The sequence below is a fragment of the Aythya marila genome (genome assembly GCF_965140915.1).
Source record: "Aythya marila genome assembly, chromosome: 1".
NCBI lineage: Eukaryota > Metazoa > Chordata > Aves > Anseriformes > Anatidae > Aythya > Aythya marila.
In genome coordinates this window covers 1,144,438-1,214,894 of record NC_139042.1, presented here as the reverse complement: position 1 = coordinate 1,214,894, position 70,457 = coordinate 1,144,438, and the positions used below count along the sequence as shown (strand labels likewise).

Below are 70,457 nucleotides of genomic sequence, written 5' to 3'. Positions count from 1 at the left end.
GTCAGATGTTATCAGCACCTGCAACTTTTTTTTTTTTTTTTTGGAAGTGATACAGAAGAACATAGGTGACTTTGAGAGTGCTGAAAAAAAAAAAAGGAAGCAAGAGGTTAATAAATCTTCCTGTGAGCCATAGGCATGCCGGTGTCCTTACCCCATTGTGGCCTTGCACGGAGATGTGACACCCTCTTATTCCTTTGCCACGCTGTGAAGCCCTGCTTTGAGCTTTTTTTCTAAATAAAACAGAGGTGGGAGAAGGGGAATTATGCCAAAGATGGGTTATTGCAGGAAATTGCAAGGTGTCAGCCTGCAGCCCCTTCCATCATGGGTGGATGAGCACAGCCTCCTCCTCTTCCTCATCTTTCCTTCTCGAGGCAGGTGTGGCTGCCCCATCAAACACTAAAACCTCACCACCTCTTTCCTTTGCACTTTTCAAACCCTTTTCCAGCAGTGCAGCTCGGCGCTGGAGGAGATCTGTCATCTATTAATTAACTCGGTGCCTGACGAGTGTCATCTCGCTGCGAGGAGTTTTGAGGACGGCGCTGAAAGTGATTAAGGGCTCAAAGGAAGCGATTTATCAATGGGAGATTAAAAGAGTTAAATATGTAAAGCTCGAGTGAATGATGGCGAAGGAGACTCTGACAGCTGCGCAAAGTGCTTTGAAAGGTACAGGCACCCCAGAGCAGTGACATTGCTGAGATGGGGCAGCTCAGCAAAACCTCAGGGGGAAGCTCAAGGCAAGCAAGGGGGCTCAAAGCAAGCTCTGAAAGCCTGTGGGTCCACACAGGGTGCTTCTTTAATGCAGTAGGGAGTAAAGAGGCATTGTTAGAAGGCCAGAAATTTGGTTTCTCCTCCTTTTTTCCCCAGCGTGGGCTGCTCAGTGCCCCAAATTGTTGTGTGCTCAGCACTGCTGCATCTTCTGACAAAGCAGGGACCTGCTCAGCACCATGCAGACTTGCCCTGGGGCTGGCACGCACTGATCATGTCAGTCAAGGCAGAGGCAGAGTGAGCAATATCTGCTTTTCTCTGAAGCACCGGGTTTTGCTATCACAGACACGATCAAAACCTTGGGTCTGAACGCATCGCTCAGAGGCTGTCTCTGCAGAGCAGTAGGCTGTAAGTCATCCAGGCTGGACAAAGGCACAAAAAAACCCTCACACGGGGCTGTTAACAGGCAGCATCCACCCGGAGGAGCTATGGATGGGCTGCATTTCCTTTCCTTTTGCCATGTCTTGCAGAAATACTGGTTCCCAGAGCTGCTGGTTTCTTTGCCTCCCTGTTTGGCCGAGCTCATCGCTGTATCTCAGAGGGCTGCAGCGTGTTTGTGTGCTGCTCGGACCACGGTTAGATGATAACCCAGCTAATGAGCTCCTTGGTGCAAGCCCACGTAGCCGAGAGGTCAGTGCCAAACTGTTCCTGTGTCCTGATCCTTTGCTCTTCTCCCCATTTTTTCTGACCTCGCTCTTGCCCAGAACGGCTACAGTACCCAAAGCTTCTAGAAAGTGAAAAAAAAAAAGGAAGAAGAAGTGTTGCTGCTAGTCTAGTTCTTAATCATTTTTCCTTTAAAAAGTTTGTGCCTCTTAAACCAATGCTAATTATACTTTTCTTATGGGCAGCATTTTATCAATACAGCCAATTGGGACTGGAACACCAATTAAAGTCAGGGAGAGGAGAACTACAGCTGTAGCAGAGCACCTGATTTTTGCAGAATTATGACATCAACTTAATTGCAACTTTCCAATCCATTTTCCCCCCAATTAATCTAAAGTGCTCTATTCTTAGGAGAATTTCAGAGCCGTGATAAAGCAAGTCAATGCCCTGTTTTCTGACCCTCTGCTAAACTGCTAATGACTTTTTTGGCGGGTTTCATCTCCGTTTTAATTAATGATGGACACAGGCAAAACCTGGTTAGGAAGGTGCGAGCAAAGTTGTGTTCTCTCTTCTGCTGCCGGGCCATCCTCTTTGGCTTTGGATGCGGAGGAAAGAAGTGGCTGGGGTGACTCAAAACCGAGATGTCAGCTGCCCAGCTTGTCTGCTCTGTCCATCTGAGCCCCTACTTCACCCCAGCACATCCCCAGGCCCCTTTCTTCTGCTCTGGCTCTCCACCCGAGATCTTTTTTCATCCCAGCACATCCCCAGGCCCTTCTCTTCTTCCCTGCCCCACCAACATACCAGCATGGTTGGGACCAAATTTCTCCCCAGCCCACTGTCCTGTGTCTAAAGCAATAGCCTACGGAAAAAGAGGACAAGCACACAGTGATGCTGTCCCAAAATGCTCTCACAGACATGCCGTTCCCTGTCCCTGTTCCCTGCCCCTTTGCCTCTTGGCCCTTGGTTTTCCCTGCAGAAGCAGATCCCCCCTTCTCCTCCATGGGGGATTTCCATCGCTCGCAGCTTCCAACATCTGCGCTTGCCAAAAAGATGCCTGAGAAGGATCCTTGGGGCTGCAGGGAGGACTTGTGTAGGTCTGCAACTGAAATACCCGACTCCTTCAGGCTTGGTGAGTGCTCACACACTTGGATGGAAGAAGCACTTTCTGCACTGACCTCTCAGGAATGCAACCTGCAATTATCTGCGCTGCTTAATTGCTGGCTCTCCCCCAGCCTGTGCCAGCCAGATCTTCTCCAAATAATGCCAGGACATGGAGTAGGATGGCACAGGGATGCTCCCAGGAAGCAAAGTGGATGAATCCTTCAGGTCTGGGCATGGAGGAGGTTCAGCAATGTGGACACCTCCATGTGATGCTGCCACCCCACCAGGTTTAGCACGATCCCCTTCTTCCACCTGGAGCTTCCAGCCCTGCTCATGAGCTCAGATATTTCCTCCAGCCCACGACGAACCATCGGTGTGTGACCTGCTGCTGTGCACGGGTCACAAGAAGAGCGATTGTGGCTTTCTGAGAGCAGCGAATCGTTCTTTAAAGCGATGGAAAATCTCCACCTCCTCCAGTGATCCGCTCGAGTGGCTAATTGCTCTCCGTGCTAATTGCTCTCTTTGCCTTCTTGCAGCTTGGACGTTGATGGCGTTAGCCTGCAGCATCTGGCCCTGGCTGTCTGCTGGCCCTAGCTGGCCAGAGGGAATCTTCCCTCGTATCAACCCTTCTCTGTCTTTTTTGGTAAGCACGGGCAGCAATTTAACAGCCTCTTAACCTTTGCCATAATTATCTCCGTAGCCAGGGCTCATTTTGTCTCCTGCCGTAACAAAGGCTTTTCCAGCTCCTGAATCATCCTTATACCCCTTCCCTGAAGTCTCTCCCATTTATTTCTAAAGCTTTTTGGACCCTGGGTGCAGGAACAGATCCATCACCTCAAAAGGACTTCCCAGGGAGTGCAGCTACAGCTGATGGCACCTCCTGGTCCCTGCACAACTTCCCCTTAGCACATCCCGGAGCTGGGTGACCCCCAAATTTGTGGTGCTCAGCTGGCATGCTGCTCTTGGTGCAAACCATTATGAGTGTGCGAGACCCAGTCAGGTACCCGATCAGGAGAAATCAGGACTGGGAGGGACTGGGAGAGCTCAGCTAGATGTGTGCTGTCCCAAAGAAAGCAACAAAACCATTCCTGGATGACGCTTGGCTAAAAACCTCCACCAACAGACCCTTCCTCCCTCTCCCTCCAAAAAAAAAATCTGCCTTAGCCTGGCTCTCCCTTGCTGTAATTTCAGTCCCCGACTTCTGCCCTGTCGCTGGAGGAGCTCTCTATTTCCCACCTTTTTGCAGTGACCTTTTGAATAATTGAAGACCGCTGTTGTGTCTCCTCGCAGCCGCCCTTTTTCCGGACTAAATGACACCCAGCAGCTCGTGTTTGCCCAGCCTCTGATTATTCTTGCTGCTGTCACACGAGCGCTCTTCGGGTTGTCCTTGAAGGGAGATGTCGAAACCAGCGGTCTGTGAGTGGAGAAGAGGCAAAGTGTCACTTTTGTCGTCACCTCCTCGCTGTGCCAGCCCCTAAAAGTGGCCTGGGGGATGCCGGGGGTGAGGCTCCAGGTGCTTGCAAGGGGATCTTGCTTCTGGGACTGCACCCACCAGGCTTCCCAGCAAGGCTGGGTGCTGTGAGATAAATGGTTGTGGGTCTCCTGAACCAAGTTTCACTCGGGGGGAGCTGTGGTGACAGTCCTGAAATTACTGGGGACTTTGCTGTCGCGGAAAGGAAGGCAATTAAGATGCTCCTGAGCTATCTGAGAGCGTGAGGTGCCATTCGTCTGTGCCAGAAGCCCTGGCATTTATCAAAGCTTAAAGAGAATCAGGCATGGCTGACCTGGAGGGGAAAAAACATCTGTGAGAAGCGATTGAGAGTTGTACAAATGATGCAGGTCAGATTCAATTCTCTGTTCACAGGGGGAAAGCATTAGAAATCACTGAACCAAAGTTTTGCTGGTGATGATGGAAGGGACTAATGAATCTGGAAGTTTTATGAGCAACTGCCTGGGCTGCCGGAGGAGAGTGATTAGTGGGGAAGGGCGTGCTATTTGTCATGATAACCCCGTCTCATATCTGGAGTATTCTAATGGAGAAAACAAAACAAAACAAAACAAAACAACTACAAAAAAAAAAAAAAAAAAAAAACAAAAAACAAACACAAAGCCACAACAAAACAAAAACAAAACAAAAACCCCACAAGTATTTACAAGCTGCCCCCAATTTTAAAGTCTTCAGTCTGGTTTTGCTTGAGGCAAATATTTCTAAGGGTCAACGTTTACACCCAATCTAAGCTCTTTTTGGTGCATTTGCTATATGTTAAAGGTCCCAGTGTCATCAGGTACAAAAAAAAACATCTGAGGGGTCACTGAGTGCTGTTTTTCTCCATAATGTTCCTTCACTCATGTGCTGGGTTTGTTTCTAGGTCTCGCTGCACTTATTTCTGGAAATCCCCAATGTGATAGCTGACATTGGCTCCAATGTGGTCCACAACCTCCCTCCCAAACCTATTTTGCATCAAATCTTCTTTGTCTTCTCTCTTTTCACTAACCCATAGCAGAGATAGTGCTCTCATTCAGAGAACAGACTTGCTCAGAGCTTGCCAGAGACATGACAGAGGAGAGAAGCCAGGGACATAATGAAAGAAGGCAGAAATGCTGGCTGAGGAAGGAGACAGAGCACTTTTCCTCTTGTAGTGTCAAAAAGCATCCAAATTCCACCCAGGTTGGTCTCAAGGATTTCATACAAAGACAAAAAGGTCACTTGAGTCAGAAAAAAATCTGTACAGACTTGAGGGTTTAGCTACAACAACCTTGACCTTATGGCTTCTACTTTCACTGCTGTTCCTATTGACATCCACCCAGCCCCGAGCACCACAGCCTGCTCCTTCTTGGGTGATCCACCTGGAAATGAAGAACAAGAAGGTGACATCTCAGGAGAGTGCCCATCTCTTGTGGCAACCATCCATTTCTTAAGCTTGGACACAAAAAAAATCCTTTTTCCCATCAGCTCACTTGGGGGTTGGCAAGCAGCTGTGTGCTGGCAGAGAGCATCGTGCCTTGACATGGGTGGATAGCACGGTCCCAGGGAGGGAAGGACACAGATTTCTTCTACCTCCTGCAAAATGGGATTTATTTATTTTTTTTTTCCCCATTGCTCCTGCTCTTTTTTATTCTCAGCCTTTGCCACCATCCCAGGACTGGCTGGTGTGAGACGTCCCAGGACAGGAGATCCAGCTCCATCCCAGCAGGGCCCCAGCACCACAACTGATGGCACATTGGGTCCCTCAGCCACCCATGGACTCCTTCAGGATGGAGCTGTGGGGCCAGGGGACACCCTTGGGACTCACATTGGGCACCCTAAGAAATGTTTTCCCCCCTGGGTTTGAACAAGAAGCCTTGCCTGCCAATGCAGCCATGCAAGTCCTAGCAAAAGGTTTTCCTGAGAGTCTTTATCCCAATAGGAAAGTGATTTCCCAGTCAGTTTTAGTTCTTTTTGATATGCTGTCTTCATCTTTGTTGCTTTGTGGTGTTAAATAGCTGCTGTTTCACTCCAGGAGAGCACAAATCCCTGTATTTCTGCCCCAAAGGGGCAGAGGGAGTCACGAGTGAAAGCACTCATTCTTTTTCTGTCTCCCTCTTATCTCTAGTGCTTAAACAAGATTTCTCTTGTGTCTTTTTCCTCCTTGATCTTGTGATTATTTTTTTTTCTTATCCTTTTTTCTTTCTTTTTTTTTTTTCTGGTCCCATCAACTTATTCTCTTTTCTTCCTCCCCTGGGTTTCTGGAGTTCCTAACTTTTATGTATAAACCCAACAGCTCTCTTTAATCAAGCACAGCAATTAAAAAGCTCTCAATTACAGATGTCACCCGATGTCATGGTTTACTCCTGGCTTCAGGACTGTGAATTCACCTATTATTTCAGTGCCTGAGGAAATTAGAGAGGAATTAAGCAAGGAGGATTGGAGCACAGAGGGAAAGCACCCCAATGAGTGGCATCCCCCTCTCCAGCAGCCCCAAAAAGTTATCCCTGTGGATGCACCAGCTGAGAGCTTTATCCCAGATCATATTATTATATTTTATATAATATTTTAGTGCTTTTGTGAGCAGACAAGCAGCAGAGAGTTAGCAGCTTGCTGGGAAGCCTTCCCTGCACTCCCTAGGATAAATGAGGAGAATCTGAATGAGAAAGAAGACGTATTTCCTGGGGGTTTTCATGTCCCTGTTTCAGCAGAGAGAAAAAATAATAATAAAAGAATAAAAAAATGATAATAGCAGTCCTAAAGATTAGAGGTAGTTTCCCAAAAGGCTGGAAACCAACTCAGGCAACCACGCCAAAGCTGCCTTGGCAGGCAGGCTGCCTTCAGCATCGCCTCTTCCCTCTGTGTGCACTCCAACCGTCCTCCTCCTCCTCCTCCTCCTCCTCCTCCTCCTCCTCCTCCTCCTCCTCCTCCTCCTCCCCAGGCTGCTCCGATGGGCCATGGAGAGACGTGCCAAGATACTCTGCCTTCTCTGAATTCTTGGATATCCGATGGGGACGGATGTGGGAGCAGTGCCCAGAGGGGGCCACGCTCATGTCCTGCATGCTGGGAAGCTGCTCGAGGGCAGCAGGTCAGCTTTCCAGCCATGTCGAGAGGAGCGAGGGCTGTCTGGAGCGTGAGCCATCAGCTGAGAGTCCTGAAGATTTGGTTTTGGCCAAAGACCTGGTTTTGCTTGATTTGGAGGGAGACTGGAGCTTACTTTGGGGAAGGAGGTGATTCCCAGAGGAACAGACCTGGCATCCCAGAAGACGAGAAGACTCACAGTGTTTTCATGGTACAAAAGAGAGATATATTTTTTATTTATCTAAGCTTCTTCCCCTTTATGGCAGGCAAATGTGGAAGTGAAATTTGCCTTCTCAAAGCCAAAGCCTCGCAGCTTTCCCTGCCCTAGCAGCTAGCCAGGGCTGAGCCACGATCTCTGGGCTTTGCCAGGGATATAAATTATTGCCTCAGTTCTCTGTTTTTTCTGGACCATGCTTGTGGCTGAGAGGACAGCATGGCCAGAGCTTCACCCCTGCTACCAGCACCAGGCTGTGCCTCTCGCCCTCATTATTTATTGACAGAGACACAGCCTTTAGCAGCGAGTCAGGGCACTTGCACCGGGGTTTGCTGCAGATTAAACGCTTTGCTGTGCGATTTGGTTCAGATGTTCCCGAGCAGCGAAGTGTATTGCAGTGAAAATGAGCTGCAGAGAGCCTGTAAATCCCTGGCTGAGAGGCAGTGGAGCTGAGTAAGGCGCCTGGGTGCAGCCTTGGGCATCCCTGTGGGAGCTACACAAGGCTCTGCCGCTGTGCAAGGAGGAGGGCGATGTCTGAAAGAGGGCAGGAAAACCACGCAGAAGGTCTTCACCATGGATTTTAATTGATGTGAAGTTTGCTTTGGATCTGCTCACAGCTTTCAGTGCTAGCAGGCTGGAAGTTTTCCAGCAGGACAGCTTATGCACTCGAGTGTGCATTAAAATGCATCTTCAGATTCTCTCTCCATCCTTAATGCCCAGGAGCATCAGACTCATGGCACATGTGTCCCTGTCCCAGCACAGTTCCTACTTCAAAAGGGGTTGCAAGAAGAAAAAAAAAAGCTCTCTCAGGATGGATTTCCCAGCGAGGAGGATCACTCCGTGTCCCAGGAGCCAGGCTGGGCTAGCTGCAGTGATGCTGTCACTTTTGGCCAGAGGATTCACCCCGGAGCAGGCTGGTCAGCATTTACACCAAGCTTTTCATGCACACACGTGCATAAACCACAGCACTGAGCTCTGTGCAGCCGCAGCACTTCAGAAATTCCCTGCACTTAGGGCTAGGGTTGGCTACAGCTGAAATTTGGGGAAGGGAGGAAATTGCAAGCTACTGGGCTGCTGTGCTGTGTGATGGAAAATGCTGGTTCCCCTCGTGGGATTCACACGCGCTTTTTATACATTCCTCGCAGATCTGCCCTTTCTCAGGGGCTGGGCTCAGCACGCTGTCATTTCTGATTGCATTTTGTTCCTCGGGAAGAAAGCACAAGATGGCCATTAAGAAATGCCAGGAGAGGAGAGGAAACAATCTCACAGGAAAATGACAGCCCATGGGGCATGGGCTGCCCCAGCCAAGGTCGGGGAGGGATGGATGGATGTCTGAGCCCTGTCTGGGGTGCAACAGGAGCTGCAGAGCAAGGAGACCTAGAAAAGGAGAAAACAGTTATATTTACTTGGGATTTACTGTATTTACCCAAGCACAAGGTGATGGTGATGGAGCTGGAGACAGTCCCTGTCCCACCCCTTGCCCGCGAGTGCCTCCAGCCCTGGAAATCCTCTGCGTTGACCTATACCATGATTGCAGAGCCATTGTCATCACTTCCCTGAGAATTTATTCATTAAGAAGTCTGAATATGGCTAAAGCAGTAAGTAAAGAGACTTTTTGCCCTGGCCACAGAGGCTCTGACTGGCCACAGCAATGCAGGTGGATTCAGGTGGTAAGCAAAGTGCAGAGCATCCCCTGCAAAAAAAAAAAGAGCTTACAAAAAAAGAGCTTCCCAGAGATGTCTGGGAAGGTCCAAGCTGAATCCTGAGAGCTTTTTTTTTTTTGAATATTTAACATAGCTGAAGCTTCACACAGCACAGGAAAGTCAGGCTGATCTTTGTCTTCAAAGCATTTCCTTTCTACACCGTCTGGCCAAGGATCTCAGCTGGTGGCCACTGAACTTTGGTCTGGAGGGCGAGAAAAGCCTGGTGATCCTTTGCAGTGCTCAGCCCATCAGTTGGCTCGAAGCTCGTGCTTGAGCTGCTTTTATTCAAGGATTCCCACTTTGCGCCTGTCCAAGGGACCCTAAATCCTTGTGGCTACTTTGTGGGGTTGGTTCAGAGACCAGACAGTGACCAGGCAGCCCAGGAGCACACGGAGAGCATTTGCTGAGGAAAAGCAATCTTCAGCATCCTTCTCAGGATCCCACGCCGCTTTCCTCCAGCTCCAGAGTGCTTCTGAAGACCCCTGATTGGGATCTGGGGGGAAAAGGGTGTCTGTGGCACGTGCAAGCACATGCATGGGGACACAGAAGACCATTTTGCTCCTTGGGTTGTTGTGCCACACTGTGGGCTTGCTCTTTTTTACCTGCAAATCCCACCTTTCAGTCTCAGCTGCTACTGAACACATGGCTCCATGATACAGCAGTACCATGTTGTGCTCCTAATCCCACCTCTGTGCCCGGGATTTCCCCCAAAATTCCCATTTCTCCTTGGCCAGACTTATAGAGCTGCATCAGATAAATGGTGCTTGCTCCATCCATCCCTGCTACGACAGCCTCGGGACACACACGGCGTGTTCAGTGCCCTCCCCACTGACCTCGCCAGTCTTTGCTGGAGTGTGCTCCCAAAAAAACAAAGGGGGAGAACTGCAATTCCTCTGCCATGATCAGGGGAACTGCATGAAACAGCTTGGGAACATGAGCAGTGTGAGTGTCAGGGCTTGTGGAGTGGATGGGGAAGCTGAGCGGGGGCTCCTCCTGTGGCACAGGTTGGTGGTTTTGTGTTATTTTATTTTATTTTATTTTAATTTAATTTAATTTTATTTTATTTTATTTTATTTTATTTTATTTTATTTTATTTTATTTTATTTTATTTTCCTTTTTTCCTTTTTTTTTTTTTTTTTTTTTTTTTTTTTTTTCCCTGGCGGTGACTTTGTTGTTGTTTTCTGGGCACAAACTCAGCAGATCTCCAAGTCCCCATCCCAGGGAATGGGGCACGATGGCTCATGGAGGCCCGGCCATCTGGGTTTCTCTTCCCAACCTTTTCCTCTCCAAGATGTCCAAGCCAAATCCCTTCACTCTATACAGTGCTGGTGTCCTGGGGCCAGGCTTTTTCATACCCCTGGATTGTCCTGTGATAGGGGTTATCACATTATCAGTAACTCTGCTACCCCACTAAAGCACTGTGGCTTATTTATTTTATTTTATTTTATTTTATTTTATTTTATTTTATTTTATTTTATTTTATTTTATTTTATTTTATTTTATTTTATTTTATTTTATTTTATTTTATTTTATTTTATTTTATTTTATTTTATTATTTTTTAATGCAGAGAACCCCAGTCATGGAATCAGGGATTCCATGAAATTCCATCGGAAATCCTGATGCAGGCACACCGGGGCTCCGATAACTTCTATTTCTGCCTGGTTTTGTAAAACAGAGATCTCTGCCTTGCAGGGATGGGTGTGCTCAGTCAGCCAGCAGCACGTGGAGGTTATGAATGGATGGGGTTAAAACGTGGGGCGAGGCTTTCCCAGCTCCTCTTCCCCAGGTTGCTCTGACCCCTGCAAGGGGTCCCCATGGGATAAAGTGCCCCAAATGGGGCCAGCAACCCTACTACTTGTGAAGATGAAGGTGAGGAGGAGCTGGAGCCTTCTCTTCCACAGCTGGCTGGGTCCCTTCCCCTTCACCTTCCACCTGATCCTTTTGCTGCTGACTTTGCTTTTATTCAATTCCTTCTCCCTCACTATTTATTATTAACATTTACATTTTCTGCTTCATTTCTTCCCCCTTCTCTATTATTTAAGTGCACCGAGGCACAATGGGAAGGGCACTAGTTTAAAAGTTATTATTACTATTACTATTACTATTACTATTACTATTACTATTACTACTATTATTATTAACAACTCTAATAACAATAATTTAATAATAATTAAATTAATTTATATTAATTTATAATTTAATTAATTTACTAATTTACATTAAATAATAATAGTAATAATAGTAATAATAGTAATAATAGTAATAATAGTAATAATAATAATAATAATAATAATAATAATAATAATAATAATAATAATTTAATTAAGGGTTTTTAAATTAAAGCTGCAGCTGTGCATGGACCAGAAGGAATCAGAGCTGAGCTTGAAAGCCCCCCATTGCCCTCCAGGGCTGGGATCAGCCCCAAAACTGCTCTCCAGGACCTCCGGCGTGATGGGATCTGAAGGGCACTCAGGATCTGACGTGTTTTACCAAACCGTGCTCTTCAGGACTTGGCTGCTTTGTTCACAAGCAGCGTTGCACTGCTGTTGTCTTTGGAAAGGTTTAATCCCACTGCCTGCAGAGCCATTGTGCTCCTCGGAGTATTTACAGGCAGGGGAAAGGAGCCCCGGAGGGGACTGCGTGCTGGCTGTTCTTCCTGGAGGAGACACGCAGAAGAATAATGATTTTTTTCCAATTTATGGACTCGGGGCACCCTGCAGTGGGACATGTTCCTGGTCGGAAAGGGATGTGCTGGAGAACATCCCCTTCCCCTGCCTTTCCCATCGCCTGCGCAATTTTCTCACTGCCCAGCCCATAAACAAGCGGAAGGAGCAGCTTCCCCCCAGGTACCCAGACAATCCTTATTATTATTATATGTTTCTGGAGAAAAATAAACATGAAATTTCTTGGTGGAAGGAGGCAGGGCAGCTCCACGTTAACCCTTGTTAGCCTTCCCTTTTCCCTCTTCCACGGGGATGCATGGACAGAAACCAGCTTGGTCCATCGCATCTCCTTCGGTGTCTTCCCCTGAGCTGCTCGTGTCTGTCCCCATGGGATGTGGTGGATGGGGCAGACAGGAACAAATTTAAACATTTCGGACCCTGGTGTCTTAATTTACACTGCGCATCGACATTCATACAGCAAAATCGACTTTAAAAAGAACAAAAATAGAGCACACAGAGGCATGGAAGCATGGAATGGTTGGAAGGGACCTCAAAATCATCCCATGGGCAGGGACATCTCCCACTAGGAGACTTCTTTTGGACATCTCTAGGGGATTTGTTGGACAAGCTGAATCACCTCCCAGCTTCAGTAAAGATGCTCGTGGCTTGAAACTGGTGGGGCTGGGAACGGGACAGTAGGGACTGCAGGGGAGCCAGGTGCCGTGGGGACAAATTTTGGCCTGGCTGCCTGCTCTCTGCAGCCAGCACCGAGCTCAAATCGCTGCTGACTGCTGCTCTCTGAGCTGCTCCTCACCTCTGGGCCCTCTGTTCCCAGAATATCTTCTGCAATTGCTCCCCAGAGGTACGGGGAATCCTGGACACTTTGCAGCCGGGATTTCAGGGAACGGTGTTGGCACGCTGAGCCGTTAATTGCAGATTTTCTCCAGCTTCCTGGAAACAATAAAGCTGTAATATCCTCCGAGCTGCCTGTCATTACCACCGTGGTCCCAGAGCAACACTTTGCCTCGTGTGCCAAGATGCTTAAGGACAAACCCCAGCACGGACCCCAGTGACCGACACAAGGACTCTGCCTCTGCCTGCTCCGGGTGCAGGAAAATGATCCAACAGGACTCGATACAAGACCTAGAATCAGAGAATCAGAGGATATCCTGAGTTGGAAGGGACCCATAAGGATCATCGAGTGTCTCGGTGATGTTCCTCTAACCCAGATGGATTTCAGCTGTTTGCTCACAGATTTCAGCCACTCCGTCTCTCCCGCACACGTACCTGCTGGCACCAAGGTCTGCTCAGGACCACTGATGTGCAGCACAAAGGAACACGACAGCAAAATATCCAGTCCTCCCCATCTCTCTTGGATAACTCTTGACTGGTAATGGCAAGCTGTTTTTTGGAAAGAGGTGTGTAAGGGGTATTTTTTTGCCTCAAGATCTTGCCTGATTTGGCTTCTGTGAATTTAAGCTTCTGCAAAGCTTCTTGCCCTGGGTTTGGCACAGCTCCATCCTGTCCCTGAGGGGATGGGATGTGCTGCCAACTCCACACCAGCCTCCTGCTGCCATCACTGGTCTGCACCAGAGGCAGCAGTGTGAGAGGTGTGAGCAGGACCCACATCCAGGTGGGAGCGGGGCTTTCCCAGTGCTCCCAGTTCATTTCCTGCTGGTGTGCCCATTTCTCAGCCTCCCAACCCCGGCATCCCCACCACAGACCCCCGTGAAGGCACAAGGGTGCACTCAAGGGTTTCCCGGTAGAAAATCTCTGCAAATCTTTGCAGGTTTTTCTCCACCTGGGTGCTGTTTGGATACGGCCAGTCCCAACATACAATGAGGTCGTGGTGCTGGGAGAAGCAGGAGATGGGGATGGAGAGGAGAGAAACCTTTATTTAACAGCTCGTACAACAGCCTGAAGATTTCAAAGTCAAGTTGAGCTGGGGAATTTTTATTTTTTATTTTTTTTCCCCCCTGAGGTTTGCTTGGAAAATTATAACGGTGTGCAGAGCTTGGAACCATCTCAGGTTCCGGGCTCCTTAGCAAATGACATTTTAACTAGAAAAGTGAGGTGAGAGGGATTAAAACGTTATGACAGCCTTTATCGGCGCTGTCTGAAAGCACTCGTGTCCTTCAGCGCCCTGAAAGCAACAGATTAGGACGAAGCTGGGAATATTCTCAATGACGCAGTGTCAGCCCTTATCAGATCTGGGGGATAAGGGATGTTGTTCTCTCGCCGCAGTGATTTCAAAGCCTTCGACAAGAAGCTCCCGCACGAGTTTGTTATGAGTGCATTAAGCCCCAAAAGATGAATTTCATATTTCAAGAGTAATCATTACTCAACCTGTCTCCGAACACAGAAGAGGCTTCCTGATTTATTCTGCTCTGTTTGTCTTGGACCTTCAAGTAAGCAAAGCTGGAAAAAAAAAAAAAAAAGAAGGGAGGGCACTCAGAAATAAGTAGGGAAATGCACTCAATTTGGCAATACTGGGACAAAGTTTTCTGTCCCAAGGTGCAAGGGATTTTTTTCTCTCCGCAGAGCCCAGCAAGTGAATTCTGGTGAATGCCAGTTTAATTTAATCGACGTTAAATTAGTTGATGGAATTTTCCCTTGGGAAGACGGAACTCTTTAGAGACTCTGTAGAAAGCACAAATTTGGGGTTGATAGCTGTTATGCAATGGAGAAGGATCTCTGTCACTTCAGTTGGGTGCAGCAGGAGCAGCTCAGACCCTTCCTGAAGCCATAAATCCCTCGTCTCTTTCTCTCCTCCTCTCATTTGGGATGCCAATAAAGGCAGGTGACCCCTTCTTCACAATATTTCTGCATAAGACCTCAACCTGAGACCTGGGAAGCTGCACCAGATCATCCAAATAGGTGTGATTCAGTGATCCTCTGCCTGCTGCAGGACCGCAGGGTCTGTAACCTCCCCATGGACATGTTCAAGGACAAGGCACGTGTTGCTGGGACGTGGATGCTGCCAGATGAAATCACAGCAGCACATTTTGCTGCTCCCTGAACTGCCCAAGACATTGGCCACAGCAGAAACCCCAAATGCAGGTTTTCCTGCTCCCCACCTGTCCGATGCTTTATAGGATGGGCTCTTCTTTCCTTTTGCATTTGCAACCATACCTGATGCAATTAGGGGCATAACATTTATGTGGATCTTGCATCTTGCTCCTCTTTGCACCTCATTGCATTTTTTTTTATAACTTTTTTTCCTACTTCTCCATCTGCCTCTTCTGCCCTGCTGATGACTTCTGCACCCGAGCCCTCCTTCCCCGTTTGCTCCCCGCGCTGAATCCCAGCCCATCGATTTCGGGAGGTTTCTCCAATTTGCCACGAATGATTTGAATGCTAATCCTGCCATCTGCAGCGCCGGTGACCTCAGGCAGAAGTTTTATTAGCTCCTCTTTGCCTCATTATCCAAGTCGTTAATTAATCTATTGATCAGTGCCAGAGACAGGACGGACCCTTGTGAGATTCTGCTAGATAAATCCCTTTGGGTAGGCAGGAGACTGGAAGGGAAGCTTCCCAGTTATGCCTGCTCTTTTCCCCCTCTCTGCATGGCTGGTAATTATTTTTCCCCTCTCTTATGGCTGGTAATTATGAGAATATTTTGGGGGTAGGGTCAAAATCCTTGCTGAACTCGAGGTATTTCCCCAGGTGGGCCAGCTGCGAGGTGAGAAATTAAGTGTTTGATGTGATTTCTCTGTGTCAATCCGTGGCATTATCCTCCAAGTGCTCACATGGCAATTAATGACTCCTTCACCGTATTTCTGGTGGTCAGGGTTAAGAGGAGGGGTATGCACCTTCCTGATTCACCAGTTTTCCCCTTTCTAAGATCCTTCAGGAGCCCTAACCTCTGCGGATTGTGGGTTTAATTGATAGAGATTCAGTATTTGCCTCTCTGGTCTTTGCAGTATCTTGGTGGGAACTTACCAGAGCTTCCTAAACTGGGCTTTTCTCCCTTTCAGACACACATTTATATCCTCTGCCTTCCTCTTCCCCTGATTTGGGACTGGGTTTTCTCTTTCCACTCACCCCAACCCCAGGCAATGCCCAGGTGCTGGGATTCTCTGTATTTTTTGCTACAAACCAGCTCTTTCTGCTGAGCATTTTCCAGGAGCACATTTCAGGTTGCCAGAGGCAGGTTGAGTGAATGCTAATGGAAACACCCAGGGGGGTTGATACAGGATTATATATATATTTTTTTGGTATTTTTGTGAGCAGTGACCAAGCCCACATGGGACCTTCTGTATCCCCCGTGATGGAAAACCCTCTCCTCTAACAGCAGCAGGAGAGCAGGAGAAATCCCTTGGGCTCTGATTGCTGCAGGGAGGTGTCCAGGAGCACCGTGGAAAGACAACCAGCAGGGGTAAAGAGACCAAGGGGGTGCTGGGTTATTTAAAAGCTCCAACTTTGCTCTTTTCCAGAAGAATGAGCATCGTGCCTAGCTGTAAGTAGCTCTCAGCTCTGTGAGTGCCTTGGATCAGCTCAGACAGCCAGCAACAAACCAGATTCACCGAAACTTTGGCAATTCTGTTGATGGTTTTCTTCTCCTGATGGTTTTCTCCTCCTGATGCTTTCCTCCTCCAGCCTGCATGGTCTGGAGCCAACAGTGACTATTCGTGGGCTGAAGACGACAGCCTGGTGGACAATCTATTTAGTGGGAAGGGGTTAAAACCCCATGGATGGCACCAGTGTTGCTGTCCACAGCATGCAACTTGTCAGAAACCTTCATGGAGGTGGAGGTTTGGGGTGTGGGCTCCTCTGCCGCAAGCAAAGGCCTTAATCATGGTGAAATTGGGTCAAATTGGAGTGATTACTGAGTTTCTGTGGTTTTGGGGGCTTGGAGGCGAAGCTGGGCCCAGCTGGGTGCTGCACATGAAGGAACCAGAGGGAGCCCCGAGGTGGCAGCGATGGATTTATTCAGTTTAGGAAACACAAGCCGGAGCGAGAAGTTGGATCTGTTGGCCTTGCTGACTCCAAAAAAAAAAGGGGAAGGCCAAAGGGTGATAGATAAATAAAAATAAAGTTGTTGTCAAGAGGAGAACAACCAGGTTTTCCCCTGTGTCCCCCAGGGAAGGGCAGGAGGAAGTGTGTTAATTTTGCAACAGAGATTTGAGCAGGCTGGTCAGCATCATCTCATGGACAAGTATGCAATCAAGCCAGAAATTGGTATAAAGTTCATTACCTGGGCTAAAATAAACCCACTTTGGGTCTATTTTAAAATAAACCTACTTTGGGTTTATTTTAGTTTTGGGGCTCCCAATTCAAGAGGGATGGGGAAAATCTGGAGAGGGTCTGGGGAGGACCTGGGGCACACGGTTGGTGAAAAGAGGTTGAGGAGCTGGGTCTGTGTAGGGTGCCCAAAAGGATGCTGAGGGAGATCCAAAACCATCCTGCAGCCCCTGAAGGGCGCTGACAGAGGTGGAACTGAACTTTTCTCAGCCTCAGCATGGAGCATGGCAGGGGAAAACAGCCACAAGAAGGGTCTGGGAGATTCAGGAGGAGCCCTTTTCACCAGAAAGGTGGTATTAGCCCTCATCCAGTGCTGGTGCTGGTCCTGCCAGCCAGGTCTCTTACAACAGCTCTCTGATTCCTGGTCCTCAGCTGAGCACTCGATGGGCTCCTACGATGCTCTAGCTGGCAGTTATTAAACTGGAGACTGCACTGCACTGGACACCAGCCACCACATTAAAAACATAAGTAAGAAGAGCATCACCATATGATGAAAAGATGTTGTACACCGCAGATGAATCTGCAAGGAATTGACATGAACAGGGTAATTTAGTGACTCTACACAATGTAGATTTTGATGTTTTGGTGTTTTCCTGCAGAGCTAGCTGTCTCTGCTCACTGCTTTCCTGTCTTTGCTGGAGCCTGTGTCCCCTGACAGCTTCCTCCCACCTGGCAAAGCTTCCTTCTAGTTGGAGAAATCATCTTCCCTCCTGCTTTAAATCATCCTTTTGCCCCTGTGCAATCCTCGCTGGCCCAGGAGGCATCGTTTTACCTCCAGGTCTGCAGTGCATGCTCTTCCTCATCCTCCTCTTCCTCCTTCTCCTCCTCACCTTGAGCACCTTGCCAGTTTTCCTAGCCTTTAGCTCCCTCCCACTAGCAGCAGGATCGAGCCTTTCCAAGCAGCCTTCCCTTTATCTTCCCTTGCAGCTCAGCCCACTTCCAACACGTTTCTTAGAGAGCTCAGAAGAGAAGAAGGGGAGAAGTGTTTTCATTTCTCTTTATAGAACCTCCAGCCCTAATGAATGGAAATTGCAGCAGAAAAGAAAAGAAAACAAACAACCAGAAAAAAACCCACAAACTAATAATAGCTGATCACAAAGCTAAGAGCTGCTGTTTCCAAATGCCTTGGCTGCTCACCCATGGAGAGCTCTCCTCTGATGGAGGGGTTATGAGGAAAGTCAGAATTTGCACTGTACTGTGCATTGCTTGAGAAAAAATCTCTATAGGATGTGAAAATATGGATACGATGCCCTGGCCATTGTGTGGGTGCCTTCTGCCTGCCCCAGGAGCCCAGGAAGCCTGGCTACTGCTGGGGCTGAGGGATGGACCGATCCTTGCAGCATGGGATGCTGCTGAAAAAACAAGCAAAGGGATGGCAGAGATGTTGCAGAAGGACTGTGCTGGTGGACCAGGACTCCTGGACCTTTGTGGTGGCCTCTGGTTCTCCCAAGCATGGTTTGGTCCACAGGTGGGTGGGAGGTGCAGCCTTTTGGGCTGCAGCCCCTGCCCAAACGGTTCTCCTCCCCAGTCCAGGGGTAATCCTGGCTCAGCACACCGCAGCCCTCAGCTTTTGGTGCTGTATGAAACAAATGGTGTTGTCGTTAGCTTGCTCTGGTTTGGAAAGTACCCTGGAGGAGCTTGAGGTTGGGCTGAACGAGGCAGGAAACCGCCTGCAAGCCGAGGACTTGTGCTTAGCCAGGAAAGGCCCTTCTCTGCTGGGTGCAGGGAGGGTGCCACCAACTCCTGGGCTGCCAGGAGCTGGAGAAACCACTCCAAACATCGTGGTCTGCCCCTTCCCTCCTCCTGTCCAAAAAAAGACTCATTCCTATTCCACACCTGCTGACAGTTTTGGTTTGGAAGCTTATTTTACCTGGTCACGATTTGGAAACCAAGAACAGTGCAGAGTCCCCAGATTTGTTTTTTTGATGCTCATGGTCAGAGTCACAGGGTCACAGAAAGGTTCACGTGTGCAGTGGGAAAGGGGAACAAAACCTCACCAGAGCCCAAAGCCAGGCAGGAAAGCAGGGGCTAAGCCCCAAACCTTAGTGTAGGACCAGCTGCCAGGCTGTGAGGAGTTAATGGATTTTCTCCACAGTGTATTTCTTTCTTTTTTTTTTTTCTTTTATTTTTCTGCATATTTGGGCTGAACTTAGTTTGGTTTTGCTACTGAATTCCACTCTGGAACCAAAAATTACAAGGTACCAATGGTCCATGATGGCACGCTGATGGGACAAGGCCACCAACACAATCTATGCTTGGGTGGAAAGGAGCCCTGAGATGGAAAGAATGCGGAAAATAAGGGAAGCTGCACCAAAATAATACCAGGCTCGACCTTTGCCTCATAATTACGGCTGCCTCTGACAGCAACCCCTTCAAGGAGCACAGCGAGGCTGCCTGCTCTGTGGGCAAACCCATTAACCACGAGCTTTGCTCAGCCTGCAAAAGGGCTGGGCTCCCCTTCTGGTCCTGCACCCCTGGGAAAAGTTCTGCTTTTCCCAAACCAGAATATGGGAAGGAACCTTAATGTTATGTACTTCAATAAGGTACTGTGGCAAGATAAGGCAAAAAAAAGTTATTTTTGTTATTACTGCAAAATGTGGCTATGCTGCCAAGGTGCTACAAGCCTGCAGCTGGGTGAAGCCTTCAAGGATAGAGAACATCTTACAAGAGCAGAAGGAACAAGAATAATTAGCATTTTGGGGGAGCAAGGACAGATCATCATTCAAGGGTTCACTACAAAACACTTTTTTTGTAAAAACCATTTATTAAAAAAAAAAAAAAAGCCAACAACTCTCAGGTCTCTGGTTTATGGTCAGTGCTGGCGTCGCTGAGACTGTCAGCGGGAACAAACACTTTGAAGGATAAAAATCCAGAAAATTGCAATGTCCAAAGGTTAATGTGCGTGGACTACCCCCCGTGAAGGTGCCACCTGAACCACTCATGCGTGGACGGGCTCCCAAGGCACTGCAGAGGAAAGTGGGAAGCAGCCCCATCGTCCATCACTCCGAGCATCCATCCTTCACAGTTCGAGTGCAGGGTGATTCACACAGCTTCGCCTCCCTGGGCATGGATGACCATTCACATTTTCGGCATCAGACTTTGGATTCTGGGCCCTTTGTGGTGCTTTCTGTCAGTTTCTTCTTCTCCGGGTCTGTCTTTGTCTCTGGTACGTTCCTGGCTTCCATCTCCTGCCTCCTGAGGATCATATACACGGTCGCGAAGCACAGGAAAGCGCCCACCTCAAAGAAAAACTGGAGGCCAAGATACCTGTGGTGTGGAAACACAATCAATCAGGGCAGAAAGGGCTTTGCTGTGTGCACCAAGCACCAAAACCTGACATCCCCAGGCATACAGAAGACTCCGAGCATGGGGTTGGGTTGCTTGGGCAGAGCTGGCCCCACTCAGCTGCAATCTGGGCTCCTAAGGAGGATGGCAGAAAGAAGAGGAATAGCCATCAAACCTCTTTGGTGTTGGGTTAACAGATCACATCTCCTGGTAAAAAGGAGGCAGATAAAAACATGTCTTGGGGCTGAGGGTGAACAGGACTTGCTGCAGCTATTGGGCAGGGACTCGTTTAGCAAGGATGAATTTGCAGTGGGAATGGAAAAACACCTACAGCTCCCCTCCAGCCCCTCCAGGGTGCACAAATCAGTTTTGGTGTCCTCTGTGTGTCTCCCTATGGGAAGACAGACCCTAGGGTGCAAAGCATCCTACAAGGACCCCGCACCAGCTTGCAGGCAGCGTTGAAGGGTGATGCAGCGCTGAGTGGTGGCGAAGGGGTTGGGACAGGCACAGTCCTTGGCATAATTTTGGCTCTTGCCAATGATTTCCCTCCAAGCCTTTCCTGGACACCACTGTGAATTAGCAGAGGACCTACAAAGACCATGAAAAGTCCAACTGCTTGACCACTTCAGGGCTGACCATAAGAGCACGTTATTAAGGGCACTCCCGTGGCATAAAAGGCTGCGTTCCCCCATCCCTCGTCCCCACCACCAGCCCTACCTGTGCCTGAAGAGGTTATTATCGTAATATCTGCAGGCTGCGTTCCTGTCACACTTCTTCTCCCAGAGGATGCAGGTGGTGTCGATGGCACTGCCATACAGAACGGGTCCTGGCATCCACGCTGCAAGCAGAGGGGGTTTTGTTATGGCACGGGAGTGTCTGTTTGGGACAGACCCAGCCCCATCTGGCTGCAGTTCTGGGGGCCTCTGGGTGAAAAGGAATTACCACCACGTGAAAAATATCCTGTGGGATTGGGGGACGTGATTTGCAGCCACCCCAATTTGCCAGGAAAAACATGGGAGTGTTGGTACCCAGCCAGAGGCTGTCCTCCTGGACCCAAATTCACTCCCTGCCCTCCTTCACTTAGCCACATAGATGCACCCCGATGGAGATGCCTCTTCTCCTCCCCACCACGCACAGCCTGGGAGGCTTACAACAGTGTGAAACCCTGCACAGAGAACATTTCTGCAGCCCTGGGACAGCTCAGGGACGAAATCCACATAAATTCCAAAGAGCTGCCATGATTTTCCAGGGTGGCATTTCAACAGATTTTAACTTACCTAAAATTCTCAGCAGCATGAACTGTATCCCAACGGCAAACGATTTGTCTTCGGGCTGGATGCTCCTGAAAAAAAAAAAATATTAAAATGAATAAAATTGAAAGCATGCCCTGCTGCACTTGTGCAAGGATGGATATTTCCCTCCCTGGCATCGCACTCCCACCCAGAAAGTCACCCTCCAGCTCAACCACCAGGAACCCGGGGCAGTTCCCACTGAGGTCAGCAGAAAGGAGGTCGGTTCATTCACTAGGGCTGGAAGCTCACCGCAGTCTTTTCTCGGCCTGGAAAACCTACCCAGCCCCGCAGGAAACAGGGAGGAGCTCGGCCAAGTATTTTTGCTTTTAATTTAAAGAGTCTGTATGAATAAATCCCAAACATTATAGCCACTGGTTCTGCCGAACAAGGATGGCTTTCTGTAACTGAACAAGTGATTTACCCGTTGAGGATGTGACTTTTTTTTGTGATGTGTTGTTCCAGGATATATTTTGGTGGCACCCCAGTTTTTTTTTCAGCCCATTTTGGGCTGTGGTTCCTGCCAGGGTCACACCGAGAGCACCCCAAGCAGCAGCACACCTTTTCCTCTCTCTCTGGCATATGCAGAGCTCACTCGTGGCATAAATAGTGATTTAATATTGCTTGGGGGTCGAGGTAAAAATAGGCTTTAACCACAGCTCCTCCCTGAAAAGCAACTGTTCTGAGTGCATTAACCATGGAAATGGGCTTGAAGGTATCATTTATATACGATGTGCAATTAAACCTCCTAGCTTAACACAGAGCTGCATTAAAAAGTGATTAATTAATGGCATGGCTCGTTACTGAGATATCAGCCGTGGGTGGGGAGAAGGAGCAGGAGGGCTGCGGGACCAAAGGGGGAAGGTGGACTGCCACGTGCACGGCCAGAGGAGAGGAGCAGGGAAGCCCTGATCTCCTTTAGCCCCACCAACATGTGCCAAAACCCATAAAAACAGCAGGAGGAACTGCTCACCCCGTGCTCTGGGCGAAGCAGGGCACGAGGCTCAGCATGGGGGTGATTCAACCCTCCAGTCCCCCAGAGAGACCCTTCCTCCCCGCTCCTCGGTTTCCCCAATTTCTCCGCGTCCTCGGAGGAGCACCCAGGGGTTTCACCCAGCCCCGTGCCACCCCGGTGTCCCCACCTGAGGATGAGCATGAAGGACGGCGTGTGGGACGTGCTGGCAAGGATCCCTGCCACACAGGAGAGCACCACGAAGGGCAGGAGCAAGTGGGAGCAGTCGGTGCCGCAGGTACCAGGCTTGGCGAAGCCCCCTGGACCATTTCTGGAGATGCAGCTGCAGTTGGTGTAATTCTGCAAAGGGGAGAGGAAAACCAGAGGCTGCTCATTTGATCACGGCAGTGGGGATGCCAGGGATCGCTGCCAGCTGTCAGAGGGAGGGCGGGTGTTTGGGTTTTGTCTGTAAATAATTAGCGGTAATTAGCACTCAACACTACTGGGAGCTGGGAAATAAAAAGAAATAATGAATCTGACAGAGGGTAGCAGGCTGAGCGGATGAGGAAACACATTTTTCCATCCCCACATCCAGCTCCCAACACGCTGTCCCCTCTGGAAGGAGGTCCAGTCCCACCAGATCCCATGGGCATCACTAGGATGTCGCATGTGTGAGCTCATTTGGCTGATGGGGAAGCAGAGCTGGGCCCACAGTGGGGCTTTGGTTTCATGTCTGTGCTTCCAGAGACACTTGGACGTGCTCCCAACCCAGACACATCCTTGTCTTGTCCACATGAGCCCCAGCACTGCCTCCCTACCCCTGCAGCCATCCTTCTGGGCTCGTGCTCCCCGTCCTTTTGATCCCCGCCTGCTGTGCACCGAGGATGCTTGGGCACGGGTTTATTTAATGCCATCATTTGTCAGCTGAATGCTCTGGCATCGTGAGTAAATCTGGGTTCTTGGCACGGAACAGTCTCACCAGCAGCTGATAAAACACTCGAACCTGACGTGAGCTCGCTGGCTTGCGTTATATTTTTGGGGCAGAAATCTCCAGGGGAGCAGCCAGTGCACCATCCTGCATCCCCAGCTTGTCTCCTGCAGGGGGTTTGGCTGCGAGATCCTGCACCCCAGGGTGATGCTGGGCAGGGCTGGCAGCCAAAACAGGCAGAGAAGCAGCCCCCCTGCAGCACCCAGGAGCTTTACACCCAGGCTCAGCGCGGTGTTAAACCAGGAAACAGCTCCTGGGAGAAAATGCAAAACCTCACCTTTGAGAGAGGGTCATAAATAAGCGGCACTCCGTTTGCAAAGGAAGGATGCCCCGGGCAAGGCATGAGATTTTCTTCTATTTCTCCAGCTTTTAGTTATAATTCTCGTTCTTTTTTATTTATTTACTTGTTTATTTTCCCTGAAAAACTCATTATTTGGAGGAGACCTTTAAATAAAGAGGGTGTGATCTTGGAGTTCCCTGCGGGGGACAGACTTCCCCGCTCCCCATCACTGCCAAGGGAAGCAGCGTGACTGATTCTTGTACAAGGGATCCGCAAGGATCTGCTCCTTGCTGAGAGCAGGGGGAAGATTTGGGATGAAAGGGGATGCAGCCCCTCCTCCCACCTCCAGGAAAGAGGATTTAATATTTCAAATTAAGACCGGGATTTATCTCCTCCAGACATCGGAAGTGAGCTAAACCAAACCAGGCTCCTTCTGCAGTCATCGAAGGAGATGTGGGTCTCAAGAGGATGATCTAACCCCTTCATAGATAAGTGTCCATGATAGCAGAGATGAGTTTGGGCCAAAGCCGTTAAAAAAAAAGAAAAGCAATTAGATAAATTAAAGCTCTGTTGACCTGTGTGATCACCACCTTTTCCAGAGAGTCAGTCACAACATTTAGGGCAGTTGCATAAATATAAACGGAGAAAAAGGGCTGTAGATGCCTGGAGTGGAGCCCCAAAGCCACGCTCTGCTTCTCTCATCTGAACTCTTGGAGGATTTCAGAGCAGGGAGCACGAGCCCAGTTGCAAAACCCTCTGAGCAGGGGGGAGAAGCCACAAAGCCATGGGTGGCCCGTCCCCGTGAGAGTCATCGTCTGGGACATGGTGCCACGAGGCTGCTCTGTCTGCTGGGACAACCACCGGAGCAGTGGGATAAGGAGGAAAACTGAGAGCATCCCCACAACAGGGCTGTGAATCTGGGCAGGAAGGGGCTGCTGGATGGCAGGCGGCCAGCCCCGGGTTTGTCAGAGTGGTGTGCCCAAAAAAAACATCGGGTAATTGTTTTCTTAAGAGGCAGAGAGGCTCCTATCCAACTGTGCATGCTTTTCTCTTCGCTTTTTTTTTATCCCTAGCTCAGACCCTGCAGCCATTCGCATTTTGGGATGTCCACAGACCAGCTGCCAGCAGAGGGATGTCCCTGCCACCACCCATGGCAATTTGTGATGGGTTTCTTTATGAGAGACAAACCCCATGGGACAGAGGTACCCTCAGTCCTGGGTATCATTCATGAACGACCTGGATGGTGAGGCAGGATGCACCCTGCAGGAGGCTGCAGGTGCCCAGGGCTGAGGTTTGCTCTGCAGATGCCTGAGCTCAGCTCCGAGTCCAGCATGGTAAAGAAGTAAAGCCCAGCATCTGCAGCCCCATCACTGCACCCCAGGGAAATGTAGCACGGTCCAGATTCTTCATGCTGGCCCAGGGCTTGGCATCCATGCTGGGGTGCAGTCCCTGAGTGGAGGAAGCTCTCACAATTGGGCCAAGGCTCATCAATACTTGGAAAGAAGGTTTGGCAAATGGGCTCAGTGCTAAAGGAAGGAATATCGCTGGCTTTCCAAAAAAAAAGTGTTTTCATGGCACCGTAAAGGGAGCCCTTATTTTGTTGTGGCTGTATGCAACAATACCTAAAATGACTAGAGGACTGGGCGATGTCCAGGAGCAGGGGATGTCAAAGGGCTGGAGATGTCTTTCCCAAGGAAGAAGCAGTTGAAAAGGATCTGCTGTACAAAAGGCAGGCACAGGAGTGCATAAAAGCACACTGGGGACTAAGCTCTGGCAGAAAATGTAAATGTTATTAAAATGAAGTGCTGTTAATTAACAAAATGCAGCTAAAAAGTGCCCAGGCGGTCCCACACTGCTAATGTATCCTGTGCCAAGAACACGGCGGAAAACCATTTACCCTGTATGCATTGCTAACAGTTTTCAGCTAGGTTTTTGAACTGGCAAAGATTTCCTTATTATGCATTCGCTGAGCCGTATTGCCTGGAGACCCAACAGGCAAAGGGCTCAGTGAAAGCCCAGCCCTGGGACAAGTCTTCCTGGCCTGAAAATGGGAGAGAAATCATGCTAAATGTCAATGGTATGTGAGCTGGAGCAATGGTCCCTCTAGGTTTGGCCTGCCCAGAGCATACAGAATTGCTAAAAGAGTCCCCAAAAGTAAGATTTACCTCTTCTCTCTTCATCCCTATACACAATCTACAGACGCCTGATGTATGGTGTGGCATGCAACACCACTAAAATAAGCTATATGATGAAAACACCCTGGTAATTTTTCCCCAGTGTAGGTTTCAGCTGTCTGTTTTGGGCTAATATTTCACCCCTACACTTCAGGGGAGGCAGTTTGAGCTGAGGGCAGTTTTGCATTTTGCTGCATAAACTCCGAAGCCACCATGGCCTGGGTCAGTCCAAGCATGGTTAGCATGGGTGTGCTGCACAGTTGCTGACAGCATGAGGAGAAGAAACAGAGCTAGACAGATTATTTGAAAACTCATTCACTCTAATCTTTGAGCAGCATTTTGTGTCAAGCCAAAGAAAACAGTATTGGGTGAGCAGTTTGGGTGATGCCTGCTGCAGGAAAACAGAGCTACACGAAATTGTGCCACCTGCGTTGCTATTTTGCCTTCACACCTTGCAAAAATGGAAGCACTCAGACCTCAACCTGTTTCAGAGAACTTGATGCCTGAATTAGGAGCCTGGTTTCCATAGGTCCCTACTCAAGGAACACAGATTAGCCAATTCACAGCAGGAGCCTGGTGGAGGGGGGGGCAGCTGACCCCATGGAGAAAGTGTCCCTTGAGTACGAGAGGTGTCACACTGGGTGACCAAAGTGCTTAGCCCTTCCCGCAGTGCACATCATCCTGTGTCACCGCAGGACACACAGCTAAAAGAGGTGACCTTGTTGGTCACAATTTAGGATGAAGGGAAAGCAGAAGGTCCTTGTGTCAATTGTGCAAGAAGTCCACTCAAGCTCCCGGATAACAAGGGAGATTTTGCAGCTGGGTCCATGGTGCAGAACCCAAGCTGGGGTGAAGCAGTGGATGAGCAAGGACACCTCGATGTCCTCAGAGGCTGAATATCTGGAAGCTCTCTGCCTGCTGCCTTGGCCAAGAACCAGTGCTGGCATGGGCTCTGCTAGACAGAAAGTGCTAAGAGACACCGTCTACAAGGGGTTTTCCTGGGACTTTCTCAACCTTCCCCTGCTCGTCCCACAAGGTGACACAGACCCGGTACAATGCTAATGAACATCAGAGGACCTGATGGACCTGGGTGCTGCATTGATCATCACTCATCAGCTGTCCCAAGCCAGGACACTGGCTCGGAGGGAATAACTCACCAGGACTGAATTGTTGTCGATATTCACGACCTCACAGCCAGCGTGGCAGGGCGAGATGTACTCGATACCATCAGAGCCGCAGATGGGGTTGTAGGCTTTCTCGGGGCAGTTACAATGGAAGCTGCACTCCAAGGTGTGGAGCCCAAAGTCAGAGCTACAACAGAAAGAACGTATAAATGCGTGGTACTGAGCATCATTAGCATGCATCTTATATGGGAGATATTTTGGGGGATTATTACTTGGAGATATTACTTGGGGATTAGTAAAGAAACATTGATTGTTTAATGCTCCCCCATAAAAAAAAAAAAGGATGCATAGAAATTCCACTATAAGCCACAGAGCCTTTGCTCAATGCCCAGGAAAAACATCCTGACCACCAATAGTCGTGGGAGTCGCCCACTTCCTTCATTCTGCATTCCCAGCCCTAAATGCAGGGTGAGGGCAGCGATGCCTGGCTGTGGGAGGTGGAGAGCACAGGGCTCGAGCCAGCTCTCACTATGGGATGTGCACGGATCAGCTCGTAGAAACCCGGATCAAACCTTTGGAGAGGGCAGGCAGCGCAGGGAAGAAGCCCTGGCTCTGAGGATACACTCCTTAGGCTGGCCTCTGGCCACATTACTGGCCTCATGAGTAGCACGCCAGGCTTTCCAGGATGAAATTTGTATCCTGCACTATTTGTGCCAAAGAAAGCATTCGCTCGGGTTTCACAACCCGTCAATGAAGCTAGAACGAGTAAGGACACAGCAGATTCAGGCTTTATTCACAAAAATGTAAATTCCTAGCTTGTTAAGCGTTTTGCAGAGGGAATAACCCCAGCCCTGGGTATATATAACCCCTAACTCCCATCTCAGCCCCCAAGCATGCAGCTGGGGGGGCCAATAGTGATGCTCCCACCACCAGCAGCCACCCATCCCAGCCCCATTGGTACTGTTGGTACCTCTCACTGTAGGTGACACCGGCGACCTTCTGCGTGGGGCAGCCGAGGAAGAGAAGGGGGAAGGCCACGAGCAGGCAGAGCAGCATGCCCAGGACGCACATGGCACTGCACTGCTTCAGGGACACCTGGAACCTCTTCAGGATGGCACCACCCACCACGATGCCCACCATCGCCCCAGGGATGTTCACAGCACCTGGGAAAAGACAGATCCTTGGTATCCATCCTCCAAGCCATCTCAGGCCCAGAGGATTTATCGTGGGATTTCTATATTTTCAGCATCACTGATCTGGAGGGGACCAAGGGTTTTGCAGAGAGACTGCTGGAATAATGTTAAGGTCAGAAAGCAGCTTTGCAAGGACAGTTGGCTTCTGCAGCAAACAGGCTCTGTATCAGTGCATGGAGGAGATGGAGGAGCTAGTGTAAAACTGTGATTAATCCAGCAAACGTGATTTTTTTTCAGACAGGAGGAAATAACAAGTAAACCCAGAGAGGATATTTAATTTCTGCATAATGAAAACATTGATATAATAATGTGGCTGCTTCTGTTGTCATCATTACAAGAACATTACCATGATGGACTTGGAGTTTTGAAAAACCCACCTTATATTGGGATACTAAAAAGGTGCAATGTGTTTAATTCATCAAAAAATCAACAGGGATTGCCTGCAGCCCATAAATACACACAGAAGGGAAGGATTTCCAGCTACAGAAAGCTTTTTGTATAACAGAGAATGATGAAGCAGGAGCTGGGAGAGCTACTGGGTAGATCCATATGAGAAATGCAGTGCACATCTTTAACAAGTAACACCCTTTAAAGGGTAAATCAAGCCTGGGAACCACTGCTGCAGCATGTAATCTTCCAATCTGCTTACATTCTTCGGATTTATTTGTTAGAGACTTTAGGAGATACTTACTCTGAGGATGCATTGTTTAAAAATACATTTAAAATACTTCTTTGTCTGTTGTCTAGACCTCAGAATGCTCCAGTGGATTGCAAGCTTCATATTTGTGTTACCACAACAAGCTTGCACAGGCAGGTCCGAGCCCAGGGTCGTATATTCTGGGTATTGCAATGCAAGTTAAAGCAGTCTGGTCTCAGGAGAGCATATCCTGCTTACAACTTCTCCTTTTCCTTCATAACAATGCCAACAGCAAGAAATTAGCCCAACTTTTATGAGCAATTAGTCTAACGATAGTAAACATTTTGAAGAGCTTAGAGAGGATTAGCACACCAACCAGGCTGGTCTCTTGCTGCAAAGTGTCTCCAGAATGCAAGCGTGGATTTTTGCTCTTTTTCATTTTATTTGCTCTCTACTTTTGAAAAGAACCATAACTAATGATTAATGCAAAGTAATCCCTTCCATAGAAATGTGCACAATTCAAACACGATGTTTCTTTGCTCCTTTAATGCAATGAATTCATCTCCTCTCCTTGAATGCAGTGAGCTGCTTTGGATAAGCATTTCCCAGGTCTTAACAGGTTTTATCTGAGCAAAGCCAGGTGGGAGGTAAAGGAAAGAAGGTAGCTAGTGCCTGAGAAGTGAAACGGGCAGGGACCTCGCGCTGTGTCTCTCTGGAGGTGATGGAAGGAGACTGGCAGCTCTGGAGGGAGAGTTGCTCCTTCAATCATCTCCAGATGATTTTCTAAGAGGATCTCAGAAGCTGGCAAGCCCCTGAGCGTGACAGCAACACTTACCGATGATCATGTTGGCAAAGGAGGCCGTGAGGGAGAACTGTCTCTCCAGGAACTTCCCCATGAACGTTGCCAAACCAGCGACCATGGCTGAGAGGTTGACCTGAGCCAGCACCACCAGCAGGAAGACGGGGTGGCGGAGGTTCCTCAGCAGGACCATAGGAAAGTCTGAAAGGAAAAGGAGAAATCTGCTGTATCCAGGAGAGGTGAATGGCAAAGTATTACTCATGGTAAGGCATTGAATTTCCCTGATTTTTATTTATTTTTATTATTATTATTATTATTATTGTGCAGAATTAACTACTTGGGAGGAGTGAGCTCTTCCAAAGATGTCATTCATAAAGGTCAGAATGTGTTCTTTCTTTCAGGGTTTGCTATTTCAGGCTTGTGTGACAAAGTGGACGTGAAGAAGTCAGGATAAAACATCAGGATATTACAGAAACTGAATGCCTGAGCACTGCAAAACAAAAAATGTGGAAATTATCTGCTTGAAAATGTTGACAAAATAAATCCTGTCCTCCACGGCATTTTGGGGTAAACAAATGAGCCATTTCTAAGGGAAAACTCTTCCCATCAGAGCATTTTTGGCTGCTTTTAGTAATCCAGTAGCAGCCATAGAAAAAGCACAGCTTTGGCTGAAGGCAGAGATGTGGATGAGCAGAAACAGTGGTGTTGTTTGTTACCCATGGGACAGGGACCAGGAAATCCAGTCAGCCCCCAAAAAAGAGTTTTCTGCAAATAAAGTAGCTTCCTTCTCAGCTAACAGCAGCCGTCTAACAAGACGTGTCTTGTGGGAAAGTCCTGGAGGCGTCAGCAAGCTCTGAGTGAAGCATCTTGACCCAAGAAAACTGATAGCTGGCCTCGACACCTGGGCGATGTGCTCGAGCAACCCTGAGCATCTGCTAATGCAGAGGACAAATCTGTAGCAACACCTCCTGCTGGGCTCTTATTTAGAGCTGCCAGGGACCTGGGATGCCTTAGGAGGAAACCAAGTGGCTCTGGGGTAGGTTTTCAGCCTCAGATGAAGCTCTGTGCTCATCTCCTGCCTCCAAAGGATGGGCTGTCCTGGGCTGGCTGAAATCTGTCCCCCACTGCCCAAGGGCAAGTCCTGAGGGCTGCAGCATCGAGTGGTTGCACACATGGTCCAAGTAAACACGGCCTCAGCTCCTTTCCCTGAAACTTTCTGGCATGGCTTCTTGTAAAAAAAAAAAAAAAAAAAAAAAAAAGTATGAAAAGGAGCTGGGAGGTCATTAGGAGTTAATTTATTTCTTTGCTGTGGTTGCAGTTTTAATGTCCTTTCAGTTTCAGTGGCAATGATGCATGTTTTTGATTACAGGCAAGACAAACACCAGCAGATTCCCCTGTGGCTGAACCCTCACTGCTTAAGCAAAGACCTCTTTGCTCAAAGGCATCCACCCCGCGGGATGAAGGCTGCTGAGCTCTGACACCCGCCAGCTGCAGCTCTCCAGCCTGGAGAGATTTCTCCCTCGTGCAGAGCCTGAGCCTCCTTTTTGCTCGTGCCTCTGCTCCCCCTCATTCTGTGCCTCCTCCGTGCTCTTCGTCCGACTTTGCGGCACGCAAGCAAAGGGCACGCATAAAGGCAACTTCCAGACAAACAGCGGCTGAGCTTCCCAGATGAGGGCTCTGGAAGCCAATATGCTGGAGCAGAGATAAGGAATTAACGGGGAGGATTAATGCGAGGGCCTGCCGTAAATTAATGGTGTTAATTCTCCGCAGCTCACAAACAATCGGGACGATCTTTCTATCTGCTCCAGCAGAGGCTGCGGCAGGGAGAACCAACTGGGGCTCGCCTGGGAACTGCCCCAAGCTGTGTGTTTGTTTTAGCTCTTTTAGTCCCCAAAAAGTCACACGTAGAGCAGAGACCCATTGGTGGCTGCAAGGAGTGACCCGCAGGCAAAGGCAAAGCTCGTGTTTGTAGGGGCATCGTGTCCCCAGCTCGGCTCTCTGTGCTCAGGGTTAGGCAAACAGCTCGAGGCATTGGCGAGCAACCGAGGGCTCTAGGGAGGGTCCAAGGTTGCAAGGTCCAAGAACCAAGGACCCTGAAACACCAAGATGCTGGAGAGCTGGGGGCTCTGCTGTCAACCAGGGAGGGAAGGGGCTGTGACAATATGCCAGTGCTGGACCGATGTGGATCTCAACAAAAGGAGGTGATTTTGCTCTGAAGTATCAATGAAGTCTTTGTTTTTTGAAGCATATTTCTGCCTAGTTTGCATACTGGAAAATCTTAGTTGAAAAATTAACTTACTTGGAAAATCTGTTGCAAATATGAGACCATTTTCTTGCTGAAAGATCTCCAAGAGCTAATTCAGCTTTCTTTGCAGAAGAATCATCTACAAAAGGATTTATTTTTACCTAAAGTTCTCCAGTCTTTACCCTGTGGTCACCAGGGCAGAGCTGTAAGGCTGGGACAGCCGGCAGGTCTCCCACAGCACTTTGGGAGGCAGCAAGGTTGCTGTCCTTTGCCATCCCCCTCTCCTTACAAATTTGGTCTGCCTTATAGCTCCAGGAAGGAAGCTGGCCAGATACTAAAAACAAGTGGAAAAAAAAAGTTCTAAAAACTTTAAAATAATGAACAAAAAATCCTTGAAACCTTCTTTAGGCATCCTAGAGAAACAAACAAGTCACAAGCCCCGGGTTTTAATTGCTTTGAAGATCACCTTTAATGGATTAATTCCCAGTGTGCGCAACAGAAGCTGAACATCCTCCCAGGTGTTTTCAACAGAAGCCGAAAAATTAGCAATGGAAATGACTTCTAGCTAGCTAAATCCCACTTCCCTGATTGCTGTGAGCAGGGCTGCAGAAGGAGCACGTTGTGAGTATGAGGAGCAGGGTGCAACCCAATGTCACCCGGCGCATCTGTGCAGGAGCCAAGCCCGTTCCCCACGGTGCTCTGACTTTCCTAGTTTTGAATCACTCTAGCAAGCGGAGCCTGCTCACTTCTTGGGTAATCGACCTCATTGTTAGGAAAGGTCCCCAGTGCTTTGCCTGAGTGTTTATCCTGTACACAGCTCCATCCTGTTATTGCTGGTTGTGGAGGGGAAAGCTCTTCCTGTCCTTGAAACACAGTTCCCAGGGCTTTGCAGAGTACTCCTGCTGCTCATCACACCTTGTCCCAGAAAGATTTAAAGCCCAGTGGCTTGCAGAGAAACGGAGAACACGAAGCGCCCCCTGGGATGGGCTCTAACCCATCCTCGCTTTGTTCCCAATAATATAAGTGGCAAAAAATCCTTCAAGCCTTATTTTGCTCTGTTATCTCCATGTGCACTGAAGCAACAGAACAAATGACAAAATGCATTTCCTTCTCCACAATCGTGCTCCATTTTGCATCATTTAAGCCGAACTAAGTGACTCAACGGCATTTCTGAACATCTTTCTCCTCCAGGCCAGCTTAGTTACTCAGTGCTCGCCTCTGCCAAGCCTGAAGAAAGTGATGAAGTCTAAAAGGCATTCCTCATCCTTTCACTGCTCCAGGAGGAGCTTCAAGTGCTCTGCTGAATCACAGCCTGAGCAGGCAGCGGCTGCCTCACCTGGAGCTTCCTCAGCCTTGGGCCAGGTTTGCAGAGGGAGCTGCATTTTCAGCATTTTACAACCTGCTTGTGGCATTCAGAAAACAAGCAGGGGGAGGACTCTGTACGAGGGATGCGGGAGGAACAGGACTGAATATTGAGGGGAAGACACGAGATGCAGATCGGAGGGCACCGCTCCTGAAAGGGCCTCCAAATCTGCTGAGCTCCATCAGTTATCTCAGCCTGCAAAGGGAGCGTCAGGGCCAGGGGCTCGTCAAGAAATCCTGGGTCAAAAAGCTCCTTTCTGCAGTCCACTCTGGTGGGCACAAAGTCTGAGCCCTGCCATGACAAATGCTAGCAGCCCTCAAGAGCCCTGGGACAAACATTTGCTCCTTTATGCCTCTGTCCATGTCTCGGTGAGTCCCAGCCCCGAGATTTGTCATTGCTGCTATTAGAAAACCCCAGGGATTTCAGCAAGGTTGCTCTCCTGGCTGAAATTGCAGCCACATCATCATTTTCTGGACTGGGATTTAGGGGATAAATTCTCAGAAATAATGAATTTATTAGCACAGCCCGGATGCAAACCCTGAGCACAGGTATTTCCTTCTCTGCACCCAGGCACGGAGAGCTCATTTTTCTTCATTTTTTTTTTTCAGTGGTAGAGAGCAGAGTGTTGGTGTGAAAATCCCATCTGAGCACCATAAATCTGTTCCCACGCAAGAGCTTCCAGCACCGGTGTGCTCGGCGTGCAGCTCGGCACGCTGGTTTGCTAAATGATGGTGCAAGCTCGGCGGGGGAGCAGCCCCCCTGGCTCGCTCCTCTAACTCAGCATCAGGCTGCGATGAGCAAAGGGTGCAAAGAGCAGGATAGAAACTTGCCCACGCTCGTCTGGCTGTGCATGCCCTCCACTGAGCTTACTAAAACAGAGAGTTCCTAATAAATGAAAGGGAATATGGAAGAAGTCGATGTGGGTTGGCTTTGTAGGGCTCCTTGCCTTAAGTAATTGCCAGAGATCCAAGTATTTCTTTCAAACAAACGTGACCCCTTAGCCGTAGCTTACAGAGACCAAAGCCCAGCTGATTCCTTTCAGCTCTAAGAGGCTCCCTCAGCCCACTGATTTCCAGACAAGCTCATTGCACTGGATTAACACCACTCTGCACAAAGATGCAGCTGATTTTAGTTGCTCTGACCCTGGCTCCAGGCAGTGCTGGCCGTCCTCAGCAGGACAGGCAGGGCAGCCAGGCTGTCGTATTGTCACCAGCCATGAAGGATGGGACCTGGGGAGAGTTTTTTGGGACTAAGAGCTACTTGGGGTGGGACTGTGATTGCCTGGAAGATGAGAAATAGTATCTCATTGCACCCAAGCTGCAAACCCTGCTCTAGTTGTGCATCTGGAACAGGATCATCACTGTCCCAAGCTAACCCAAGGAGCTGGGGGTGCCCCAGCCCTGGCAGTGCCCAAGGCCAGGCTGAATGGGGCTGGGGGCAGCCTGGGCTGGGGGTAGGATGTCCTGACCATGGCAGGGGGGTTGAGGGGGCTTTAGGGTCCCTTCTAACATGAATCACTCCGTGATTCTATCAGAGATTCTGTCTCTTTCCCTTCCCATGGCTCTCTGCTTGGGCCCCACTTTCCTGCCTGGCTTTGGGTTCTGGTGAGGTTTTGTTCCCATTTCCCACTGCCCACATGAGGCACTGCTCCCAGGTGGGGAGATGGTGCTGAGCTCCCCTGGAAGGATGCTGTGATCAGCACGAGGTGGTCCCGAGGGCTTATATAGGAAGAGGCTGGCATTGCAACCTGACCATTGCCAGGATGGGTGTGCGAGCAGAGAAATCGGAATAATTTCGGTTGGAAAAGGCCTTTGAGATTATCAAGACCATCAAACAACCTGACCTACCGAGTCCTACCACTAAACCATGTCCCTCAGTGCCACATCCAGACATCTCTTAGATACCTGCAGGGATGGGGACTCCACCACATCCCCGGGCAGCTCGTCCCGGTGCTTGACCTTACTTACTGAGGGTGCACTCACTTCCCTCACCCAGATCATTACCAAAATGTTAACCAAAATCCCAGCGAAGCAGGAGGATGCACAGACTTACGTTTGATGAACTTGGTTAGAGAGAGGTTTTGCACTTGTTCAGACTTTGACCTGAGCTGGCTGAGCAGATCCTCGCTCTTCTTGCTGCCACTCTCCTTCCCACTCGTCACCTGGGGACAGAAGAGAGTTTGTCACTGCCAGCCTTCCCACTGAACTCGCCTCTTCCACAGCTGCATTGCTGAAAGAAGGGAAAATCCCCCTCCTGAATCATGGCCTGGCTCTCTGCTGAAGGCAGAGGGATGGACAGCAGCCCACACTTCTTGAAGACAGAGCTTAAAATGTCCTGGGCTCTGCCAGCAGCATCTGTGGCTGCTGGGAGAAGCCAGGCAGACGCCCTCCCTCCCGTCCTGCCATCAGGATGAGAGCATCCACACAGATATCTGGGTTACAGGGGTAAAAGGCAACTTTCTCCCCTTTCCACGCAGCACTGAATCACATTTCAGAAATACCCACGGACGCAGAAACTCCAGGAGAGATGCACCTGGACCGCGGGAGAAGGTCCACCTAAAGCAGGTGAAGGACACTGCGGTTTTGGATGGAGGATGAGCATTTCCCCTGAGTCTCGGTGCTTACCGAGCTGTGCAAATGCCTTTGCCCCTGGTATCAGCAAGGAGAGCAGCCTGCAATTACAAGGAAAAAAGGTGCAGGGTCTGGGATGGAGATGCTGACACAGAGGCAGCAGAGCAAGGACTTTTGGAAGGGGAGCTTCCAACCTCCCAGCACCAGCAAGTGGGAGGCCAGGAGGGGAGGTTTTTTGGATGCATGATCCCCTGTTCTGCAGGCTTTTAGGGGACTCAATGTTTGGAGGATGCTAACTAGATGACAAGTGATACTACACAACTATAATTGCATACAGTGCTCAAGGGTAGTGTAGTTTTCATGAAAAAAAAAAAAAAACCCACAGTGCAATTTTAGCCAGAAGCCCTGAGCCAGCAGAGCCCTGTCTGACATCCCACATCAGCTCAGCCACCGCTCTGCTGCAGCTCCTGACACAAACTTAACGTGAGTCAGATGAATGAGTTAATTCAACAGAAACTAGATGTTCTTCATTCCCCCAAAGAACTGGACAGCTCATCAGCTAAAATGAGCTCTAGTTCTCTGAAAACAAGAATGATTATTAAGCACTGGAGAGGTCAAAATGTCCCGTGCTGTGAATACCACAATCTGTTCTCAAGAGCCTCTGCAAGGCAGTGGTGGGATTTTTATAGCTCCTTTCCTGGTTGTCATTGGTGGAGCTTCGAGATTCATATATTTTTATTTTTTTTTCAAAGGCAAAGACAAAATCCAGCTTCCTTTTGGTTTTCCACGAGGGTGTCTCATAGGACCAGAAACGCAGGTGCTAAAACTGCAGAGCTTTCCAAAAACGCATTCAAGCTCTTACTGACTGTGGCTTCCTCAGATGCCAGCTGCTGGCATTTCGGAGGGGTGACAGCCTGCTGGGCACTGCCGGCACATGCAGGACAAAACCCAAATCCCCAGGACAAAATTCCCCAGCTCGGGGTCCCTCGGCACGAGGAGGACATCTCCGTGCGCGTCTGCTGCCTTAGCACCGAGCAGCAGCTGCTCTCCGCAACGCAAAGCAAAGCCCTCGAGGAGAAGGCAAACTCTCCCCACAAAGGCTTGGCCCCGCTTCTGCTGCCTGAGTGGATCGGGAAATGCATTCCTGCAGGGTGAAGCAGGCACGTCTGGATGCTGGGAAAGCAAGCGGAGGAGGGAACGGGGTAAATCCTGCCCGCTCGCTGGGCACCGGCACGCTGCGCTCCTGCAGCTGGGGATTTTGGCATTGCTCTGTGCTGGTGGTTTGGCACACCGGAGTCAGCAGGTGAAACAGCACCACTGGGTGGGTTGTGCGTGGCTTCCCGGCCGTCTGCGGCAGCGTCTTGTCAAAAGAAAACAAACGAGTGTGGGAAGCGCCTTGCAAAACGCCCCCGCGCTTGGATTTTTCAGCATTGTTCCTCGGAGGGTTCAGTGAAGAGGCCCGCTCTGCATTCCTGGTTTTTGTAATCATTTTTTATCTAAGGCTCTCTGGATACATTTAGGGGGGTGGAGGAGGCACACTGGGTTCGGGGAGGCTTAGTTAGGACCCCAAGGAAGCACCAGACAAAGCTGATGTTTGTGCACGGGGCAAAGCAGCACCCACAGGGGCAGGGAGAGGATCCTGCCCCCCCTGGGGTGCTCCTGGAGCCAGAGAGGCCTGGAGCTGGTGATGAGAGCCCAGCAGGGCCCCGAGGTGCCAGGCTGTGGGGCTGTGATCACGTCTGGATCACTTTTGACATTGGAGGCACCTCTGGGGATCATCTGGTTGACCCGTGCTCAAGCAGAGCCACCCAGAGCAGATCCCTTCCTGCAGCTCCTCAAGCACCGGGAGCTTTGCATTAGGAAGAGCATCCCCAGCCTGACCTTGAGCGGGGGGGAAATCCTCCACTTCCAAGCACAGACTTGAATAAATCAGCTACAATGGAGCAGGGCTGGGAGCCAGGGGAGGAGCAGGACCTGCTTTGCAGGAAAGGCGGATGAAGGTGGCTCTGCTGCGAGCTGGGCTCCTGGATATGGCACCTGCGACAAGGGCAGCCTGGTTTAATTCATGTACACCACAGGCAGAAGGGATAAAAGGTCTGCTCTGTGACAGAGAAATATTCTTTGCTTAATTTGGGGATTCTGCAGAGTTCCCCTCCGGCTGTGCAGAGCCTCGTGCTCCAGGCTGAGTGAAAAACAAGGTCAGCGAACCCATTTTTGTATTAAACAAACAAAATGTAAAACCTCGTAGACGGAAAAAGAACTGGTTTCCCTCCCGACAAGGTCGTGCTCCCTACAAACGCTCCTTTATGCCTCTCCCAGCACGTGTGGGTCCCGCCAGGGCCCCTGTTTCCTAGCGTGTTAAAATAGCCAGCCCACAGCCTCGCTCGTGCAAAACTGGCTGTTTTTAGCTGCCATTTATTTGTGCCTGTCTTTAAAGCTCCCTGGGGAAAATCCGACCATTGAGCCCGACCTGTTCCAGGAAGGCAGGCACCTGCATGCCAGTGCTACTTGGCCTCCGGATGCTCCCCAGATTGTCTTTCCAAGCTGCTTTTTGCTGGTGCTTTTGGGGGCTTCCCTATTAAAGGGAAGCCTCAGAGCAGCACAGCCCCGTGGCTCCGGGGACAAAGTTTTCTGACAAACCCTTTGATTTCCCCACCCCAGCTTCTTTCACCGTTCTCCAACAGGCAGCAACACAAAGAGTAGCAAACTTCTAAGAGTTCCCTGTGGGATATTTTCCTTTTGGCTTTCCGTGTGCCCTGGGAGCACGCCAGGTCGCTGCTGGGTCAATGTGGGAGGGTCCGAATAAACGAGGACAATTTGTCCCAAGACAGAAGCTGGAGAAGTTATTTTCACTTCCCCTCCCCGGAGCTGTTGCACAATGTCCCCGCTGCACAGAAGGGACAATGAGTGACTGCCACCTCACCACACGGGACCTGGGAAGTTCACACAGAGCCCGAGGCCACCGCCAGGCAGAGCTGTTGGCTGTCTGCACCCTGCAGGTACCCTCGGTGGGCTGGGGAGCTCCCAGCCTGCAGGACACGAGGCTGTCATCTCCTTGAAGGTTTGAACTCACTGGTACGATCCCCTGGCATGGCCCAGAGCAGCACCAGTGCCCATGGGGCATCTTCAGGGCAGTGTTCTACCTGTGGGAACATCTCATCACAGACTTTCTGCTTCAGGACTCGAGGGCCAGACATTCCCAAACCTCGCCAAGCAATGCCATCCCAAGCTCTTGCAGGTATATGGTAGCCAGGACACATTTTCAGGGTTTCTCCATGCATTCCCTGCTTTTGCCACCACGCAGCAGGTGCTTTTTGGGGATGAAACAAGTTGATGCAGTCTGCGGGCTGCTGTCCTGGATTTGCCAGCTCTGTGCCCCGTGGTGTGAGGTGCTAGATGGATGGGTTTATCCATGGGAGATGGGGGTGACTTCCTAACCTTCTGCTCCACCACATAGGTCTCCAGATTGCGGCTGCAGGTCCATCTTGGTGCTCTCTTCTGTCCCCAAGCATCTCTTCAAACTATCTGGGGGTAATTAAAAGCAAAACCTGGAGAGATGAACAACAGGGGACTCATCTGCCCTAGAGACGGAGTCGAAATCCCAGCAGATGCACTTTGGGGGTCACCACAAAGCCCATTGTGTTGCTGCATGCCCTGAGCACTCCTACATTTCACATCCCTTCTCCCCCATCCTACATGCCCCCCAAAATGTTCCATTCTGCAAAGGATTTCATCCATTGGCCATTTCCATCCTGTCTTACAGGAGATAAACCTGCTGGCAGCAGGACAGTGGCTCCATCCATCTCTAGCAGGAGAACACAAGCGGTGGGTCCTGAGCAGAAACCAGGGAGCACAGTGCAGCTGGCTGTGGAGCTGAGCAGCTCATAAATGCACTGGATTTGCTGAGCTAGATGGAGTTTGCACAGATGTGCAGTGAGTGGTCTTCAGCTGTACCATAAGGTTCCCTTTGGTGGCTTTCCTGTGACGTGGTGACGTGGTTCTTTCCATGTTTGTGCTTCCTTTCAGCCCTGTTTTTGCACTTCTCCAAGCCAAAGCACCACACATGAAGCCTTGAGATGAAGAAGGACCCAACGTAAGAGAGGCACCATCCCATTCATCTCTTCTGGTTTGCATCCCCATGTCCCCAGCTGGATGGGCTACCTTGGGTTAGGGTGGGTGGATCTCAGCAGCCTGTTCTCCCCCTTCAACAGCACCAGTGTTTAAATAAATAAAGGGAACCCAGTAAGTCTAGTCTCTACGTGCAGCACCATAGGGGAAAACAAGAGTTAAACTGGAAAATGTGAAAACTAGGAGACTAAACATGACATTGCTAAATAGAAAAAGAGAACAGAGCATCCCAGAGGGATGGACTGGGCTGCTGTGAAGTGCCAGTGGCTTTCTTAGTGGTTCGGTGCAGAATCCCCAGCTATTTTCAGCAATCCCCTTAGCACAGTAAGAAGACTTCATCTTCAGAGAAGGAAGGTGGGAATTGTGCATGCAGGAGGGGCTGGTATACCAAGCAGGAAAACCTAGGCAACTAGAGGGTTGCAATAACAGAAACCAAACCTAACTCTGTGCAAAGAGTGAACTCTGTGCCATGTACTTAGGGCTGAAAAAGAGGAATTTCAGCTCCACGTCTGGAAATGAGAAGAACAAATTGCTCAGGTCCATCTCCACAGACACCTATGGTGCAGCCATGGCACACACAAGGATGCAAGTTTCTGGAACTGTGTTCTGGGAGGTCTGGGGGCGAGCACTGATGTAATGGACCATTATCTGAAGGGGTCTGAGCGACAGTAAACCAGAATTGCCAGGGCATGGACACAACAGGGACGTGTCGACCTGCTTCCCATAAAACCACCTGAGCTGCCTCACAAAGCTTCTGTTTGCATTTAATGTGTGCTGGCACTGCAGGGGAGGCTTTGTCGGGGGGGTGAGGCAGTGCCAGCCACCCCCTGCTCACCGTGCCTGGGAGATGGTTGGCTTAGCTTGATGGCTTTGGAGTCACAAAACAAAACCCAAACAGGCAGATAATGGAGTGTGCAAGACAGGTCTTGCACGCCAGAGGTTCTGAACGAGGGTAATGCCTCTGCTTTTGTTTAAGGTGCTCCAGATGGCACTTTTCCCTCATCAAACCCAGGTATAGATGATAGAGCACAGAGCAAACTGGCTACACAGGGAAATATTCAAAGGCTGTAGTTCCCCACACTCCAGGACAAAACCCTGAGAAATGGTTCAGGCTCATGGAAACAGCTTTGAACTGGAATTATTAGGGAAAAACTGGTTTTGACTGGAAGCAGATTGTCCAATAAAAGCCTGTTCCGCTCATCCTCCACCCGAGATCCTGACAATTTTATAGCTTTGTTGTGATTGTCCTCAAGTCGTGTTATTCAGGATATTTTGGTGCTAGAAACTTGCTGACGGGTTTCAAAGCAGAGGAACAAAAATGTTTGGAGTCAGGAGTGATTGATTTGTGAGGAAAGGTCAAAAGAGGGGTCTGGAGTGATCGATTTATGAGAAAAGATCAAGAGAGGGGTATGGAGTGGTTGATTTATGAGAGAAAAGATCAAAGGACTGAACTCTGTTCACATTAAGTGCAAAACGTGTTCATGTGAAGCGCAAAAGTCATTGCAGGAACTTCAAAGAAAGAAGCTGTAAGGTAAAGGCAAAGCTGAAATGTGGCTGTAGAATAAATAATACAGATCTGTCTTGGCTGATGGGAAGAGAAAAATACATCTCCAAAGAGACAGTTATCCTGTTTGCTGGATGATGCCCACTGAGGAGGACAGAGACCTTGGTTTGGAGAGACCACCAAGAGCTGAGCTGAGTGAGCCAGGAGGGAGAAAAGAAAATGAAGGTGGGATGGGAATCAGAGAAGAGAATTAGCACTTTCAGCAGTGTGAAGGACAGAGCCATGGGCCAGCCTTTGCTACGGTGATCTTGCTTGGTGGGCTCTGCCACAGGGAAAGGCACCAACAAATTGTTCCCAGGCAGCTTCATCATCTACAGCAACGTGCTCCGGTTGGGGTAGACGAAGGCAAACTTGGGGACAATGCTTTATTAGCATCAAGCTTTGCCTGGAGACACACATTTCCTTTCTGTGCTGCATTTCTTCCCAGCTCTGCCCATCCTTCCTGCAGGGTTTTGCGGTACATCCCCGGCTGATGCTCTTTTGTAGGGGAAGTTTTTCTCTAATGAGCTCAATGGTGGGTGCACTAATTGGGTGGCTTCAGAAACGTCGCTGCCTCCAGCTCACTGGAGAGGAAAGGTGGCTGCCCTTTGCGACCGAAAAGTGTTCGTGTTTTACCTTTAGCTGAACACTGATTTACTGCAGGGGCAAGCAAGTGAAAACGATATTAACTTTTTTTTTTCCTTTTTTTAAATTTTTTTTTTCTTTCTTTTTTTTTTTTTTTTCTTTTTCTTTCCTGCAATAACTACAGAAAAAACTCCCATGCAAATGCAGATTTCCTACAGAGCTCTGAATACTTCCACAGCAGATAGAGGTTTTACCCGCAACAGCTTCTGGGAAAGTTTCTAAAAAAGCTTTTTTTTTTTTTTTCTTTTAAAGCAAAACCCTCTGCTGCTGCTGGCAATGCTGAGACCCCGATGGGATGGGCATGAGCCCAGCTGCTGGGTTCACCAGGCCCTGGCATCTCCCACCCTGCAAGGGGGAGGCAGATTTTTGCCATCCCTTGGAGTATTCCCTTATGTATCTTTTCAAAGTCTAAGCAGTTTTCAAAGGCTTTCTGGGGGAAATGGTAAAATGAGGAGAAATTCAAGTAAAACCTGGGCTGCAAAGAGATAAATGGATGCTCAGCCACGTGGGAGCATCCCTTACAGTTAGCAGCCAGTAGAGTGAGGGGATGTTGTTTTTGTTGTTTTTGCTGTTGTTTTTGCTTGTTTGTTGTTTGTTTGTTTGTTCTTTATATCATTATCCAGCCAAACTGGAAAACTCTGAAAAACTGATCGCATTGATCAGAGTGCAGCACTCGTAAAAGTACGGTTGGTTTAGTATGAAGCACGTTATTTTCCCTCAAGAGCCATCCACGAGATTAATGTTCTCATCAGCCCTAATAAAGAACCTTTCTGCTGATAAGGAGCGCACCCCCATCGCACACCGAGCAGGTTCTGCTAATACAGATCATCCGTAATGATTTTAAAGTGAACCAAGCTTCACATGGACAAATCAGGCCCATTGCATTCAGTGTCACCCTCATCCTGTGAAGGATGATTTTCCACCCTGTTACCTCGCCGGACTGCAGCTGTTAGGGGAACCTGACAGCGTGTAAAACCCAGGGGTGGATCACCGTATTCCCCTGAAGTGCAAACGGCACAACAGGTTGCATTGTACAAAGCAGGTGAACCTTAAACCTTTATAAGAATCGCTCATCACTGCAGAAATTTCAGAGAAATGAGGAATTATCGTGCACCAGGCGGTGCACGTACTTGTTTAGACAAGAAAGCTTGACAGTGTTCCAAAATAAAATATATGTGAAAGGCAATTAGGCAGGCTGGAGCATGGCCAAGGCATCGAGAGGAACACAATTTCACCAACTAAGCGCATCCAAGGAACTCCAGCAACCAACAGCGTTCAAAGCCTTCCCACAAAGGGACGGCTGCTTCTCTAGAACAACAATTTGTTTTGAATTATTCTCCAAAACACGCCTTTTGCCAGAAAGCCAGGACCTGCGGCCAGCAAAGCGCTTGGGAAGCTCACGAGCCATTTCACGTGCTGGCACGGGCCCTAACACACTCAGCAGGGCTCCAAAGGGATCGAGACCCTGGTAGAAAGCACAAAGGTGATGGGCAAAGCTGGATGGTGGAGCCCCATGGACAAGTGAGCGTTGAAAAGGGTTGTGGTTTGTTTTGTTTTGTTTTGTTTTGTTTTGCAATGGGAACAAAACAAACTGCCCACCAGCCTCAGTATTTCAAACACCCCCAGGCACAACCCACTTCTAGGGAAAGGCCGGTGATGCACTATTCATATTTCCTATGAAATGGGGCTGATCCTCAGGCACATGTGATCCTCCTGAAGGGAAGCAAGGGCCAGCAGTGCAACAGCTGCCACCAGCTCCCAAATGAGACAAAACAGAAGGAGCAGGACCATTGCTTCCCCAGAGAAGTGGGAAGTCCCAACTCCATGTGGGCCAGGAGAAGGCAGGACGTCCATCTGCATTGGGCTTGCCTGGTGCTGAATATTCCTACACTTCTGTGCTATTTTGGTGTGCCACCATGCAATTACCACATCCCAGAGATGAGACCAAAGCACAGCTCGCAGCAGGCTTTAAGGAACGACGTGTTTGAGCACAATGCCACCAGGGCAACCCGCAGCACCTCTCCTACCTCTTTTGGCATTTCCCGTGGGAAGAAGAAGTAGGGCACCGCAGACACGGCCACCAGACTGGCTGCCACCAGGAAGCCAAGCCACCAGGCACCGACCCACCGCGGGTCCTTGTTCGTGAGCTGCACCTCATCTGCAACACAGATAGAACAACATTTAGTCAAAGGTGACCAGAAAGATCCCAAAGGGATGGTGCTGGGTGGCCCCAGGCACCCGAGACATGAGTATGCTGCATAGTCGTGGCTCCCAGCTTGAGGACTATCAGTTTTGGGGCATGCTGCTATATCTCAGTTCATTTTTCAGTGTCACCAGGGTGTCTAAAACCTCACTCAGCCCTTCAGATGGGAGTGACTGGGATAAGGATGTCCTAGAGCTTCCCCCTTCTTCACCCTTCAGAGGCTGATCTAGGTGATTCTAGAGGATCTAGATAAAGTCCATCCTGGCTTCTTGCTCTCAGCTCAACAGCAGAAGGAATCCAACTCCCTGCTGCTGCACGTGGCCTGGGGAGAGCTCATCCATCATCTCTGCAGAGATGGAGCATGCAGCTGTGGTGGTGAGCTTGCAGCGAAGAGCATGGCACAGGCCCAGGCACCTTTGTAAGGGTGGCAAGGGGTAAGTGAAAGATCATGCCTTATAGTAAGTTTGTTTTCCCTAGCACAGATTTCCTTAGTGCATCTGGGGTTCATGGCCAGGAGTCTTCACCTGTCAGGACTCCAGAGACATCTCTGAGGTTCACCAGCCAGTGAGGAGGATGTATTGCTGCAGTAATAAGCTTGGAGGTTGTCTGATAGGAGGAGGCATTGTAAACCATGTTCTTACTTTGTAAACATCATAAAAATATAAAATCATAAAAATATACAGTGACAAAGTCCAGGCAAAAAAAGTCTCTGGTGAAATCTGTGAGCAGGAGTGAGCCTGGGGCTCCAAGAAGGAGCCAAAGCTTCACCTACAGCACCAGCACCCACTGCTCATCCACCCCCTGCACTGGTGTTCTGGTCACTACCCAAAGGAGCCTGTCAGTTGTCCTTTTCCTCACGTGAGGATATGCTGTATAGTGTGAGTTTGCTCTGATAATAGCTGGGGAAGATCCACTTGTGCTCCAGACCAGCATCCAAGAGCAGCCAAAAAGGAGATGACTACAAAATGTCTCGGTAACATGCCTCAGGGAGAGACAGAGGTTGTAAAGGAAATCCCTTTCATGCTCCTCTCCTGCACTACCTGGCTTTTCTCTACTACTTGTTTTCACTTTCCTCCCATCCTACCTTTCCCTCTGCTTTTTCCCATCTGAGTTCTGGTACCCATTCTCCACTCCTTGTCTCTTATTTTTCCCCTCCATCTTTCTCTTTCATGTTTCTTTCTGGGTTTTGCTTATCCTCCACATCTCCCTTCTCCCCAGTGCTGGCTAGAGGCAAGATGCTCCCACTTTTCCTTCTGGCATATGGCATAAAAATTGTAGAAGAGTGAAAATGAGGTCTGTTCTAGTATCACAATGCAGATGAGCATCCCCCTAACCAGACCTGGCAGCAGCCCAAGGCTGAGAGTTTCTTTTGGGTTCCTTCCAACTCGGGATATTCTATGACCTCCAGGTCTGAAGGAGAAAGAGATGATTGAATACGGGTTTCCAGCAACACAAGTTGGATGGGAAGGACACACAAATATGGGGCATCCACCCCAGATTTGATGAGACCAGTTCCAGAGCATCCCTGGGTGCTGGAAGTGACTTCCCAGGTGAGACAACAAGCAAAGGGAGCCAGAGTATGCCTCGTGGGTTGCACCCTCAGCCCTTGAGGGTCGGGATGCCCAGAGAGGGGCTGTACTTCTGCTGGTTCAGTCACTGGGATGCAGCAGGGAGGGTGATGGGTGGCTCTCCAGGGGTGCCTTCACTCACCTTCGGTGATTTTGTCGATGTCGACGTAAAAACGCAGCATGGCAGAGCCCAGCATGAAGGCCACCCCCGGCCCGATGACGGTCACGGAGAACAAGATGCCTGCGGAGATGAGAGCAGAGAGGGACTCAGCCACACACGAAGAAACCATGGGGGACACAAAGTGGCTCAGGGCAGGACCATGGTCCACAACACTTTCCTCCAGTGCAGGCTGTTTCCCAAACAGCTTTCTGATCTGCCTCCTATGGGGATCTATCCTATCTATGGGGATAACAACCCTGTGCTTCCCAGGCTCCCTTTGCAGGAAAGGTTTTGCAAAACTCAAATCTTTCCTGCTACTTTCCTCCAGCGCCTTAGAAAAGCTGAAATACACCCAGAAACAAGATGTGCCCCTTGACATAAGAAATCTGGGAAACACAAAGTTGCTCAAGGAACTCATCATGCTGTCTGAATCACTTTCTTCAGTATCACAGTTTACTGACTCTCCATTACAGGGTAATAGAGATAAAAGTTATCAGCAAACTCTCCTCTGTGAATTACTGATGAAGACATCAAACACGTTGAGGATTCCACTCCTATCTGACAGATGATCTGTTTAAATATGCTGAACAGGTCTCTAGCACGTACTGGAGCAAAATTTGATGTGGTACTTCCACTTTCTTGACGGTAACGATATGCTTTTGAGCCACCCTTGCTGGCCCATCCAGTTCAAAAGGCTGTCACAGATGGCAGCTGGAAAAGTGCTCAAAGGACCTGCAAGAGCCTTCTCGTCTATCCCACCTCTCTGTGACATTCCTTGCAGGCTGCCCAAGCTGTTCTCCAGCACTCAGTATGCTGATGGATGCTTGTCCACCTCCCAGATGATTGATCCTCCTGCTTTAGCTTCCTACCGTTTACCCTATACCTAAACAAAGTTTTAATTTCTGCATCTTAAGCCCACAGCTGCCTCCTGTGAACACAGGGAGATTATTTCATTTCTCCTTGTTGAAGCCTTTTTTTGTGTCTCTCTCTGGCTTTTACTCACAGGCCAAAAATCCCAGTAATCCCAAACTCTCCCCTAAATCATATTTCCCAGCACTGGTGTCTGTAGTCTGTCCAAGCTTGAAGCAGATCCACTAATTTGGAGAAACCTTCCCGGTGCTGGGAAGAGCAGAAGGGCTAGAACAAGCCCTCATTAGTGCAAACGAACACTGTCCTGCCTTGCTATAGAGAGCTAATTCTGGTTTCCCCTCTTTCCCCATTGTCCCCTGCCTTACCCAAATAGAGGGGAGAGTTCTGCTCGCTGGCGAAGTCATCGATGTAGGAGATCCCAAAGGGCTGGATGGGGACGCCGCCGATTCCCAGCAGTGCCTGGGCAATGAACATGACGAGGAGCACCTCGTGGTTCTCCCTGGCAGTGTGGGGGGCACAGACGGTGTCGCTGAGGTTCCCCTGGGACTCCGGCCCCTCGGGCTGGCACAGGTCGGTGGTGTTGCTGAACATGCCTGCGGGGACAAGCGGAGAGGGCTTGGTAAGGAGAGAGCAAGTTTTCTGGAGACAGCAGCAAGCACATGGATGTGCACGCAACAGACGTCGGGTGGGAAACATTGGTGAAAGGAAATCCCAAACCAAATAGATGCTTATGGATAGGGTCACAATGAAATGGCACCAACGCAAAGGTTACTCTGCAGATGTTCACAGCGAGACAGATGTGCGTGCCATGGCAAGCTACCTCCACGGAAAAAGCAGAGCTGAGATCGCTTCCAGTTTCTCACAATAAAGTGAGGAAAACTACAGGTTTTGTAACTCACTGCTCAGGAAATGAGAACGCATTTTACCCAGAAATGTATTACAAAACTGCCTGAGTGATAGCGCTGATTACAGATCATGTAGCATCCCGAACTCCCTTACATACCAGAGGGGAAATGTTTATAGCAGGATTTCCATGGTTATACCCCAAATCACTTGTAACTCTGAGCACTTGACACAGGGCCACCAGCACCAGCCACTCCTAAAATACATGGCTAATTGTTTCCAAACTGTCGTTAGCATCTGACCCCATTTGTATCTGAGAATTATTCACCTACTAAATCTTCCTTTGTTGGCCGTAGCTGAGCAAAGCAGCTGCGCTTTCTCTGATGAGCCAGAGAAAAGCCATTTGTTGGAGGCTTCTAAAAGATTTGCTGGAGGTTTGTAGCAGGATCTGGGGAGTAATAAGAGGTGTTTTCTCCCTTCTTTCTTTCCTTCTTATCTCTTCACCTTTCAGAAAGAACATCCCGGATCCACCCTGCTCGTGTTCTCCATGAGCAATATCCACCTGTGTGTCTCCCACAAGGGGCTGATTTTTGGATGGGGTCTAAAACTTCAAAGCTCAAGGAGATCTCAGGTGCACAGGGCAGCCAGGGGAGATGCCCCAAAGCAGGAGGGGTGCCCCTCTGCTGCCCCACTGGGTCAAATGGGGCTCCTTGCACACCTCTTCTGATTCCTTCCTGAAAAAGGCTTCGGGTGATAACGTTCACCACACCTTACTGAGGTCATGGGAATGAAAATAAGGAAGAAGCTGACGTGAGTGAGGTTGGCTTGGCACGGGTTGTGGGAAATGAAAGCCCTGATGGCTTGGGAAAACCATCCTGCTACCTGGAGCTTGCCAGCAGCACGGAGGCACAGAAGACAAGGGGGACCAGAGGTTCCTTTATCTGCCCAAAAAGGCATAAAATCAGTTCCTAGAGTACCTACTGGCAACGGACTGGTCGTACTCGTAGGGCCCTGTGATGAAGTGAGGGAGCGACATGAGGAAGCCGGCCAAGGAGACCAGGATGGCGCCGCAGCCGATGAAGCGAGGCCTGTGCACCCGGCTCCCGAAGTAGCTGATGAAGACGATCAGCAGCGTGTTCCCAACCTGCAGCAGGACACAAAACCAGAAAGGCTCAGAACATTTCTGGTTTGAGGGACACAGACCTCAGAAATGCTGGGCGAGGGAATGACAGGAGCACGGGGAGAGCGTCTGCTGGGTGGACAGGGTTTCAAAACAAGCAGGTTTTCACCTCGTTGAAGGATGCGAGGAGCCCTGAGGTCTGGCTGGAGAGGCCGTATCGTCTCTCGATGGTGGAGATGGAGCTCTTCAGGTAGCCAGAGACCAGGAGCTGGGAGAGCTGCAGGAGCCCATGGCAGAAAACAAAGAACTGCCAAGACAAAAAGAGAGCATCCAGCATGGTTACAGCAAGCTGCAACACCGCCACAGATACATTTCCATTCAAGAAGGCCAACAACATCCTGGTTGTGTCAGGAGCAGTGGGGCCAGCAGGGCCAGGGAGGTGCTCGTCCCCCTGGGCTCTGCTCTGCTGAGGCTGCCCCTCAAGTGCTGGGTTCAGCTTTGGGCCCCTCACTCCCAGAAGGACATCGAGGCCCTGGAGCCTCTGCTCACAGGGAAGCAGGGCCAGGAGCAGAGGGAACGGCCTCGAGTTGTGCCAGGGGAGGCTCAGGTTGGCAATGAGGAGACATTTCTGCTCAGCAAGAGCGGTCAGGCCTTGGGACGGGTTGCCCAGGGAGGTGGGGGAGTCCCCGTCCCTGGGGGTGTTCAAGGAGAGGTTGGACGTGGTGCTTGGGGACAGGGCTTGGTGGTGACATTGGTGGTAGGGGGAGGTTGGAGCAGATGATCCTGGAGGGCTTTTCCAACCCTAATGACACTATGATTCTGGGATTCTATGATCCCTTACACAAAAGCATGGTTATGGGATACAAACTTTAAATACTAGCCACGCTCCTGCTACTGGTGGTCATCTGAAATTAGGTCACACCATTAAGTAGCTTTCTGCCAAAAGTGACAACAGGGTTGGTGCTTGTAAGGAGAGTGTAGTTCCTTCAGCAGAAAACGGTTGGATAAACAAATCATTTTACTTTGCTGCTAGTTTGTGTTGGCTTCGATCTGACATCCAGCAGCAGCAGTGGAAGGTTGCACAACCTCCCTGCTCCCGTCCAACCCGACCTCCGAAGCCGCCCTGCGCTGGCAGATCTGCTGGGACAGGAATGAGCCCTTCCAAACGCAGCAACAAACAGCATCTCCAGAGAAAGTCAGGAGAAGGTCAGGGAGGAAAATTCAGATTTCTGTTTCCTTTTCTTTTCTCTTTTTTTTTTTTTTTTTTTCTTTTTTCTTTTTTCATTAGCTGTTGCAAAGATCTGGAAGCAAGGATGTTATCTTGTACTGGAAAATGTGAGAGCTCTTCACTTCCAGAAGGAAAATTTATCAAAGACTGTCAGCTCCCAGAAAAATAAATAAATAAATAATAATTTTTTTTTTTTAAAAAAAAACAACACTGACCTCATCTCCTCCATTGTTAGGGACATATTTGCGCATGCTCAAGTTAACGTGTGGCTCGAGCCATGCAGCCTGAGGGCAGCACCCATCGTCCTGCTCCTCGTGCAGAAGCATTTCTCAAGCACCGAATGAGCTGGCCCAGGAGGAACGGAGACCCCTTGCCTTTCATCCACATCTCTGCAAATTTCTTAGCAAGGGAAGGGAGATGACAAGCGTTCTTTCCCTGCTGCCACATGGCTCACCACAGGCATCCTTCACTGTCGCAATGCCCCGAGGAGACAGATTGCTCATCCCTCTGCAGGACAGCCTGAGTGTCCCTGATCCTTCCAGACCTGTTGCCCTGGCCTTGGACACTGCACAATGCCACAGGGTACTGCTCTTGGCAGATGTTTTCCCAGCTGTGCATTGCTCTGGCTCTGACGGCTTTGCAGCCAGCTCCCACCAGGCAGGAGTTTCACTGGAAGAGCTGCTCAGCCTGGCCTGGGCTTCTGCTGTGTCTTGATCTGATCCAGGGCTGAAGCGGGGCCTCTGCCAATTTGGATTGCTCCATGAACCATGGCTGACATTTGCAGTGCAAAAAGGGAAAAGGAAGATTGTCAGGCCCTCTTGGCTTCCTGGGAACCAGAGCACCAGGGTATGGGTACCACCACCTTCAGTGATGTGTTATCATCCTGCAAGCAGGGTGCAAACCATGACCGTGCTGGGGCTCAAAAGATGTCACCCAGCCAAAGGAAAACTTTCCCAGAGACAGCTTCGCTAAAACTCCTACAAGCCTTGCTGTCTGTGTCCAGGCACTGTTTTCTGCATTTGTGAGATCAGCTGAGAATGTTGAGGCCAAATTCTTTGTTTCCAGCACACAGCCCAGCGGGTGTCCGAATCCAGGATCTTTACAGCACGGCTGACATCAGCTCCCTGCTCAGCAGCCCCTCAGCACTACCCCACATCTTCAATCCAGGAGGGCAAAGTGGCTGGGAACCTGGTATTTTATCATCTCCTATCTGAAGATGGGGCAAAGTAAAGCACAGAAAATCAAATAAAAATTAAAGTGGCCTGCACAGGACTCGCAGTGGCTTGGTGACAGCACTGGGCACAGACTCCAGTGCTTCAGGCCCTGGGGACATTTGCTGTTAGCCAGCAGATCACAGCACAGCTGGTGATCTGCCAGGAGGAGAAGGAACGAGCTCGTGGACATCAGATCTGCTGGAGGGACACGTCCCTGCTATTCAGCTGCACGCAGAGCGCTGCGTTTCGTCCTGCAGCAACAGCCGCTTGTTTACACTTCTCTATCCGATGAAGACATCTGGCTCTCTAAATTGTATGGTCTGGAAAGATGCTCTTCACGCCTGGAAGGAGAGACTGCAGCGTGACCCTTGTAAGGGAGAGATCTCCCCGAGCACTACCAGCTGCAGAGCATCAGCTCAGCCCTGCCTCAGAGCCTGAGCATCAATGCCTGCAGCAGCTCCAGTTTCCAGGGGCCATCTGCACAGGCACGCTGACATGCATTTCTCCTGTCACAGGAGATCTCAGCAGGGATAACCCTGCAGACAAAGCCTGCTTGCAACTAAATCCTCCCCTGCCAGCAGAGCCTGAGTCTTCATACTGCCAGCAGAAGAAGCAAGAAGCTGCAGAGAGCAGTGCTGTTAAGGAGAAGGCAACGGCATTAAATTAAATTCTTTCTGTTTACGAGCTCCCAGCAAACAAACATCTTGCCCTAGCCCATCCCTTCACACCTCTGAGAAAACAGCCCCTGATTCCTGAGCTCATTACCAGCCTAACACAGGCTGGAATGAGGGGTGTGATGCCGAGCCCTTGTGTCTCCTCCAATCCAGCTCACGGCTGCAAGCCTGAGTTTGGTCCCGTCCCAAAGGCGAAGTCTGTACTTGCAAATAAAACAGGCTGGGGGCCATTCTCTGCTGCCAACATCACTGCAAGCAGAAAAACCTGCATCCATCCTTCCAAACTCCCCAAGCCTACAGAGAAGGTGGTTTCATCCAAAATCCAGAGGACGTGAGCCAAGGAGGTGCCCTGATACTGCCCAGGGTCTCGGGATGCAAAATATCCTCTTGGAGGAGCCAACCTGGGGGGCAGGGGCAGCCTGCCCAGCTGTGCCCCTAGCCAGGGGTTTGGTCAATCAGTGGTTTTAGAGCTCTTGGAGTTTGACACCAGCATGGTGTTTGCATTTCTATCTGCCCTTTGGTCCTGGAGCGTGCAGATTGCCATAAACAGTAGTTGCGATATAATCAAGGTTCGTATTTGGAGATGTTGGGACTTCTTACTGACACAGAGAAATATATATTCATGGGAGCATGTGAGAGCGAAGGCAGCATTCAGAAAGGGAAAACACCAATTTTCACGTATCTTGCTATTTCTGCAGCCCACAGACCAAACCCTATGTGTGTCCCCATGGTCTGCTCAGGCTTGGGGATGTCCTCCCCGAGGGACAGAGAGACAGATTTGGAGTGCGCAGAGCTCCTTCGCTGCAATCCACAGTGCATTTTTCTAGGCTTCTCCTTCTGTTTTCTGCAGGAGAAATGCAGTACTGCAGGTCCTGGCTCTGTGCAAGGGTATGAACATCCTGAGGGGATTGCAGCAGCTTAAGGGACCCAGTGGGAGCTGCTGGAGGGACCAAAGCAAGTCCCAGGCCCCTCAGAGGGAGCAGGAGTCGTGGACGAGCTACAAAGATGACCCCCCCGGTATGAGCCAGCAGGATGAAGCCAAGGGAAGGAAATCCCTGTGGGCTTCCCAGCAGAGCTTCCTGAGATGGAGGAATCGATAGTAGAAGGGCTCCTTTGGTCTTTAATTAAACATTTCAACCTCTTTTCTTCAACGCCTGCCTATTTTACTGTGATTGCTAGCAAGGACATGAGAGGTGCTCACGTCTAACATTTCTGCACTGTTCCTGTGTGCTGAAGTAAAGAGGTTTACAGAAACCTGGATACCCGATTGCAACGGCTCTAGGTGCTGCCCAAAACATTCAGAAAGTCAAAATCAAGGTGGAAATGGTTGAGAAGGAAAAATCAAGCAGGAATGTGAGGAATGTGGTCTGCAATTTCTCCAACTTTTGCAGCAATTTTAAGTCAAATTGTTCTGGGGAAAAAAAAAGAAAAAAAAAAAAGAAAAAAAAAAAAGCTCCAGAAAATCTTGGCTTTTTGCATAATCAGCAAGAATTTCTGTGCTTCCCATTTCTCCACCATGGGGATTTACTTTTCTTCAGCAGCAAAGTGGGAGGCTGTGCAAATAAAGCTCTGCAAAGCCAAGTCTCCTTCTTGCTCCTCAGGGAGCCATTGTGGGCACCCACCCTGTCCGTGGGGCACTTTTAGGCTGGGGAACATTTTAGTGAATGATAAACAGAGCTGGTGATTGCCAGTGTCTGGCTCCCAGTTTGCTTCCTCGGAGCTGTGGTGATGCTGGTGGGCTGTGCACCCCCTCCTCTGGGACCTCTCATGTTTTTTTTGGTGCAAAAGCCCATCCGGGCTGGACAAGTGAGGACCCTGATGACACCCTACAGCTTTCTCGGCTTTGCTCCTCACCATCCTTCTGTGCCATTTAGTTATTTTTCTCAAGGACTTCTTTGGATTTGGGACCAGTGGGATAATCTGACCTGGGTCAGATGGGCAGCAGGACTGGTGTCCCTGAGAGGCACACTCAAGGTCTTCCCCAGATGTCCCAGGGAAGTCCCTGCCATGCTGCTTCCACTTGGTTGGGAGCCTTTTGCTGGTATTTTAAGCATAGTTTTTGTGCCTTAGAATCCTGTGGCTGCGCTTGCAGAGAGGAGGAAATGGGACTGGGAGGAATCAGCTCATTCCAGTTTAATCACAACCAGTGGCATGTAAGTGGGTGCAGGGCTCCACCACTGCGCAGAATGACTTGTAACACGGGGCAGGAACAGCTCTGCTTTGCTTTTAAACTAAGGCACAGAGCAGAAAGCATCAAGGGCTGAAGCCAGGGTCAGCTGCATGACTGAAGGACAGGCACTCCCTGAGGACTGGTGCATGGCAAGTCATTGCCAGGTGGGCAAGGAGCCAGCTGGGGGGCTGCTAGCTGGGCTGGAGTGGCTCCCACCAAGGGTGAAAGTCCTCAGGAAGGTCCTCGATAGCTGCAGGAGGTGGGCATGTGCATGCTGTCCCTCGAGAAGGTGTGTTGGATCAGCAGCTGTGTCTGCAAATGAGCCTGGAGCCACCTCTGGGATGTGAAGGTCCCTGGGCACATCCTCAAGGTGCAGGATGGCCACAAGCAAGGTGTGGTGAGGGAAAAAAACGTGCCTGTGGGACCGTGTGGTCCCTGAGGAGCTGCTCACCTTCCCTGGGGTTTCTCAGCACCACCACGGGCACGACGCCTGGGGACACACACACCTCCTGGGCAAGGTGAAAACACCAAGCAGGGATCAAATAAGCAGCCCCAGACTCCAAACGTCCAAGTAGCCTTTCAGTTGTCCGAGTAGCCTTTCAGATATATCCAAGCAGCCTTTCCAAGAAGCCTTTCAGAGGATCCCAATGTGCTTCTCCACATTTTGTGCTGCCCTGCAGGGAAGCAGCTTTTCAGCTGAGTGGCTCTTCCCCGACTCGAGCATTTGGCATTAGGTGCAAAACGCTGCTCGGAGCCAAGGCAAGATGCTGGACTTCGATGGAAGCAGCAGCAGACCTGACGTTATCTGTTCTGACGGACTGCAGGAATTAGTGTCAGATAGCTTTAAAGGCTCATAGCTCATCAGCCCAGGGAGCATTCCCCGGGAGGACAGTTTGAGTTAATGCCTCTCAGTTGCATTTTGACACATGGCAATTAGTTTTCATGCCCCAGGATCTATATACATCTAGAAAAGGCATTCCTCAGCCACTTCAAATGCATAAACCACATTGTGCAATTGTTTTGTGTTTCTGCAAGAACCATTCAAGCCCTGGTCTTGAAGTTATCTGTTCTAAGGAAGTCATCTATTCATTTAGAAACCGGACAGGGTGACTTAACTTCTTGAAAGCCAAAAAAAAAACTAAACAAAACAAAAAAACAGAGAGAGGTCTGAGGAAAACATCCTGTGCTAAGTACAATTGTGTACTTGGTGACATGCGTGGTCAGGTCAGCTCTGCCAGAGGGGTTAGAAGAAGTCCTTCAGCAGTTCAGTGCAGGGCATAAAAGAGGCTTTGCTCCCCGTGGCCGTGGGATGCAGCCAGGGCAGTGCCTGGCTGGGACTTTGTCAAGGTTGGTTCAGTGATTGCATCTGTGTTCATCCCTGCAGCCTCCTGCAGTGCTGCTCAGACCTGAGGGGGTCCATCAGGGTTTCCCTGCTGATCTTTCCAAGCAGAAAACCATCTTTACGGTGTCCACGAGGAGCAGAAGTGGTCTCCTCCACCCATTTCCACCCAAATCCCTCACTTTCTGCCCTTCTCTGGGTGGGTTCCAGGCACCCTCCAGGAATATTTTAGCAAACATTGCCAATTTGAGAGCTGGCCAGGTTTAACTTGCAATGATCCCTGCCCAGAGCCTCCTGTCCGTCTGCCTTCACAGACATCTCACTCAGCAAAATAGATGTGGACACTGCTCATGGACTTGTGCTGATGTTGCACCTCGGTGCCTTTTATCTTTGCCATTTCCAACCACTTTAAAATATCTTCGCAGGGAAAAAAAATCAATGGGACTTTATTTTTAAAGATGTTCTTGCTGGCATGTAAGAAATGAAACTGCAGGGACTCAAAAGAGGCTGGGAGAGAAACCTCAGGACTGCGTGGCACTGAGCAAGCAGCGCTCCCCTCTTCTGTGCCTCCAGCCCATGCATTTCTGGTAACCCACTGCCTCGGGGACTCTGAGCTCATTTTGCCTCTTCCACAAGGGAGGAGCAGGGTTAAATTCACCCACATTTATGAAAAGAAAAAAAAAAAAAAAAAGAAAGAAACCCACAAAGCTAAACAAATCTTCCCCACAAAAACGACAGAGAGATCTTAAGCCTTCAGCACTGGCTGCTGCCTTTTGCTCTACAGCCCGATGAGACTCTAATGGTAACTGACGTCCAGCTACACTGTGTGTAGCCTTAAATTGGCAGTAACACCATCGCTATAAGTAAGGTGCAATTACTCAGCCAGAATAAGGTGCAATTATTCAGCCAGAGGAGCGTGAAGTAGGAGTTGAATCCAGAGAGAGTTACACCAGGCATCTGATCAGGGTGCAGACCATGGTTCTGCAAAAAGGTCCTCAGCATGAGTCCAGCACGTTTCATTTCCATTAGAGTTTGAAGAGCAAGCTCTTACTTTCATTAAAATTAAATAAGAAGACAGCACAAAACTGGTATCCCACCTGACCAAGTCACTAAGGACTTCTTTCAATGAAACCACTGATTCCTGCACATGCTTGCAATGACTTGCTAAGAAAAGCTCACGTTAAGCGATATATGTACACACTACATATATCAAAAAAAAAAAAGAAAAATCAAAGAAAAATCCCCAAAGAAAATCCCCAAACCTGTGGCCACACAGTGACAGCTTGTTCTCAGTTTATTCCTCCAGCAGACAGATTTCCATCTGCTGCCATGCTGCAGCAACTTCAGCTCCCCCAGGCCTCTGTGTCTCAAGTGCCCGTTTTGTAGTTGTCTATTCCCCTAGCAAAAAGTCTCTGTACCTGTCATCTCTGTTTAAACAAGAGCATCTTGGAAGTTGATCTTCACAAGCCCAATGATGCACTCCACTGAACACAGAAATTGCCATCCAGCTGGGCAAACCACTATCTTGGTTTTAGTTGTCTGCCTCTTTTGACATGAGAAAAGAGCACAAAACCTCCAACATGTCCTTTTTGCAGAAAAGGAGATAGAGATATGAACTGGTGCAAGGCAAGTGCTCACTTTTTCCTGCATTATTGCTTGCACTTTGCAGATGCTTGTCTTCTCTAAACGTTTATGCCTTTTTTCTCTTTAGAGTGTCTTCGCACTGTCTTCTCCAACAGGATCTTCTCTAGCAGTACCTTGTGGCAGACCACCAGTTGCACAAGTGGTATGATAACACCATCATCATCGCATGGGATTTTTTAAACTACACACAGCAGAGGATTCCCCACCACCTCCGTGAGCCAAGGATCACAGCTCCTCCTTGTGCAAACAGCTGCAAGCACCTTCACAAATAGGAGCCGAGAAGCTCCCATGGTGCTGACAGAGCCATGGGAGACAGGCCCCTTTTCCAAATTTTGGCTTCTGTAACCTCACACCTCTTTCCAGCTTTGAGAAGGAGAGGGGAAGGCACCTTCCACCAAGCTTCCCAGTGGCTCAGCCCTTTGGGTGCTCCAGGGCAGAGCTTGCTATCAGACACCTAAATTTTAGAGCTTTTCCAAAGGGTTTAGGAAATGCTACACAGCTGGCTGCCTGCTTTGGGCCCCAGCATTGCTCTTGGTGAAGGTGTGGAGGAAACACCTCTTCCTTCCTTAGGAATAAATGCAGACAATGGCAGGGTTTAAGCCAGCTCAGTGCCATTCCTCATCCTTCTGCAGATGCCTCAATGGGAGCTAACACCCCGAGCTCAGCAGTCTGCTGGGTGCTGAGCCTCAAGAGCAAGCACCGATTCTCCCTTTCTACCTTTGCTGCCCCCTGTTGTGTGCGTGAATTTAGCATGGATATCACCAAAAAAAGTTATTTTCATTAAGACAGGCTCATAGCTGTGGGAGTTGTTTCTCCTGAAGGCCTGCTGTGGGCACGGGGAGTTCCAGTGCTGGGACAAAAACACTGCAGGACCTCAAAGCTAAATGTGCATCACCGTCCCACCATGAGCTTTAGGGCAGAGAGGGCTGCTCCTCCAACAGCATTTCCACCACAGGGAGCACCCCCAGTGCTTTTCACGGGCGTTTGATAAGCGAAAATCCTCTCAACGCCTTCTGCAGGAACCTAACCTCCTCTTCTCCCAGCCAGCAACACAAAGGGGATTACAGAAAGCAGGAGGTATTTACCTTGATACTGAGAAATGGGTTCCTGCAGAGTGCTTTCCTGGGCCGATCCGGGTAGCTGCTCTTTGTCGCGGTGCTCGTCATTCTGTCAAGTCTGCTTTATCGGCCTGCCAAAATAAATCATGCGGCACAATGCTAAGTGCTCTGTCTGAATCCGCCTTGCTCAGCACAGCAAAATCCTGTCGTGCTTTGCAAACACCCACGGAACAGGCACATGGTCATCGGAAGCAGTTATTAATTATTCCTGTTTTTCGTTTCTTTCCGCGCTTCACTTCTGCAAAGCAGCGGAGCAGCATGCAAAGCACAAGCAGGCGAATCCCAAGGGCGCGCTAGAGGTTCAGAATTATCAATTGTTTCACTTCAAAGCAACAAGGCACAAACAGATTGAGTAACGAGAGCTGGGGCAGGATCCTGGTACTCATGAATCCCAGTGGTACCAGAGGGCAACTGGGGTTTGTGCTGTTTAACCATTATCCAGGCCAGTACTGATTAACATCATTATCAGTGACCTGGGTGAAGGGGCAGAGGGAGCCCTCAGCACGTTTACAAGTGACACAAAACAGGGGGAGAAGCTGACACAGCCCAGGGACGTGCTGGCCTCCTGAGGGATGTGGTCGGGCTGGGGAAGGGGCTTCAGGAGCATCCAGACAGGCCTTGAATATCTCCAGAGAAGGAGACCCCACAACCTCCCCGGGCAGCCTGTCCCAGTGCTCCGTCACCCTCACTGGGAAGAAATTCTTTCCCATGTTGGTGCAGAACTGCCTGGGCTCCATTTTGTGGCCATTTCCCCTTGTCCTGTCCCCACAGACCACTGAAAAGAGGTTGGCCAAATCCCACTGTCTTCCACACTTAAGATATTTGTGAGATGGGGAAGATGCTAAAACTTATCTGAATTAGTATTTAGCTACATATATGGTAAAATATCCTAATTATCGGGGATGTGGATGAGAACCTAAAAATATCCCAATTATAGGGATGTAGATGAGAACCTTGGGAGAAGCAGATATAAAAAGAAGATATTGCTCAAGGCCAACGGATGAGGGAAGAATGAACAACTTGTTAGGGAAGAATGAACAACTTGTTGGCAGGAAACAAGGCAAAGATAAGCAAAAAAGGCCTAAATACTGTCCAACAGAAGGTCGAAGTCCAGAAAGGTAAAACGTTTAACCTCCTCTTCCTCATTGCCTTCATCCTGAAAAACCCTTGCCCACGACCACCAGGCATCAGGGAGGTGCAGCCAAGAGGAACGAAGGGCAGGGAGTATGGAAATGAGTACTTGGAAGAGGTCCGCCTTTTCGGGGAAATTAATGAACTAGAGCTCATGTAATATATAACAGTATTCATAAAATTGTGAGAGATGACCAGGCAGGTGCTCACCATTTTGAGGGAAGCTATTCCCAGTGCACCCAGTGCACCCCAATCAAGTACACCTACTTTACAACTCTATGGTTGTGGAATATTTTCTGTGTGTCATTTGTACTCTGCAGGGTATCCTCGTTTTTCTTCTGGCATCACCACACACCCTGATCAACGATCCCAATTAGTAACTGAATCTCCAGACCTCCCCCGGAGCACCAATCCCACCGTGAGCACCAGCCACAAGGAGTGTCCTAGAGCCTGGGACACGATCTGGTCCCCACCACGCTCGTGTAAATCCCCTCAGCCTTCAGCTTCTTCCCATGGTAGTGCAGCTGCATAAACTCCATGGCATCTCCTCCTCATTCCATATTGCTCTTGATCCTCTCAGCTTTCTAGATGGGTTTGCAATAAACACCCACATGGTTGAAGAGATGGGAAGGAAAGGAAAGGAAAGGAAAGGAAAGGAAAGGAAAGGAAAGGAAAGGAAAGGAAAGGAAAGGAAAGGAAAGGAAAGGAAAGGAAAGGAAAGGAAAGGAAAGGAAAGGAAAGGAAAGGAAAGGAAAGGAAAGGAAAGGAAAGGAAAGGAAAGGAAAGGAAAGGAAAGGAAAGGAAAGGAAAGGAAAGGAAAGGAAAGGAAAGGAAAGGAAAGGAAAGGAAAGGAAGAATATGGGTGAGCCTTGTCTCAGCTCCTGAATGGTGCCGGAGCAGAGCTTGGCCAAGCGTGAGGGACCTGCCTGGACACGACTATCACAGCAAGGCAAGACCAGGCTCACCAGTTGCAGCACAGCACTGGTCCACTGCCAAGCGTCCTCCTGGCCTCAAACTGGTTTCGTCTCCCTCTGCCTGCAGCAGGTGAGGTGCACTGAGGGGTGTGCGAGATCCCAGACAGTTCTGGAATTGCTGCTTTGCAGAACTGCCTTCCTGACAACAAGCTACAGACAGTCGTTTTTCTGCCTAAAAAGGGAGGGTTTGGGGACCCCCCTATGGGCTTAGAGGCAGGAGGCACAGGCAGCTCCATCCCTCCATTTGGTGGCTCAGCTGGATTAAACCTCTCCTCCCCTTCCTCTCATTTTCACCCAGTGTTTTTGCATCACACCTGGGAGCATCCTTCCCACACTCGCTTTCTGGCTGCACAACCACCCAAATTTAACTGCTCAAAGCAACACAAAGCCATGGGAATCCATCTCCCTCTCCCTATACCACTGACCTCCCTCCTTTCGGACCAGTTTCTAGACCCAGCTTCACCCTCCCCACTCATTGGAGTGAGTGATGTGCCGGAGGCTGATGTCTTTGTGGGGTTTTTAGTACCCAGACTTCCTGCTCAGGAAGCTGCATTGTTTGCAGGCATGTTAAACCCATTAGGCTTGGCCTTGTTGTTCAGTACACCCTAATAGATGTTTCCATCTCAGCGAGAGTGGCATCTGCAAGCTCTGCAGCAAATGGGGTGAAAGGCTTTACATTATTATTTTTTTTGTATAATTCTATTTTCCCCGACATGAGAAGCAAAGGAGCAGGTATCGTAACCTCAAACAAATTAACAAATGTACTGGTCGATGTAAATTCGAGCAAGGAGAAGCTGTCTTAATTGTAGTGCTTATACAGCCCTCAAATGCACTGCACAGGAGAGGTAAATTCAAGAGCGGGACCTGCATGCCACTGACTTACAAGCTCCTTGGCATCCTCTGCAAAAAGCAATCTCTGCCCTCAGCCGCATCTCAAGAGACGAGATATTGCTACAGCGAAATACAGGATGGGATCAATAAAGTAAATCTGATCATAAATTAAAGCATCCGTGAAAAGCTCCCCCGAACCCCTGGGGAGTTAAGCAGTGCAGGAGCAAAAGCACCCGCCTGTCTGCGGACCACGGCGTCCAATATTGCCTGTCTGACGGAGCAGCACGGTGATGAATTATTTAGAGCCTCTGAGTTTGCTGCTGGAACCTCCCGAAAGCTCAAGGGCGACACAGCAGGATGAAACAGGGTGCCAGGGTGGCAAAGATGAGCCCAGATTTCCAGCAATGGGCACAAATTCCCTGATTACCTCAATGTCTTTGCAAGTCCACATTGCCAAAGATCCACTCCGATCTACCTGAAAAGATGGGATCCTGTGGTCTGTAGAAGTATTTTGGCAGATGCACAGCCAGGTCTGCCTCCATCCCACCTTGCACACCTTCATCTCACCTTCAGCAAGGTGTCCTGCTAGCATTTCCCTATTCCCTTGCAGCGTGTGCTGCCTATTAAACACGGTGAGCCACTGAGACCCCCAAGGGGAAGGAGGCCTGAAATGCTGTAAAGTTGACAAGCCATTCAAAATGAGAAAAAAGCTATTGCATTTAGAAACTGTTTGCCAATAACGACTCTCTAAGAATAAAGTGAAACAGAAAAAAAACTTTTATCTCCAAAGGGCAAGAACCAGTCCAAAGACGAAGGCAGATAAGACAACTGAAAACCCAAACTGCTGATAGCAGCGTGCTGTGATCCTGCAGGTGGGGGTGGCAGGGGAGGGAGCAGGGAAGGGACAGCAAACACCAGAAGACAAACCCACGTCAGAGCGAGGAGAGGGGAAAGCAGAAAGGGCAAAACCCAGCGGGTTCCAAGCATGCTCCAGGGGCCAGGAAGAGGATGCACAGCCAGGAATTGTTATTTCTGCCCTGCTGCAGGTAGCCCTACTCATAACCATGGGGTTCTGCACGGGATGGTGGGCAACACGATTGGAAATGGTGAGAAAAAGCAAATCCCAGAGTGCCACCCTGTGATTTTGCAGGGGCTGACTCAAAGGCTCTCCCAGAGCAGACGTGGCACAGGACTGGGACCAGCTCCCAGCGAGCTGCTCCAATCTGCAAGCCTCAGTTTCCCCAAGAACAAGCCAGAGAACCGATGCCACCTGCCTCCACACAGTGCTTTGGGTCCCCAGCTTGCCTGCAGCCTCTGTGCTTGGTTTTGGTGGTGATGGGAGCAGGGACGGCTCCGGTGCAGCTGCAGGGGGTGAGTAAGAGCCTTCCCAGAAAATCATTTTGCAAGGCCTTTTTGCAAGCACCCGTGCCGTGTCCGCAGCATTGCAATGAAGGAAACAGCCCCGGGTCTGCTGGAGGAGGCTCTGGCAGATGCTGCGCATGCAGAACAGCAGAGCCGTTTACAAACACATCCCACCTATCTCAGTTAGTTATCCCGAAGCGATCGGGCTGTGCTTGCACAACAAGCTGTGTTTATGTGGTGAGCTTAAGGAGTGTCACGTAATGCTGTCGGCGAGCAGGGGATGCTGTCTGGAGGCTGTCCGAAGGAGCTGTGCCTGTGCCTGCAGCCCCTGCACACGTTTGCACCCCCAGCACACTGTAGAGCAGCTGTCTCAGCCCAGCGAGGTATTTATTGCACCAAAGGCTGCTCCGTTGGAGCTCTCAGTGGCACATTTCCCCTTTTCTCCCCCAAATCACAAGAGTGTGCAACTCGTTTTCCAGGGAGATTAAGCCACTGCAAGGACCCAGGGTGACAGCAGAGGACCTGTCACCACAGGCGACGTTGCTGGCCCTTGCACGAAGACCTTCAAGCCAGCGCTGTGCCCTGACGAAGCAGAAATTGCTTCCTCATACGCCTGCAAGTAGACTCGCAAGCAATTTGCTCCTTCCATAAAGCATGCAGGGACTTTCCGTGCTCAGCAGCAGGGCTCAGGAGCCCAGCGAGGCACAAGTGTGAGCAGGTCTGATGGGCAGATCCATCAGCTGATACTCTTCCAGCTTTGGATGAAGGGTTTGTCCTCAGAACCCACAAAATTGCCATTCATTACAGCCTTGCTTGCCCAACACCTCATCAACAGCTCCAGAAACCTGCAGAGGGGTTGTGGAGCCTGCCCGGAGATCTGCTGGAGTTTCCCTGATGGAGATCTTCAAAAGCCAGCGTGGCTCCGGGTGTCCCTTCTCAAGAAGGGCGTTGGACCAGATGGAGCCAGAGGAGCCTCCAACCTCAAGCACTGGGATCCTGGGTTAGAGCAGGGGCTGTGGTTTGGGGAATAAGCTCCATCTGTACCGAGCTTCTTTAGATTATCTCATAGACCTCTGAAACATAGCTTAAGATGTTCTCTCTATCCCCAAACTATCCTTTTTTTTTGACACCAGGACAGCAGAAGTACCCCCAAACATCCCAAACATGACTGATTTCTCCTGGAATTGCACAATGATCCTGGCTGTGATAGCAGGGGACAAGGTCTGTGGCACCCCAGTCACGTCCTGCTCCCGAGGACATAACCCCGTCCCGATGCCTTTATTCATAGCAGCACAGCTCTTGTTAGCTGAACGAGGGACAGCAAGCACAGGGCTCGGCAGAGCTTCAATAAATAATGGCAAATGTAACACAGCAAATTAAAGCCCAGCGGGGAGACCAAATGCCAGCAAATATCCCGTTATTTGTCTTCTTCCTGCTGAATTTCTACACAATTTACATTCAGCAGCGGTAAAACAGGAACGGTGTCAGCGTGCTTGTGAGTGTGCCCATGCTGGAGAGGAAATAGTTTAGAAAATGTGGGTGGGAAGATGCTTTATAACAGAGCAGAAGGAAAAGGCGTTGTGTACACATCATCCCCTCCTTGGAACAAGAGCGAGGGAGGAAACAGATGCGTGGCTGCGCCCCAAAGCTGCATCCATCTTGCACCACCGAGCTAAAAGAAAGTGAAAATGAGATCAGCCCGGCCCAGTGATTCTTTGTAATGGGATGTGTCAGGGACGACACATGGCAGGGAGCACCCAAGAAGCAAAGTAAAAGGAAACGTGTTGCTAAGAAGTTCAGGATTTAGAAGAACAAACAGAAAATCTGTGCTGAAAGCTGAGACATGACCAGGGGTGCTGAGGGACCAGGTGGGCTCTTGAGCCCCAGCCCCTTCTGATGTGCACAGGGGGTCCCCAGGTTTGTGACGAGGGGATGCTGGAGCCTTTTTGGAGGCTCCTCAGCTGCCCCAGCACTGCAAGGTGTGGTGAAGGGCTTGGAGCTCTCCTGGTGGTACCGAAATGGAAATGGAGATGGGGATGAGATTTTTGTGGTTGTGATCACCACCATCACAACCTCAGGACCGGGAGAGCTCCCAGTGCATGGGCTGGGGTGGAATCATCACCTGCCAGAGGGGGAAGGCACCGCACAGCAAAGGGAAGGGAACACAAAGAATGCAGCAGGAGAGGGGAGACCTTGAGATCTCCAATCTCAGCAAATCACATCAGCAACGAGGCCACGTGCAGTCAGAACCATCCCTCGCAGGGGTTCATTTTCAAGGGAGCTGGAGGCTCTGGGTCAGCACCCTGCAGCCCGCCTGCTGCCACCACGCTCCTGCTGCTTCCCAAGATCTGTTCCGTGCAAAAAACCAAAGCCTCGCTGAGCCTCGCCGCAGCTCCTGCCCTTGCTTCTTGCAACCGCCAGCCACGTGAACTCTGCATTTGTTTGTGCTGGCAGTTTTACTGGGGTGAGGGCAGTTCAGCTCAAGGACGCGCAAAGCAACCACCACACGGGGCTTTGCATGGTTAACTTGTTCCCTGGAAGGTTTTAGGCAACATGTTGGATAATCGATCCTCTCATCTGGATCGTGCCAGACACCAAAGGTGCTTTGCAATCCCTTGCAGGGAGACAAACAGACGTGGGGTGTACCACAGCACGGTGATGCCTTGCGTCCTGGCTGGGGATTTTCTATTTTAACACCACCTCCTGTGTGCTTAGCGAGGAAACACACCCTCCTCCAAGCAGCTGGAGACCCGAGGGTAGGAGGAAAGACAAGGAGGGAGGTGTGAAAAGCCTTTCCCACCCGGGAGCTGCCTTTCCTTCTGCAAACACAGCGCCCGAGTCTGCAGAGAAACACCTGCCAACGCAACAGCAGGCTGGAGGAAGGTGATCCCAAGCCAGAGTTTTCCAAATTTGGGCTTTTTAAACCATTTATGTATTTCTGTTTGTTATTTCCCCTGTGCTTCGCTGAGGCTTGGGCAGGAGGAAAGACTGAGAAAAAGGATGAAGTTTTGCTGAGCATTTACTTCTGAAGAGCTGAGTATTTCTATTTCCAAGCAGCATCTGGAGGAAATGCGTGAAAACGAAAAAAAAAGCCGGCATCCAGAGGGGCTCTGGATCTGCCAGATGCAGACATGTTCCGATGAGAAAAGTCGGCTTTTCAAAGGGGAAGCTGCTGCAGAAGAAAAAAGCTGGAGATGCTGCAAAACCTCACACCTCATGAGCACGAGCAAAGGCTCCCTGGAGCAGTCCTCCACGAGCAATCCAGATGTTGCCTGTTGTATTGTCTATAATTCCTAGAAGTGACCCCAAATTGTCCATCGTTGGTTGTGGATTTGAAGCCCAATGCTGAGCTGCACGAGGAGCACCTGCACACCAGCTCACTTGCTTCCTACCCCCTGGCTTAGCATGTTCAAGAAAAACTCATTTTTCCTTCCAGGTGGTCCCATTTTTCATGGATTAACCACCAAAACAAACCCAGATTTTGGGGGAGATTGCAGTAAGAGTGGTGTAGAGGGAATGGCACCCACATGCCAGAGGGATTCATCAGGGGGTAGGCGCAGGGAAATGCTGCTAGAAGAAGAACAGGGAAGTGAGAGTGGAGCTTAGGAGAAGTGAGAAATGTCCTTAGCCAGCAAAAGACAGGCTGAGAGGAGCTGCTTATAAATACCCAGGAGGAAACACCGTGGGTGGGGAGAACTGGGGATATCACGGGGCAATGATGGGACAAGGAGCAAGGGTTGGAGCAAGGCAGGGTTGGTGGCGAGGGCAGCCCCAGCCCGGTGCAGCAACTGAGTGCTAGAACCAGCCAGGGAAAGAGGAAAAAAAAACAAATATTTTGGGCAAACTCAGGCAGCAGAGCTCCTCTGGTCTCAGGTGGTGCGAGGAGAGGTTTGGAATGAGCATTTGGAAGAATTTCTTCATGGAGAGGGTGGTGGAGCACCGGAGCAGGGGGGTGGTGGAGTCCCCATCCCCAGGGGCATTTCAGAGATATGAGGATGTGGCCCTGAGGGACACAATTTGGTGATGGGACTCCATGGGTCAGCTTGGTGGTTGGGCTTGGTGACCTTGAAGGTCTTTCCAAATCTGATTTCATGGTTCCATAAGTGCTGGGAGCATTGCCCAAGAGGAAAAAGCTCAGCCTGAAGTCGAGTGCCTGGATGTGCCCAAAGGGTCCGAGGGCTGCTCCCACCAGAACAGCCTCTACAGCAGCTTGAGGCCACATCTCAGCTTGGCTGCCTCCAGGACACAGGTTTTCAGCTCAAATTCTTCTCCTCTGTGCGTCGTTCATGGCTGGTCAGGAGCCAAGCACCATCACGGGTAGGGCTGCAGTGTCTGAATCACGATTCAAGCCAGAAATTCCCCGCTCTGCAGCACTCTAACACCACGTCTGCATCGGCTGGATGGTTGCTCTCAAAGAGTTGTGGTCAGCAGCTCAATGTCCAGGTGGAGATCAACAGTGAGTGGTGTTCCTCTTGGGTCAGTACTGGCACCGGTGCTGCTTGACATTCTATGATTTCATTCTCAAAATTAGCATTTTTCGAAGACTGGAGGTTAATGACAGGTCCCGAGGTGGGTCATGAGGCTCCCCAGCCACCCCTTGAGTCTACTTTTAGCGAGTTAATGGCTCAGGAAACCAAGAAATTGATCTGTGGGTGGCTCAGGATGTGGCACATGCAGCAGGTGCAGGATGCAACCAGGACGTGCTGCCAAATTGCAGCGACAGCAGCACGGTGCAGACCCTGGTGCAGCACCAGGGAGGCACCGGGACCAAAGCAGGGAATTTGGGCTCCAGTTTTGGCCCAAGCAGGATCCCAGAGATCCCTGGATGTTGCAGAAGAGGCAGCACACCCCACATCCCAGCACAGCTGGGTTGGGAGCGCTAAGGGGAGCCAGGACGAGGTGTTTCAGAGCCAGGGAACGAAAAGCGAGAAAAATGGAAGAACAGGAGAAAATGGGAAACAGGAAAAATTAGAGCACGTTACGAAACAACTAAATCACACCCAATAAAGCCAGGAGGATGGGAAACAGGAGGGCTTTCATAACCAGCTTAGTGCCAGTGGTTTCCCTTTCAGCCCTTCGCCAGCTTTTGGAGCAAACTGTCCAAAGCAGAGAAGGGTTTTGTGTGTGCCTCTGCAAACAGGGCTGCACGGTCGCGTTTCAGGGAACAGCAAAGCAGGAGGATGCCACAAGTGGACCCAAAGTGTGGGCACAGCAGTGGAAGATGTTTCTTCTCCTGCTTTTTCACCTTTCTGATGTCTTCCATCCGAGCACAGGACGCCATAGATCAGTGCAGGGCAGAGAGTGGGAAAAAAAATAATAAAAAAAACGTGGTCATGAAATTTCTGCAGACAGCTGATAAAAAGCCCTTGGGAGCAGATCGATATGGCTTGGACCAGGGGTAAGAAATCATATCCTGATGGGAGCTCAGATAAAGGATGCTCCATCGCCTGCTGGAGAGGTACCAGCTGCGTGGCACTGCCTCAGATGGATGCTCCAGGAGGTTATCACACACGGCTGGTGGGATGAAATATAGACCTGGATTCTGATAAGCTCCCAGAGCAGCTCAGCCCTGGCCTCTTTGTATTGCTGGGTAGCCTGGGTGCTGCCCAGCTGCTCACAACCAGCCCTGAGCATCTCTCTCTGTCCTATTTATCCTTGTCCTTTGATTTACTCCAACGTCCTTGACTGCTATTTCCCTTCTCACCACGGACCTGGAGCACTAAGAGCTTTGCTCACTGGAGGAAGCCCACGGTGCTGCTTCCTAAGAGCTGCCTCAGACACACCAGGTGTGATGGTAAAAGCGATGTGCCCTTCCCCAAAAGCACCCAGAGGGATTCCAGGGTTCATCCTCGAGGTGTTTCACGTGCTTTTTGAATAAGACAAACCAGCTGAGCTCGGGAGGGACAACAGGTTTTACAGCTTCCATGGCTGGACAGAGATAAGGGCTGAAACCACGGAGGAAATTCCAGCTGGAAGCTGGCAGAAGGAGCAAACACTGGCACGAACAGCGGGGCTGCACAAAGCACTGTGTCTTCTCCCAGCATTTTGGGTTTTCAAGGAGGATGGGCTGGTGCTAGAGCTGGGAACCAGGATGCTCCGAGGCTTTAAGGGACCGCACAAACCACCTCCACCATTTGCAAGCACACAAGAAAAAGCGTATTTCACCCACAAAAAAAGCAAGTTTCACCCCAGAAGCATTTCACTCAAGAAGCATGTTTCACCCCAGAGCAGTTCAGCAAGGATCCAGCTGGGACCCGGTGCCCACAGGGCTTTCCCCAGGCACCTCTCACGAGCCAAAATTGCCCATCACGAGCAGCAGGGATGCAGCCAGTGCCCCGTTTGCAGGCACCCAGCCCTGCAGAGCTGCACCAACGCTTCCACCCTGCCCTGCACCTTCCCCCCTGCCTGCCACCCCTTCCCTCTGGGGGTCCCATCAGCTTTCTGCAAGCAGTGATCCAACCTCCTAGAATTGGTGCAGAGCGGTTCCTCTCCCGAGAAATGCCCAACCTGAGAAGCTCCAGGCTGGGCAAGGTCCCCAAGTGCCACCGCCACTGTCACCAGATCTCGGGGATCCACACTGCCCAGCAGTGCTCCCAAAAAGCCAGCCAGGACAGGGGGTGAGAGGAGGTGTTCCCATAAACACCGGAGCAAAGCTGCAAGAGAAAGGAGCCCTGGCAGCATAGGGGACAGGGAAAATCCCTGGAAAGTGAGAAATAAGTGAAAGCCTTAGGGACAAGGAAAGTGCAAAGTGGAGCTGCTTTACTGGAAAAAGAGGCTCAAATAAGTGGGAGCAGAGAGGGAGCAAAAAAAATAATGTGCAGAAAGCCCTTGGAGAACTGGCAATGCAAAACATTTGCAATCACTCCTTTTTTTCCCCTTTTCCCCCTTTCTTTCTTTCTTTCTTTCTTTCTTTCTTTCTTTCTTTCTTTCTTTCTTTCTTTCTTTCTTTCTTTCTTTCTTTCTTTCTTTCTTTCTTTCTTTCTCTCTCTTTCTTTCTATCTTTCTCTCTTCCACTCTCTCTCTCTCTTTCTTTCTTTCTTTCTTTCTTTCTTTCTTTCTTTCTTTCTTTCTTTCTTTCTTTCTTTCTTTCTTTCTTTCTTTCTTTCTTTCTTTCTCTTTCTTTCTTTCTTTCTTTCTCTCTCTCTCTCTTTCTTTCTCTTTCTCTCTTTCTCTCTCTCTTTCTTTCTTTCTCTTTCTCTTTCTCTCTCTCTCTTTCTTTCTTTCTCTCTTTCTCTCTCTCTTTCTTTCTCTCTCTTTCTTTTTTTCTTTCTTTCTTTTTTTCTTTCTTTCTTTCTTTCTTTCTTTCTTTCTTTCTTTCTTTCTTTCTTTCTTTCTTTCTTTCTTTCTTTTTCTTTTGCTTTCTTTCTCTCTTTCTCTCTCTTTCTTTCTTTCTTTTCTTCTCTTTAACTTTTTTTTTTTTTTAATCCCACCAGACAAACCCAGCCCAGGAACCGAGCAGGTTCAAGGAGCTGTGCGAAAGAAGGCAGCGAAGAAAGCAGCAGCGTGAGGAACTTCGCAGCCTCCAACCTGCGAGGCGTGGGGCAGGCGCAAGAAGAGCCCGGCCACCGCTGCCATACTCACAGTTGTAGGATTCGCCCCGTCCCCGTGTCCCCGTGTCCCCGTGTCCTGTCCCGCTGGGCTGGGAGCAAAAGTTTTCCTCTGGCAGCAGCTGTCCCCGGCCATTGGGTGCTTTTACTTCCCAGCCCGGAGGTGGGGATGGGTGTGCGGAGGTGGGGCTTGGGCTCCGTCTCAAAAGCCGGAGCACATTTTAACCCAAACTTTTGCAATCGTCTCCTTCGGTAGGATTTTATTTTCCTTTCCTGCAATCCGAGCGATTACAGAGCCACCGATGTGGTTTGCTGATGCAGGGCTTTGCAAACTGTTCATGGTCACGGTGCAAGCTGGGTTTGCCTTTTTTTTCCCCCTTTCTCAAGGGTCCCATCCTTAGCAAGG

General features: G+C 49.8%; 1 protein-coding gene across 1 annotated transcript; it reads right to left on the bottom strand.

Moving 5' to 3' along the window:
• Positions 1–19,374: 19,374 nt before the first annotated feature.
• On the bottom strand, positions 19,375–70,201 carry SLCO2B1 (solute carrier organic anion transporter family member 2B1). The gene is made up of 15 exons (XM_082777479.1): positions 70,086–70,201; positions 58,174–58,277; positions 48,989–49,126; positions 48,681–48,843; positions 47,222–47,449; positions 45,969–46,067; positions 44,083–44,213; positions 35,222–35,330; positions 29,598–29,762; positions 27,903–28,095; positions 26,966–27,119; positions 22,557–22,726; positions 21,403–21,467; positions 20,843–20,963; positions 19,375–20,107 (listed from the first exon to the last, which is right to left on the bottom strand). The coding sequence occupies exons 2-15, from the start codon at positions 58,252–58,254 to the stop codon at positions 19,933–19,935; spliced, it is 1,992 nt and encodes a 663-aa protein (XP_082633605.1). The 5' UTR covers positions 58,255–58,277; positions 70,086–70,201; the 3' UTR covers positions 19,375–19,932.
• Positions 70,202–70,457: the final 256 nt, after the last annotated feature.

Excerpts from the sequence above, each read along its gene's own strand:
- SLCO2B1 (XM_082777479.1), bottom strand. The coding sequence starts at position 58,254 with ATGACGAGCACCGCGACAAAGAGCAGCTACCCGGATCGGCCCAGGAAA. Across the intron at positions 27,120-27,902 it reads GGTGTCACCTACAGTGAGAG|CTCTGACTTTGGGCTCCACA; the intron begins GTACCAACAGTA and ends TTTCTGTTGTAG. Across the intron at positions 20,108-20,842 it reads AATAACCTCTTCAGGCACAG|GTATCTTGGCCTCCAGTTTT; the intron begins GTAGGGCTGGTG and ends TCCACACCACAG.